The sequence below is a fragment of the Chinchilla lanigera genome, unplaced genomic scaffold (genome assembly GCF_000276665.1).
Source record: "Chinchilla lanigera isolate Chin_1 unplaced genomic scaffold, ChiLan1.0 scaffold00083, whole genome shotgun sequence".
In the NCBI taxonomy this organism is placed as follows: domain Eukaryota; kingdom Metazoa; phylum Chordata; class Mammalia; order Rodentia; family Chinchillidae; genus Chinchilla; species Chinchilla lanigera.
The window spans coordinates 9,212,457-9,273,706 of NW_004955484.1; the positions used below are offsets into that span (position 1 = coordinate 9,212,457).

At 48.0% G+C, this 61,250-nt stretch overlaps 3 protein-coding genes and 1 long non-coding RNA gene across 11 annotated transcripts in view; 3 read left to right on the top strand and 1 right to left on the bottom strand.

Moving 5' to 3' along the window:
• Window positions 1-12,102: 12,102 nt before the first annotated feature.
• Window positions 12,103-33,438, top strand: Zdhhc1 (zinc finger, DHHC-type containing 1). Of its 7 annotated transcripts, none has more exons than XM_005403651.2 (13): window positions 12,103-12,396; window positions 20,508-20,554; window positions 21,863-22,105; window positions 26,992-27,167; window positions 28,686-28,787; window positions 29,109-29,269; window positions 29,360-29,518; window positions 29,769-29,881; window positions 30,097-30,288; window positions 32,296-32,378; window positions 32,554-32,647; window positions 32,784-32,862; window positions 32,967-33,438. In XM_005403651.2, the coding sequence occupies exons 3-13, from the start codon at window positions 21,863-21,865 to the stop codon at window positions 33,248-33,250; spliced, it is 1,686 nt and encodes a 561-aa protein (XP_005403708.1). In that variant the 5' UTR covers window positions 12,103-12,396; window positions 20,508-20,554; the 3' UTR covers window positions 33,251-33,438. The 7 variants fall into 7 exon arrangements, with proteins under 7 accessions (XP_005403708.1, XP_005403707.1, XP_005403711.1 ...); XM_005403650.2 differs by lacking the exon at window positions 12,103-12,396 and adding an exon at window positions 20,131-20,231; XM_005403654.2 differs by lacking the exon at window positions 12,103-12,396 and adding an exon at window positions 20,131-20,231 and having other exon boundaries at window positions 32,784-32,803.
• An 839-nt stretch (window positions 33,439-34,277) lies between these two features.
• Tppp3 (tubulin polymerization-promoting protein family member 3) lies at window positions 34,278-37,837 on the top strand. The gene is made up of 4 exons (XM_005403658.2): window positions 34,278-34,409; window positions 36,721-36,914; window positions 37,027-37,180; window positions 37,296-37,837. Exons 2-4 carry the CDS (start codon window positions 36,727-36,729, stop codon window positions 37,482-37,484), a joined length of 531 nt encoding a protein of 176 aa, XP_005403715.1. The 5' UTR covers window positions 34,278-34,409; window positions 36,721-36,726; the 3' UTR covers window positions 37,485-37,837.
• Window positions 37,838-41,592: 3,755 nt separating this feature from the next.
• Lrrc36 (leucine rich repeat containing 36) overlaps window positions 41,593-61,250 on the bottom strand; it is a 55,985-nt gene continuing 36,327 nt past the window's right edge. Inside the window, exons 7-14 of one of the 2 annotated variants that reach the window (XM_005403659.2) lie at window positions 60,146-60,197; window positions 56,622-57,062; window positions 53,083-53,372; window positions 49,105-49,270; window positions 47,955-48,100; window positions 46,863-46,986; window positions 44,109-44,223; window positions 41,593-41,930 (exon numbers count right to left, since the gene is read on the bottom strand). In XM_005403659.2, coding sequence (XP_005403716.1) covers window positions 41,705-41,930; window positions 44,109-44,223; window positions 46,863-46,986; window positions 47,955-48,100; window positions 49,105-49,270; window positions 53,083-53,372; window positions 56,622-57,062; window positions 60,146-60,197 — 1,560 coding nt within the window. In that variant the 3' untranslated portion in view covers window positions 41,593-41,704. Of the gene's footprint in view, window positions 42,006-44,108; window positions 44,224-46,862; window positions 46,987-47,954; window positions 48,101-49,104; window positions 49,271-53,082; window positions 53,373-56,621; window positions 57,063-60,145; window positions 60,198-61,250 lie in introns of both variants that reach the window. The other variant, XM_013503895.1, reaches the window with a different exon arrangement.
• LOC106146556 lies at window positions 42,013-43,844 on the top strand. Its single transcript, XR_001231045.1, has 2 exons — window positions 42,013-42,195; window positions 43,174-43,844. It is a non-coding gene; the product is annotated as an uncharacterized LOC106146556 (long non-coding RNA).

Sequence of the window (61,250 nt, forward strand, 5' to 3'; positions counted from 1 at the left end):
GGGACTCGTCCTGGGGCGCAGGGTGCTGAGGAACCCCAGACTGGGGTGGGAGGGACACTCGCTTTCTCTGCTGGCCCGCGGACCAAGCTTATAAAGAGCCCCAGGGGCGGGGCGAAGGCGGGGCGGAGGCGGGGAGGGGTGGGGCTTTTACACTTCTCGGGCACCCCGAGCCCGGCAGGTGCCCCCCCCCCGCCCCCTCTGCCAGATCCGCTTTCGAAGAAGTCGGAACAAAGTCCAGGGTTGTTGTTGCCAGTGGAGGAGCCGTGCGCCGCGGGCTGCGCTGAGGACTGGGCTGGTTGGCCCAGCCCGAGTGCCCTGCATCCGCTTCACCCCTGAACCCCCACCCACGTGCCCAGGGCCCTGAGCTGCCGCGCCCAGGTGAACAATACATCCTGCTCACACTTGGCTTGGGACACCTGAGGACACCCACAACTTCATTCAGCACCTCGTACTGATAATACCGCCTTGGCCGCCCGGCCTTGGGGAACACCTTGGGGAGCCAGCCCTCCCTCAGGCTTGCGCCACCGGTCACACCGGCGCCCGCATGTGGTGCACGGCCTTGGGTCCTTGGGCAACCAGTTCGCCCTCACTCTTGCGCCACTGGCCACACCGGCACCCGCATGTGGTGCACAGCCTTGGGTCCTTGGGCAATCCTGAGCAGCTTGCGGGCACAAAATCTTTCTGAGATCCGGCCTGGGGTAAGCAAGGTAACCTTGCCAGGGGTTTGGAAGTCTCTGGTCCTCCATGCTTTTTCTCTCCATGTAGGGCACTGGAAACGCACAACTCCACCTCCTGCCACAGAAATGTGCGTGAGGATCTGTGAGGGGTTCAGAGGAAGCCTTTAGGCTTCCCTTCACCCTTGCCTCCCGCTTCGCCACCAAGAAACAGGCTGATAGGAACACCTGAGGAATCAGGGAAGGCAGCCTCTAGGAGAGGGTGGTCCCTGCCCTGCTCCCCAGGTGATAAAATGGTGTGTGGGTGCATTTCCCTGTTTGTGTGTGAAGGTCCTTGTTTGTGTGTGGCCTGCCCCCTGCCTCGACCACCCCTGTCTCTGGCACCCTGTGCCTAGCATGCATGCCAAGGTTCTGCCAGCCACTAGGAGTTAGTGCCAGCACTTGGGTGCTAGGCCCTATGCTGAGGAGAATAGGTGCAACCCTGGGGGAATTCCAGCTCTGGCTGAGCCTCAGACCTTGCCAGGGCATCATCCCAGCCATCTCTGTCCTGAGAGTTCATGGACTCCTATCACAGTTCCCAGCCCCACTGCTCATTCTTTTTCCTGTGCCCAGGTTCTGTGCCAGAGTTTCATGAAAGTGACTCTTCTGAAGCCCTCTCTGCAACCCAGGCATGGCCCCCCTGATGGGACAGGGAGATCTCAGAGAGAGACTGTGAGCCAAACCCTCTTAAAGGGAGAGGCTCTGGGTGGAGCACCTATCTCTTCCTGTTCCTCCACCTGTCTCCCCTCCTGGAAGTATGGATGACAGGCTAGGCCTGGCCTGAGAGGCAAGACTTTCCTGGAGAGGGTGTATATGATCCTGGGTAAGACTTTGTGTACCTGTGTTTGTATGCACTTGTATCCATGGAGCTCCAAGGTCTATCTGTGTTATTGGCTGTGTTGTGCCCTAAGCTATGACCCTCTGTTTGCATGTGCATACATGTGTGCGTATTGTGTATTTCCAGTTACTCTCTCTTCCTTGTCTGGGTCATCCTGTCTCTGGAAACTCAGGGGAAATATTCCTTTGCCAAATCCACTGACTCCTGTACCCTGAATCCATGGCCCAGGCTCAGAGGTAGATGCAGCACCTTTGGTCTAGCTTTCTGCTTTTAGTTGTAGAGCCTGCATTGACTGGAATGCCCTGTTCTATTCATCCTACTATCACTTTTGCTATAGTTTCTCCAGCCTCAGGCCATCAAAGCTTCTGTTAGGGCCAGGGAGGGAGATACTGTGGGATCAAGAGTGGAAGGATAGAGGAATAGAGGGAGGAAAGCAAGGGAAGGGTGGAACTGGGAAGCAGGGTCTTACCCTGTCCTGTGAAGGAACCACGAAGGACTTTGACTCAACAAGGAGCCCACGATGGGGAGAAAGACTGCCTGAGAGTGGGTGGGGTAATGGGAATTGCCTTTGCTGCATAGGATGGCTAGGATGGGGATGGAGGTGTTTCCAGCTCAGCTTCTGGGACCTTGTACCACCTCAGCTGGAGCCATTAAAACTGTGGGATTTGGGTCTTGGTGGGACTGGACTTTTTGCTGTATTATTATGTAGCTCCTTATCACTCGTCCCCCTTCCTAGGCTGGGAGGCCAGGCCTATTCCTCCCCAGTATCTATGTCCAGCCCTCCGCAACCTCATCAGCCACTGACCCCATCCCCTCCTCAGGTAGAAGGCGGTTCAGGCAGTCATAACTGGGAGGGGCTGGCCCAGCCCTGTCTGAGGCCTGGTGCCAGGTTGTTCCTGCCTCAGGGCAGACAACCAGCTTCTACCAGATCCAGGAGTCTGGGCTGGTAAGGCGGAAAGCGGGGTGGGCAGGGACCTCAGCAGATAAAGCAGGGACCAGCAGAGCAGAGGAATGAAAGGCAACCAGAAGGAGCAGAGCCCCTAGAGCCACCCCACCCCAAGTACTCAATCCAGTTTTCCTTTGTCCTTTGTCTCACTTGCATCCTGCCTTGGTCAGGAAACTGGTTAGCCAAACCCTCACTGTTTCCCAGACTCTGGATCGGGGGCAGGTGGGCTCCTGGCTGCCCCCGTGATGTACAGTGTAGCAGCTCACTGGCCCCATCTGCTGGTCTTTTGGGAGAGTGCAGCTGTGAAGAGAAGAAAGGCCATGTGCGCTGAAGATGGGAGAAGTCCAGAGTTGGGGGATGCCAAGTAGCAGTCTCCAAGAGCACTCACACTCTGTCCTCTGAGTATACTGGAGTTCCTGGAGCCAGGCATTCACTTACCAACTCTTGTTCCTCTGGGGTCCAGCTCAGAGGCAGCAGAGCCCCAGGAAGCCCTGCTTGCACTCAGCTCATACCTGGAACTTGCTCCATTCCCCCATCTGGTACAGTGGCCCCCTTCCTGCCAGTGGCAAGTCCTTTCACCTGCATTCCAGACACATCATGCCCCATCATCAGAGCAGTCTTTCATTGAAAATGTCTTTGTGGGTGTCAGTTCCCTGCATTTGGTACCACAGACAAAGCAAAGGACCACTTAACTGCTCCCACCCACAATATTCTCCCACTGGCAACCTCAACCTCAATCTTTTTTTTTTTTTTTTTTTTTTTTTTTTTTTTTTTTTTTTTGCAGTGCTGGGGATCAATCCAGAGCCTCATGCATGTTAGGCAAGTGCTGTACCATTGAGCTTCATCCCAGCCCAGTAATCTCAGTCATATCCCTTTCCTCAGGCATCATTCTCCTGCTCTCTCCCCCTGTTCTCAGCCACATTTCTCTAACGTTGTCTACAGTCTCCATCACGGCTCAGTCCTCCCCCACTTCAGCCAGGGGTCAGCTCCCCCTCCTGACCTCTCCAGATGTAACCAGTAAATGACCTCCTAGTCCTCAGACACTGTAGAGCCATACATCTCTGCCATCAGCTAAGATGGCCTGCTTGAAGTCTCTGCCCTGCTGACCTCTCTGGACCTCCTCAAGCCCTGTGTCTCTTTTGATGTCGATGAAGCCATCCTTGCGGAGTTTCCTCCTACCTCTCTGCCTGTCTTCCGCCTTCTTCACGAGCTTGTCTTCCTTGTGGGTGAGCCTGTGGCTGCGGAGGCCTTGCTTGTTCCCCCCACCCCACAATGAGCTCATCTTCCTACTCCCATATTATATTGGTGACACCCACGCTCCCTTGCTCTCCCGCCAAGGCCTCCCTCTTGACTCCAGGCCCACGCAGCCAGCTGCTCTGGATGCCTCTCTTGGACACACATAGGGCCCATGCACATATTCTGCATGTCTAAAGCTGGTCTCATCATCTCTTGAATCCTGCAGCCACCACATCCTCAGCCTTCATTCCGTGCACTGACCTCAGAACCTCTTGTGCTGTCTCAGGCCCTAGGTTAGTTATAGAGGCTTCAAAATAACCTTTTTTTTTTTTTTTTTTTTTTGAGACAGGGTCTTACTCTATAGCTCGGATTGGCTTTGAACTCACTGTGTATCATAGACTGGCCTCATACTCATGGTGATGCTTCTGTCTCAGCCTTCCATGTGCTGGGGTTACAGGTGTGCACCCCTATGCCTGGCTCATAACTCTTTATAGTAAGTCCCATTTTACATGCAAGGGAACTGAAGCTTCTAGAGTCTAAAAAAAATCACTCAGTGAATCACCCAAGATTCTGACTCAAGTGTATCTGAACCCCCAAATCTGCAGGCCAGAAGTTTGTTAGTGCAAAGCTATGTCTACAGCATGCTGCCTCTTAGGTGTAATTCCAGGGGCAAAGGAGAGCTTGGGATGGTCTTAAGCAAATGAGACTTGTATCCTATTTGGACAGGGAAGAGACCTGTGTCCCATTTGGTGACATTTGGGGAAGGCAGGAAGAATGAAGTCTAGTTGCTGCCTCCAGATGATGAACAGGAACAAAAGCCTCATTTAGACAGCCTGAGTATGGGGCACCTGTGGACATGCAAGGGCCAAGGCCAGGGACAGCTTGATGCCCATCAGCTCCAGCACATCACACATGTGGCATGGGAACCCTGGATGTTGCTACCTCACTTTTGAGTGCCCTAGGTAGGAACTAAACTCCCAGTTTTTCAGAGGTATCCCATCTAGTCTGGGCATCTGCAGATCCAGTCCTTAAGTTACCAGGAAGAGAGACAGTAAGATGTAGAAAGTCAGCGACATCACTTGGATTTCAATTGTACCTGCTACCCTCCTCTGAATTCTCTGTCTGCAGAATGGAAGGCAGATGTATGAGGATCAGGGTCCCTAGAAGTGGAGGTGGGAAACAGAGTTCATGTTCTGCAGAGTTTTCTGAATGGGTCCCAGGGGAAAAGCAAGCTGAGGGTGCTTAGAGTACTTGGCTGACTCTGGGTGAGATCCTTCTTGGATCCACCGGTATGATTTGGAGTTATTAATAATCTCCTTCACATTTATTGTGTTTGCTGCGTACCAGTCCTTGTGTTCAACTTGCTTGTACTTTGTTTACTATTCTTGAATCATCCCTCTGAAGCAACTACTAAACATAAGGAAAAAAGGCCCAGAGAAGTTAATTACCATGTTCTAGGCCACACAGCCATTCAAATCCTACGCTTCTAACCACCAGACCACACTGCCCCTGGGCTTCAGCCCAGAAGGTTGGCATTATTCAGTGGACATTATGAGGAGAAAGACAACCAATCTTTTTTATTTGCTTCTAGATTAGAAACATGTCTCCCAAAAACAGAATTAAGGCAAATTTGAGTGTTAATATTAATTCCAAAACTTGCTTCCTTAACAGCTTCTATCACCCCTGATTCAGGCCTTTTCTTGGCAGAACAACTGCAAAAGATACAAAAATTAGTTGCTGTTGGCTAGCTGCTGTAATTTATTTGCATATACATAATTCAGCTCCACCCCTGGTGGCTAATACCCCCGTTGGGGAAGCTGAGGTTGTTTTCTGATTGCTAGTAGGGAGGCCTGTGCATGTTGTTTTTTTAAATAAACTGAAACCAGATGGAGGGGGTTTTGTTCACAGCCTTGCCTCCAATTTTCTTCAGCAAATTCCTTGAAAAGGCAGCCACCTTTGAGTGGTGCTTGTTCTCTGTGGAGGTCCCTCACCACTGGTATGCAAATAGCAAGTGGGGTTGGTATTTCTAAGAGTGAAAACAAAGGGAGAAGAGTTGTGGCTGGAGGGTTTCAGAACACAGGGTCATCTGATGGACCCCCAATTTCAGGTTTGTGCTTATAGTTTATGTCCTCATCCTCTTCCCCCTTCCCTTGAGTTTGGGGTGGGCTGGGGTGGGGGAGTCAGGCTAGGCTTGAGTCAGAATCACCTGGATCAACCATGCAGTAAAATATAAGCACCAGACCACCAAAACATCCCATTTGCAGCACCAGCCACTGCCATGAGACCCTAACCTCTCTGGTTGGGTTGATTTTGCAGTCAGGGGTTTTCCCTCCAAAGGGGCCTGACGGCACTGCTGCTTCCATCCTGGAAAGACCAGACTCTCCAGGTGACTGCTGGAATATTTTTAACTGCTGGCCAGGTCCAGGGCTTTGTAGTGCCCCCAGAGCCCTCATTAAGTGATTCTTTGTTCAGAAAGAAGGGGCAAGTGTGCCCACTGGTCTTGGTTCCTGTACCAAAGGTTTAGCACTTTTCTTTGAAATGTGAATTGGCCATTGTCATAGTGAGGTAGGACCCAGTCCCCAGACAGAGGAGAGCACTTCTCTCCCAGTGCTGACCTTCATTCCTACCTTAGAACACTGTTCTCTTGGATTCTGAGCTTTTTGAGATAACTGTGTCAGGTTACATAAGGTTTTGAGATATGAACACTCAAAAGAAATTCCACTGGGAGCAGGTCTGAGAGGTTACGGCACAGAATTTCTTTTAATGTATTCGAGGAAAAATTCAAGTGTCTCAGCCCTGCACAATTTCTGAAATAAAGTAAATGAGAACAGCCAACATATTTGCATGCATGTACCATTCCCCATAGAAATGAGCAAGCAAAAGGACAATTTCATGCTGAAAGCAAGTTCTCCTCCCTGGGGACCCCTGCAGGGCCAGTGGAGGTCAGGGGCACAATGGGCATGGACCAGGCTGGCTTGGACATGGAAATCCTTAGCAGCCCGGGAGACCTCTCTCTCTCTCTCTGTCTCTCCCTGTCTCTCTTTCTCTCTCCTTTTTCTGCATCTTAGGTAACACATGTTGTAAATACAAGCGTTCATTTTCCCAAGGAACATAAAAACTGAATTACTGGCAGAGAACCCTTAAAATCTTTGGTTCCTGGGACTCTGTGGGCACATTTTCCACACACCATGAGTTTTATTTCATTTGCCTTGGAGGAGTGGCCCTCCAGCAGCTCTGTTGCATAAGGTGCTGCGCCCAAACACCTTGTCCCCAACTTGGAGACACAAAGTAAGTTTTATCTAGGTCTGAGAAGAATTCTGGAAGGGTGACGCCGTGTTCCGAGTCACAGTGATTATGGTCAACAGCAGGAAAGCTGCCAGAGCCTTCTCACCGAGGAAGCAGAGAGAATATTTTAAATACTCAATGGTGTTTTTTGCTTAAAGCACATAGTGGTCATAAAAACCACTTGAACAAGGAAAAATTAATGGGAGGAAATGACTTGAATGTAGCAAATCTTAAAAAATGTTTTACAAGGGTTGTGGAAAAAAATAAATTTATTATGTTGAAGGATGGCAATATAGGAAAGTGCACCTTTTTTTTGAGGTACTGGGGCTTGAACCCAGGGCCTCACATATGCTAAGCATGTGCTCTACTACTGAGCTACATTCCCTGCCCAGAAAAATCAATTTTTATACAAAAATAACTCTTCAACAAGTGGTTTTTTACTTTCCAAAAGGTTCACAGAACAATTCCAATGAATAGCACTTTCCTTTCCTTCCTCCCTCCCTCTCTCCTTCCTTCCTTCCTTCCTTCCTTCCTTCCTTCCTTCCTTCCTTCCTTCCTTCCTTCCTTCCATTTATTTACTGTGTTCCAGGCTCTGTTAAGGAAGCCATGATGAACAAGATAGATATCCTTCCTCCCCTGTGATCTCTGACTGGCTGGAAAGACAGCCTGCAGTCAGATCTTTACAGTGGAGAAGCCACTGACAGAGGGAACTAGAAAGCTCTTCTACTCTAGGGGTCAGAAAATGTTTTCTGAAAGAAGCGATGTTCCAGGTAGAGCGAGCCCAAGTGCAGGTTCTGCTGGTTTGGGCAGGATGAGCCGGATCTCCCAGGAGTCTCCCCTGGCAGTTCCTGGAGTCCGGAGAACCAGCCCACGATGGAGGGAGCTGAGCCCTTCCAGGAAAGAAAGGGCAGCCAGCGAGCCCACAGAGGTCAGCCGGAGCTAGGGGGCAGGCAAGGTCTTAAAGACCGTGGTGGCTTTGATTCTAATTTCATAGTATATGCAAATATCTCTCCCTGGGGAGCAGGGAGAGTTGAGGGTTGTAGGCAGGAAGTAAAATAATTAGCTTGACTTTTTTTTTTTTTTAAAGCTGCCACAGGCTGTAAGGACAACGGGCTGACAAGAGCAGGAATGGGGCCAGGGAGCCCCCAGTGGATTCAGTGAGACCAGTCAGGAGCCCATTGTTCTGGTCAAGGCAAGAGATGATGATGGTTAAGGAAAGAAAGGGCAGTTGGAGGACAAGCCAAATACTTATATTTTATATTTTTTTATTTGTTCTTTTGAGACAGGGTTTTGCTATGTAGTTCATTCAGGCTGGCCTTGAACTCACTACATAGCACAGGCTGGCCTCAAACTCAAATAGGTGATCCTCCTGCCTCAGCCTTCTGAGTGTAGAGATTACAGGCATTGTACCACCAGGTCTGGCTTGGACAAGCCAAAATAGGTGGGGTGACTCATCTAGGGACTTAGACAAAGCCCAGAGAACAAGGGCTCTGGCTGGCCACCTCCCACCCAGGATAACTTGATAATTAAATTTAATTGCATTCACTGATGAAATAGACAGCATCATTTCCTGTAGAAAGATAAGGAAGGTCTAGGCTATGCACACCAATAACTGCTACCCATAAAACTCTGTGTGCTTTAAACGGGGGGAGGGCATCAATTTTCAGGCCTCCTCACAGCCCTTTATAGCAGCTATTGGAAACCCCATTTCACATATCAGCATACAGAAATTTGAAGAGAGGTTAAGAGATTTGCTCAAGGTCAGTACGTAGTGACTGGCAGAGTTGGAGTTGAAATGGCTAACTGTGACCTGTCCTGGGTCAGGTGACAAGGCTCAGGAAACCTGGGAGCACACTGGCTCTGACTGAAGACCTACTGCCGTCTCAGCCCCAGGTGGGATGAGCCAGCTCTGCCCACCCAGGATCCTCCTCCTATTCCCAGGAGTCATGTAAACTGTCTTGTAATCTCACTTTCGTGCACTCAAACCATAAAAACACAGTTGGCATTTTTCTCCCAGTGGCTGGGGACCTTCTACCCTGGGTAGACTTGACTTGTGGATGAGAGGCCACAGCTCTGGGAAGGAACAAGCCTAGGAGGTTGAATTCTGTCCCAGAAAAAATATGTCTCACGTGTTCACAGCAATTGGTCAAGGGTGGCACTAGGGAGCTGGGACAACCCTCCCAGTAAAGAGAAACCTGTGGGAAAAGAACTGAGGGTGAAGCAATGCTGCTGGTCCCAGGAGCTGCAGTTATTGCAGAGGACAGTGACAGGCTACACAGACCAGAGATGGAAGCTGACCAAGTAAAAACCACAAATGTATTATCTTGTGGTTGTACAAGTCACAAGTTTGAAATGGATCTCACTAAGCAAAGTCAAGGTGATAGTAGGCTGGTTCCTTTAGGAAACTCTGGGAGAGCCTGCTTCCTTGCTTTAACAGCATCTACAGGCTGCCTGCATTCCTTAGTTCATGGCTCCTTCCTCCATCTTTGCTTTCTTCTCCTTCTTCTCCTTCTTTTTTGGTACTGGGAATCGAACTCAGGACCTTGTGCTTGCTAAGCAGGCGCTTGTGCCACTGAGCTATATCCTCAGCCTGTTCATCCATGTTTGAACCTCACAGAGCAATGTCTTCAAATCTCTCTGACCTGTTTTCATCATCACATGTCCTTCTGCTCTGACAGGCTTCCTTAGAAGAATGAGAGCCCTTGTGAATCCTTTGAGCCATTCAGATAATCTGGGATAATCTCCTTAGTGGAGTCCTTAATGCCATCTCATCTGCAAAATCTCTTTCAACCTATACAGTAACATTCACAGGTTCTAGGAATTAGGACATGGACATCTTCTGGGGGGCTATTATTCAGACTACCATCTACTTTAACAAATTAAGAGAAAGAAAGATAAGCTTGGCAACTGGTAGGAGAATAGCCTGGAAGTAGGCAGGCTGATGTTAGGGAGACCAGAAAGGAAGATGCCCCAGGGTCAGCAAAGAAGATGCTGGTGGTCAGGCTGGGGTGGAGGGGAAGAATGGACACAAGATATGTTTCAGAGGGAGGGAAGCCTGGACTGATCTGGGGACTATCTGGGTTAGGTGGGCAAGAACTGGAGGAGAGACATGGGAAGATGCCTGAATATACAGATGGACTGATAGGGTACATGGAAGAGCCTTTCGGAGAACCCAAGGGGAAGAGCAAATTTGTGGCAAGGACAAAGAGGACATGTAGGAATATGTATCTAAGACACCTTTGGGACATCCAGGACAGGTTCCCAGGAGAAAGGTGGATGCAGGGTCCAGAAAGCTGTGATTCCAGGATCCCTCTCTTTCCTATTGGCATACACATGCTCATCTCCACCTTGATTTCTGTGTCACCATCTCTGACCCTAACTTTTCCACTTCCAGATAAGAAGTGAGGAATCATCTGGTGTTTCTGAAGTCACAGTAACATTGCTATTTACCCATTAACTTTGAGTTTCTATCCTTTTTGAAAACAAGAATTTAAATTATAGGGATGTTAAGCTCCTTACATAAGGGCCCATAAACTGGGTGTGGTGGCACATGCCTATAATCCCAGCACTCGGGAGGCTGAGGCAGAAAGATTGTTACGAGTTGGAGGCCAGTCTGGGCTACAAAGTGAGCTCAAGGCCAGCCTGAACTGCATAGCGAGACCCTTTCACAGAAAGATAAAAAAAAAAGTCATAAGGGCCCATAACTGGCAAATGACAGAGCAGGAAGTTATATCCTTCTTTCTTTCCTTCCTTCCTTCCTTCCTTCCTTCCTTCCTTCCTTCCTTCCTTCCTTCCTTCTTCTCTCTCTCTCTTCTTTTCTGCATGCTTATGACTTACATATTTTAGAGATGGGGTGTTCTCTATCCATGTCTATTCTGACAAATAGCCAACAAGCTACTCACCATTTATGGTGTTGGAGATATGGAGAGAATAGCAACAGAAGACAACTGGGATTTTCTTTTTTTTGGAGATAATTTTTTTTTTGAGACAGGGTCTTGCTATGTAGTTTAGGCTGGCCTTGTACTCACTATGTAGCTCAGGCTGGCCTCAAACTCGTGGTGATCCTATTGCCCCAGCCTGAGATTTCAGGCATGCACCACCATGCTCCGGTTTTGACATCTTGCTATGTAGCCCAGGTTGGCTTTGAATTTGATATCTTCCTGCTTTAGCCTCCTGAGTGCTGGGATTATAGGTCTGCACCACTAAAGCGTTCTTTTAGCTTTCTTCCTGTCTTTTTGAGGAAAAAAAAAAAAAAAACCTGAACTCATCTATTGTGAATGTTCCCAAGGAAAAGGAGTGGTGGAGGTGGTCAGGGAAAATCCAGCTCAGCAGGGAGTCTTGTAGGGCCTGCTTTCTGTCTACTGGCAGCCCCAGGATGGGCCCACAGAGAAAATCCTGTGAGTTGGAGTAATGACTGTGGCTTCAGTACCAGAGAGGACTCATAACTGGAGGTTTCTTTTTTTTTTTTTTCTTTTCTTTTGTATGGAGAATATGGTTCCTTTGGAATGACCTAGGAAAAAGGACTGCAGTGGATGCCAAAATTGAATTACCTATCAGTCTGGAAGATGGAGGGCTCCAGAAGGATTTATCCTTGATTTAAGGGCAATAAAAAAATGAGATATTTTGTGCTACCTATATTAAGCTCTTATGCATCACACTTTATATTCTAGGGTGCCTGAACTTTTAGTTCTGTAATTTGTTTGTCTAGATCTATTGCTTCCTCAACCTGTAATATCGTTAAAGGGCAGAAATCTAGTAGATGTTCCCTTGCTATGTCCAGTGCCTAGCACCTAAGCTCATTAAAGAGTGTAGGCTGAATGGGGTCTTCCTGAATGGTGGTCTCAGAGGAGAGAATGGAAGGAGGGCACGTTTGGGACAAGTCAAGATTTCAGGAAGACAAGTTGTGACACGGAGGTGGAGGAAAGCAGGCTTTTTCGAAGAAAGGTTATAAAACAATGGGCCACTAGTAAGCTGGGGCGCGTGGGGGAAACGTGGGGGTAGTGGTGGGGTTCCTAGCAAGCCCCGCCTTGAGCCACAGTAGCTGTGCGAAGTGACGCGACGCGGTTTGGCCACTGTGGGGCGCCGTAGCTCGCGCTGTTGCCAGGGGAACGGGCCCTGTGCCTGGCGAGGCCCAGCCCGCCTCGGCCTGGCCCGGTCGTTCAGCCATCCCGCCCGACCTGGAGCGGGGACTCCTTTGCCCAACCTCCAACCGGGATGGGGCTCCGCTCCGGGGCGCGCCGCCTCCCGGTCCCGGGGAACCTCTCTGCCATGACGGTGTGAAGCGCGTCTGCCCCGGGGAGGGTGGCCAGCCAGGCGCGGGGCCGAACCACTAGCTGACCTTGGTAGGGCCAGCCCGGCACGGCCGCCGCCACGCGCAGGTGAGGAGCCGCTGCAGCGTTCTGGAGCCCGGGCTGAGCTGTCGGGTCGCGCGGCTGCCGCCGCCTCATCCGGCTCTGGGAGCACCTCGGCCCGCTCCAAGAGCCCGGCAGAGCGCGGGGCTTCCTTGAGCGTCCATCAGCTTCACAGGTCTGCGCTAAGCGCCCGGGGTGCCAGGCGCCGCCATCAGAGCGCTGAGAGCAGACGCGGCGGAGCTCCGGAGCCCGGAGAGCCCCGAGGAGGGTGTGGGAAGCAGGCGCCAGACACATGACTAGAGTGATTTCAGGTTGAGTCAAGTGCTCTGGTGCTGAGACGGAGCGGATGGCCAGGGAGGGTCTGACTTAAAAAGGTGACTTTTAAACTAAAGACCCAGAGATTGGGAAGAAGCCACAGTGTGTAGGGGGAAAGGTGTTTCTGGGAGAGGGAAAAGCAAATAAATACAAAGGTCTGGAGACAGCAGAGTGCTAGGGCAGAACAGAAAGTGAGGAGAGCCCTGAACTCCGTGGTGGGCGTTGCAGTTTTATTCTAGCAGGTCGAAGAACTCCTTGAGGAGTCTTGATGAATTTCAGGTTTTGAAAGCTCATCTCATTCTGGTTGCTGTGGGCAAGTCAGTTGATGGCCATCTTGGTTCTGCCAGTGTAGCAGGGCCTCCTGGAACTGCTTAGTCTCTCTGAGCCTCTGTGCCCTCACCTGGGCAAGGAGGATATCGTTCCTCATCTAGCTTAGGAGAGAGAAGTGAGGGGCCATCCACATCCGAGACCAACGATTAGAGAGAGAGACCTATGAAAACAGTTTGAAATGATAGGACCTACCTCAGAGTACTGTGAGGGTAGAATTAAGTGAATTCCATGGAAGCACTTAAAGCAGTGCCTGACCCAGAATAAGTGCCCTCTGAATGCTAATGATGGCTATTATCATGGAAACACTGTAGGAGAGCGATGATAGAGGCTTGGAGGAGGGTGATGGCAGCGGTGGATGGTAAGAAGTGCCTCACTTCCTTTGCTCAAGGAAAGCTAGATTCAGATAAGGATAAGAGGTGGTCCCTGCTTTTGTGGAACTGGTGGTTGGCTGTGGGAGACTGGTCTGTAAACAGATAATCACCGCAAGATGCATTAAAAACAACAGTGGTGCTTAATTAGCCAGGTTTTCCCCTTTTGTTTTTGTTTTTCTTACTTTGTTCTGTCACAACTTTGTTCTTACTGTTTCTTTGTGGGTGTTCCCCAGGGCTGGCTCCTGCAATCATATGAGTTGATTTCTCTTTAAAATCAACAGCCCTTGCCTCCCTTCATTGGCCTTGTTTCTGTTCCTTCTTCCCCCTCCTTCTTGTCCTTTTTCCTTGAATTAACTTGGATCCCAAACAGTTTGTAGTGGTTGCTGCAGGAGCATGGCGCAGAAATGCTTGCACTCCATGTCAACTCAGGAACTATTGAAGTTTCAAGCTTTTCTTACCACAGCAACCGACTTTGGCATATTGTTTATGAGAAGAAAGTACAAGCCTAGCCACATCTGAGACCACTGAGGAGAGGTCTTTGAGAGCAGATTGAAGTTCCAGTTTATTTTCTGGGAATTATGTCATGTACATCCTTATAGCCACTTCTTAGAATTTTAAGACCAGACATTTTTCTGGCACCTGTGGGGAATTTTAATAAAGTACTTGCCTCTAAAAGTATTTTATAAGCAACTATTTTTGCACTGTAAAACAATGTGCTCCATGAAGCATTTTCTCTGCAGCTCCCCTTTATGTGGTTAAAACTAGGCATCTGTTAGATCTCAGTAAAACTTATTTCTGAGGCAGATCCTGGGAAAAAACTGAAAACGCCTTTAGAAATACCTGCAGGAACTCTCTCACATGGAATCCATAAATTCTCCAAGAGAAAGAAAGATGCTTGGGAACAAAACTTTCCTGCAGTGTGTACCTCCCCTCTGTGTTCTGGGGGTGATGGGGCCCTGAGCTGGCTCTTGGCCAAGAACTAGAATAGGGTCCTGCCTAGCCTTCTGTTATGCTGTCTGGGGGCCTAATTCTAGCTTTGACAAGCTCCCTAACAGTGCTGGGTTTTGTAGCTCTTCCTCACACTCTCCAGATGAGCAACTCAGAATTGCTTTCAAGAGTAAGAAAGCACTTAACTAAAACCAAGCATTCTTGTTACATGGTTGTTAAGCAGGAATGCCTGGTTTGTCTGGCCTTGTACAGGGCGCTGAATCACACCAATGCATTTGGTCCTCATGGCACAATAAGGTTAGGAAGGCAAGAGGTGATACCCCTAAAATTATTTATTTATTTATTTATTTTGGTACGTGAATCAAACTCAGGACCTTGCCCTTGCCAGGCAGGCGCTTGTGCCACTGAGCTATATCCCCGCCTCCCTCAAATTATTTATTATTTGATATATACTTGTGTGTAGCGGGGGTGTAGTGTTGGGGATCAAACCCAGGGCTTCACAGTTGCCAAGCCTGCACTATACATTGACCTACATCCCCAGCTCACTTAAAAAAAAAGAAAGCCGTAAATACTCATGATTAAAATTTCACAAAGTACCAAAGAGTACACAGTAAAAGCAAATCTCTACCTCACCCCTCAGCCCTTGTGCTACTAGATCTTCCCAGAGGCTGCCACTGTGTTTAGTTTTTTGAATTTTCTTCCCAAGAGAATCTGTGCCTATGAGAATGTAGTTGTCTGTCTATCTCTAAGGTTTTTATTCATTCAGTAGCTCTCTTTACAACTGTACATCTTGCTTGTTCACTTTGTGTACCAAAGATTGTTTTGTGTAGTGACACATGGCTGTCTGGCTGCTACTGTGGCTACTAAATCAAGAAGGACTACAAGTTCAAGGCAAGCTGGGCAACTTACTGAGACCTTGTCTCAAAATAAAAAAATAAAAAGGAAGGCGGGCATGGTGGTGTGTGCCTGCAGTCAAGTACTTTGGCAGGCTGAGGTAGAAGGATTGCAAGAACCTAGCTTGGGCAACTTAATGACTTAGTGAGACCTTGTCTCAAAATTAACAACAAAAACAACAAAAAACAACTCATTGTGAAGGCTCTGAATTGAATCTCTAGTACCATAAAATAAAGTAAAATAATATATAAAAATGTTAAAAGGGCTAAGAAGAGTAGCTCAGTGGTAGAGTGCTAGCCTAGCATGTGTGAAGCCCTGGGTTTAAGTCCTAGTATTATTTTATTTTTTGTTTTTTTTTTCTGGTACCAGGAATCGAACTCACAACCTCACGCTTGCCAGGCAGGCACTGTGCCACTGAGCTAAATCCCCAGCCCCCTTAAGTTGTCGTATTAAAAAAAATTTTTTCCCTTGCTGTTGGTATTGCAGAGCAACTTGTGCCGTAGTGTGTTTTTTGTCTTTTTGAGGCAGGGTCCCACTATGCAGTTCATGCTGGCCTTGAGCTCACTTTGTAGCTGAGGCTGGCCTCGAACTCGCAACAATTCTTGTGCCTCAGTCTCCCGAGTGCTGGGATTATAAGTGTGCACCACCACGCCCGGTGCTATAGTGTGTTTATATTTGTTTTTGCCCTTTATTATTACAAACAACATTGCAATGAAACTTTGTGTATTTTGCAAAGCTACCTCTATCTCTATCTCTGCATCTATCTCTATGTGATAAATACCTAGAAATGTGGCATGTTAGAACCAAAAGGTATATGCTGGGCGTGGTGGCGCATGCCTGTAATCCCAGCACTCAGGAGGCTGAGGCACGAGGATTGTTGTGAGTTCGAGGCCAGCCTCAGCTACAAAGTGAGCTCAAGTCCAGCATGAACTGCGTAGCAAGACCCTGTCTCAAAAAGACCAAAAAAAAAAAAAAAAAAAAAGAAAGAAAGAACCAAAGGGTATATATGTTCTCCAGTTTGGCAGACATTGCCAGGTTGCCTTCCAGGTAACTTTTTTTGGCAGATGAGTAAAGCAGAGAACCAAAGAGGTAGATCTATGAAGTTTCTCCCCGGGTTTCTCGATCTATAAACATTGGTGCAAAAAGTACAAAGAGGCTGGGTCTGCAGGCTTAACCCTCTTTCGTGGCTCCAATCTGTCCTCCATTGGTGGTTTAAGTCTCTGGGCCCTCCAAGCTCCTATCCAGCCCTGTCACCTCTTCTGACCCCAGAGTCCTACTCTTCCAGTTCCTTAGCCTCACCTGGGCAACCCTCTTTAGTAGTTGAATGATTCTGAAGTCCTCAGGCATCTTACAGGAATCCAGGGCTGCCTATAGGCCCTACAAAGCTGGGACTTTAAACCTTAGCTTATTTCCTTTGATGGTGAAACACATGCATTTTAGAACATTCCTACCTTACTGGTTGATTGATGGATTGATGGATTGATTGATTGATTAAAATGGTATCTTGCTATGTTGCCCAGCCTGGCCTCTAACTTCTGGGTTTAAGTGATCTTCTGCCTCAGCCTCCTGAGTAGCTAAGACTACAAGTGCACATCACTGTACATGGCTGCTATTTTTTGAGGGGGGGCGTGGTGGAACAGAGGTGTCAGGAGGGAGGTGGATCATTCATGTAACTATTCTGTTATTCAAGGTGAAAACTTGAAATCTAAAGATTTCCTTCATTTAATTTAAGCATACAAATTAAAGTAGGTTAACCTTATTTACTTATTTTCCACTACTGGAGATTGAATCCAGAGGCTTCACACTGAACTACATCCCAGCCCTTTTTATTTTGAGACAGGGTCTTGCTAAGTCACTAAGTTACCTAGGCTGTGCTGGAACTTGTGATTCTCCTGCAACTGCCTACCAGAGTGCTGGGATTACATGTGTGTACCACCATGGTCAGCTTATCTGACCTTATTTTGAAAGTATCACTTAAGGCTTTTAGCAAATGAATGTTAAAGGGAATAGATTATTATCCTGTCAATGGCCTTTACCTTGTCAGGGACAAACCGGGTGAGGGTGTCTGCGTAACCTCTCAAGCCTTCCTCAGAAGCCAGGCAGGTCTTTGACTTACCAGTGTTGTAACACTCTACGGGTTCCTCTTGCTCCTGTCTTCCCCCTTTCCTCACCAGCCTAGCTCTCTATGGTTTCTTTTCATGTTTTGCTTTGTTTTTTGAAAAGCAGTCTTGATATGTTACCTCAGCTGGTCTTGAACTCATGGGCTTAAAGTGGTCCTTTTGCCTCAGCCTCCTGAGTAGCTGGGGCTACAGATGTGTGTCACTGCACCCAGCTATGTGGTTTGTTCTTTGGAAGCAGAGAGTACAGGAAAAATATTTTCCCAAGGCCCATCACCTCTCAGCCTATCAAAGATGCAGCTGGAGAAACTGAGTGGGCAGCAGGGAGTTTGTGGGCTTGACCTTCATCTGACCAAGAGCATAGACTGCCAGGCTGCCACCTTCCTGGGCCAGCCTGCTGTGGTATCCCTCTGCCCCACTGCTATGCCCTTTCCCTTTTTGCCCATGCCCTTCCCACTGTGACCAGAAAGCTCTTGAAAACACCTCCCACTCTCCTGCTTTAGACTTCCTTGACTCCCTGTAGCTCCTTCAGCAGTGCCCAAGCACACTCACCTGGCCCCCTGGGCCCTGTGTGACCTCAGCCCTGCAGCTTCTTAGGGATCATCTCTCACTGGGTCCTGCTCTGCCTCCTCCAGTCTCAGTCTCTACTCTGTGTTCTTCTTCTTTTTTTTTTTTTTTTTTTTTTGTCTTTTTGAGACAGGGTCTCTCTATGCAGTTCAGGCTGGCCTTGAGCTCACTTTGTAGCCCAGGCTCGTCTTGAACTCGCAACGATCCTCCTGCCTCAGCTTCCTGAGTGCTGGGATTACAGGTGTGCACCACCACGCCTGGCTCTTCCCTGTTTTCTGATACTGAACTGCTGCCCCTTCCAAGTACTGCCAGAATGCCTGTGCACTGGCTGCCTGCTGTCGCTGTGTGTCTGTCGGGCTTGGTGTCTGCCCCTGTCTGTGCTTATACCTTCAGTGTACCATAGGGTGGGACCCGGTGAACACTGCCTGGCCAACGTCTGAGTGTACCAGCTGGCATGTGATTCGGGGACAGAGCCACACATCTTTCAATCTGGTCTCCCAGAGAAGTGCTGAGAAGGGAGGGACAGTCAGAGAAGTCCCTGGGTTTGGTGACAGTGCTGGGTCTCATCCATGGGCCTTGGGCCCCATCTTGGATTCTCTCCGACCTCCCACCCTTTTAATCAAAATCTTTGGACCAAAAGAATTTGTGGCCACCAACTCTGTGAGAGAAAATGTCATCAGTTAAGAGTTGGCCAGCCAGGCGTCATGGTACATGCCTGTAATCCTGGCACTTGGGAAGCTGAGGCGGGAGGATTGCTGTGAGTTCAAGGCCAGCCTGAACTACATAGCAAGACCCTATCAAAGAAAAAAAAAAAGGCTGGCCTAAGCTCTCAGGACAGATAGCATGTTTCTGGCCAGCTTGATATCTATTGGGGTGCTGCTGCTCCTTCAAGGGTGTTCTGCCCAACAATGTCATCCTTATGTTCAAAGTCTCAGACGAGTAGTATGTCTCTGGGCCAGTGGTATCCTGGCCTCAGATAGTGACTCCTGCCTCAGGAGTCCAGTGCAGCAGTAATGGGGGTGCCTGCAGCCACCGCTGGGTGGTGGGGACATACCAGCCACAGACCTCTTTTTCTCTTTGGAAGCTCACCCAAGGAACAGGGCTGTTCAGGTGCAGGGATGACAAAGGGAAAGCGAGGCTGGGGATCTAAATTCATAGGCTCCCTTCAGAGTAGTTGCCCTGGTGATAGTGGCCCTGGAGAGCAATGTACAGGACAAGATATTTGCCCCCTACTAGAACCAGCCAGCTCAGGTTTATTCAGAGGACTTGACTGATGACCTTTGACTTTCCACAAAATAGAGGCAAAGGTTTGCTCCTCTGGGGACATTCTAAAGAAAGCTACACCAGCTTTTGGCCAGTCTCGTCACTTTTGGAGGTGACAAAGTTAGAATGACAATTCAGTAGCCTACCAGCTGTCTTGGTGTGTTCCTTGGGGCCACTGACTGAAGGAAACAGCTTGGACAATAAACCTTGTAGATGTCAGGTGCGGTAGCCATAGTCTGGAGATGTGAAGGCACCAGAGGGCTGTTCGAGGGTAATTATAATGTCTGTCTACTCTTAGCAAGCAGCTCTGTGTCAGAGATGGCTTCAGTGTCAGTGGTCTGCATGCCACACTAGGGGCCATCTCCACCCTCATTTTTCAGGTGAGAAAACTCAGGCCTCCCAGCTAGTAAGGGCTGAGCCAAGAGCCTAAACTAGGTGCGTTTTCTTCAAAACTGGGGCTCTTTTTTTTTTTTTTGTCTTTTTGAGACAAGGCCTTGCTATACAGTTCAGGCTGGCCTTGAGCTCACTTTGTAGCCCAGGCTGATCTTGAACTTGCTGCCTCAACCTCCCGAGTGCTGGGATTACAGGTGTGCACCACTGTGCCTGGCTCTTTTTTTCTTGTGTAGTTTCTTTTCTTTCTTGGTCACGTACTTGTCTGTCTATCTATCTATCTCTCTCTCTCTCTAACGATCTATCATCTGTCTATTCCAGGACCTCCGCACTGAACTATATCCCTAGCCTTCTTTATTTTAAGACAGGGTCTCACTAACTCACTAAGTTGCTCAGGTTAAGTTTGAATTTGTAGTCCTCCTGGCTTAGTCTCTCAGGATGCTGTGCTGGAATTATAGATGTGTGCCACCACACCCAGCTCTTGTGTGGCTTCTTTTTTTTTTTTTTTTTTTTTTTTGCTCTGTATTGCAGGCTGGTTTTGAACTCGCTTATGTAGCCCAGGCCGGCCTTGAACTCACGGCGATCCTCCTGCCTCAGCCTCCCAAGTACAGGGATTACATGCATGCATCACCACACCCGGCCTGTGTGGTTTCTTATTGAAGCCAGGGTAAGTGACCAGGGGATTCCACTTGAGTCTCAGAGAAAACTAAGGTGACTCCATTTAGTTTTGAATGAGACTACCCAGAGGTGACTTCAGATACTGCTAAGCTTGGTCTGTGGGAGGCTCTGAGCCTCAGGGGGGCCGAAGGGCAGAGTGGCTATGAATGATGACCCTGTGGAATAGGGGCTGCGAGGGCTGAAGGCAGAGCAGCATGGGCCAGGTGGTTGCAGACGGCCCAGGGTTTCACACCATTTACCATACCCACATTTCCTTTTATTTCAGATGCTTTCAAGTCAGCAAACGCTTACTGAACATCTTTTAAGTACAAGGTATAGTTCTGGGTGCATGGGGTAAATGAATCACGGGACATTTGCTGTCTTTGAGTGGAGCTGATATGGCAGACACACATAGGGATGGCACCGTGACAGTCGCAGCCAGAACCGAGGGCAAGGGGCCTTGGCTGTGCTTGGGCTGTCAGGGAAGCTTCCTGGATAACAAGGCATTTACAGTGGGCTTGAAGAGCAAGTAGCACTTTGCTGGGTTGAGGAGTAAGGAGGTTCCAGGCAGATGTACTGATGTGGGGTCTGCCATATCTTTTTTTTGATTCTTAGCTGGAAAGGAGAGTCCAGCTGCCAGGGTTTTGTCCCCAGGTCCAGGCCTTCCCTCCAGGAGCTCAGAGCTGGCCTATCTCTCCAGTGTGGCACTGTGTTCTTGGGCCCTACTCCCCTTTTGGACCCTAAGCTACTGGGGTTGGGGCCCTTCCTCCTGTGAGGACAGGCCCATGCTTTCCTGGCCAAGGGAATCCTTGGCCACCAGGCCAGCTGTTGGGCTGAAGGAGGCAGGGTGGATGTGGGGGGTGGCTGCCATCTGTGGTCTCACTCTGGCCATGTCCTGGCCTTTCCCTGAGCTCACTCATGTAAGTCAAAGGATATTAGCCCACCGTTCTGTGTAAATCTGTACAGCAGGCCCAGATTCACTCAGAGAAACATGGCCATTCCTGCTTCTGGCAGGAACCAAAGAGGGACCCTCCCTACCCCTTGTGTGGTGGCTTCTTCCCAGCCAAGAAGCCTCAGGCAGCCCTTCCGAGACACAGGGGAGAGGTCTGGGGTCCCCAGTGCTAAAGGGATGATGTGTCTGCTGATGGACCGAGTTCCCTTCTCAGCACCCCCACTCCGCATTTCCCTTAGCAGAGGATAAGGGGGCCTGTCTGACACTTGTATTTGGACCTCGGGATGGAGGTGACTAATCCTAACAGAATCAGCATGTGTTCTCATCGTTCTGGCTCCAGCATGATATTGTTACCAGATGAGAACATGTCTTATTGAGTTTCACTTTGATGGCTCTGGAGACAGAGCACTTTGAGTAACAGGCAGCCACACTGTGTCCTGAATAAACCCTGGACCCTCCTACCTTGTCCTGGCCAGGCTGGAGCTGGAGCTTGTTCTGGGCCTCTGGGACAGTTTTCCCCCCACTGCCTGTCTCCATTGGGCTGGAGCCCCAGGTCCCCTGCAGCGTAGCTGGGAGGTAGCTTCCTATGCCAGTGCCCTTACTGTTAAAACCTGGCTGCAGGCTTGGGTCCCTGGGCTGCCCCCTGGGCCTTCTCAGGCTAATGCTTTCTACTCTTTCTCCCTCTGGAGATGAACATCTGCAACAAGCCCTCCAACAAGACGGCCCCTGAAAAGAGCGTGTGGACAGCGCCCGTGCAGGCCAGTGGAACCTCCCCGGAGCTGCAGGGCCAGCGGTCCCGCCGGAATGGGTGGAGCTGGCCCCCTCACCCGCTTCAGATTGTGGCCTGGCTGCTGTACCTCTTCTTCGCGGTGATCGGCTTTGGGGTCCTTGTTCCCCTCCTGCCTCACCACTGGGTGCCTGCTGGCTATGCTGTATCCTTGGGAAAGTGGGCCCATGCATGGAAGACGGGGCAGTGGATGGATGGAAGGTGGAGGCCTGAAGCTGGGCTCAGGGATTCGGGCTGGGGCAGAGCAAGGCCAGTTCAGTCTTCCTGTCCTCGCCTGCAGTTCCCACCTGACCCCTCCTCTGATAGGGCAAGGGACAGCTCTAAAGTGCCTTGGATCTTATCAGCTGAGGTGCTGCAAGAGCCGTCAGAGAAGAGAGCATTAAAGCTTTAAAGCTTCTTCATGCAGATCGTGTCCAGTGCTAAACAAATGTCAAACTAGGGAGGAATTATTCTATTTGTGAAATAATTTGTCATGGTATAATCCTTTTACATAGTATGTTTCCTGGTACATTTAAGATGTGGTTTTATTTATAGACAGATTATTATGGTGTGCCCAGAAGTGTTCACAAGCTGACTGATCTTGTAAAGACCCTTAGGGTAAGGGTAATTGTGACAAGAGATGGCAGAGTTGCCCTGGGAGCCCCTGGGAACAGTGACAAGTGTGGACCTTACTGAGCTTAGTGGTGTGACTGCCCCAACCCTGCCTATAGCCCCCAGGAAGCAGAAGACATGGCTGCAAGGCTGGGGCCCCCGGTACAGCAAGCCTCTCTGTGCCCTGTTGAGTTCCTATGAGAGCATCCTACCGTGTGCTCTGTGGAGAGCACGGCTGGGCAAAGGACAGAGGCCTGAGGCAGGGCATAGTCAGCAGCTCATTGTGGTCCCAGTCAGCCCCTCAGGGCTGTGGATGGCTGAGCAGCTTCTCCAGCTCTTTGGTCTCTGCTTCTGCTCTCTAAGGGCACGGGCTCTGCTTGCTTGCAGGGGTGTATTTGGGCAGAGCGCCAGAGGCATAGGCTATTAATGTGAGCATGCTTTCTTGGGAGACCACAGGGCCTGGACTGCTGAGTGACACGGGTAGGTAAATGGAGACGATTAAGAGAAGATTCTCATTCACCAACCACGTCCTTGGGGGCTTCCTGGTTCACTAGAAGCCAGGACTGGCCATCAGCTCTATGAATGGAAAACTAGACTTTCTCTGAGGAGACCAGTAGGGCCTAGGTAATTAAGTGGAATGGTTCATGGGACATTCTTCCTGTGGTCCGGAGTTTATATATCCTTCACTTGGGATTGCTTGGATTTCTGCCACCAGAGTACCTGGGAAATCACATTAATAATTGTGTGGCTTAGAGCCAGAGCAAATAACAGTAAACAAAAGAAACTGGCATTTATCGAGCACTTATGTGTGCCAGGTGCTGTGTCGGCCACTTTATAAGGATTATCTCATTTGATTCGTATAGTAATACTGTAAGGGATGTATTTCTCTGTTTTACTAATGGAGAAACTAGGGCTCAGAGAGGATGAGTGACTTCCTGAGCTGCCCCATGAGGCCAGAAGTGCTGTTCAGGTGGCCTGACTGAGGAAGAGGGATGGTTTGCAGGTTTGGTCTTCCCCACATTTCACTGTCCATCTACCTTGGCCCGTGCAGAAGAACTTGGAGCTGCCTCTCTGACCAGGGCTATGTGGTTCTTCCTTCCATCCATGTCTCCTTCTTCCTGCAGGCTTTCTCAGGGCCGCTGAGGAATGAGGTGAAGTAGGGATGTGTACAAAGTACTCACTATGGCCTGGAACTGGCCTGGGTCTGGGATGCAAAGATGAGCTCTGGGTGCTCAGTGGCCAGTGGGAGGAAAGGCAGGTAGGTTGGACATGGTGTTCCCAACACATGATCAGTATGGGGCAGGGGCCCAGGCAGCAGACTGTGGGAACAGAAGGGCATTTTTCTGTGTCTGGAAGGATACCTGCTACTCATAGTTCCCCTCTCCCCTGTGCCCAGCCTCTCCCCGCGTCTTCTTGGCCCCTCCCCTTTTCTCCATTGCTGCTGTCCACCCAGTCCTGAAACCCTATTGATTTTACCACCTTAATAATTACTGAATCCCCCCACCCCCACCCCCAACCATCTGCCTCTCTGGCCTAGGTGATCATTCAGTTTCTGAGGAAGTCTCCCCTGTGCACCCTCACTCCATCCACCGGGATCCCTGCAGGCAGAGTGCTCATTCAAAAAACAAATCTGAAGCTGGTGACACACATCTATAAGTATAATCCCAGCACTGGGGAGAACTGGGAGGCAGGAGAGATAGGGGGCCCAAGGCCAGTCTGGGCTACACTGCAATACCATATCTCCAAAAACAAAACAACCAACCAACTAGCCAACCAACAACAAAAACAAACCTGAGAGGTTCCGCTGGCTCAAGACTGTCCAGTGGGCTCTTCCCACCTTAAGGGGTGAGGTTGAGGCTCCTTGTATGGTCAAGTCTCTCTAAATTCTGGGCGCTGCCTGTCTCCCCAGCTTCCTTTTACATTATTTCCTTTGTTCTCATCTGTTTTGGCAACACTGGTCTCTGCCTGGAGACTCCTTATCTCTCCCTCCCCTCAACACCCAGCTGAGTCAGAGGTCAAGAACTGGAAACCCATGAGTTAATGTGGTCTGTAGATATTATGAAAATTGAGGGGGCCTGGCATGATGGCATGCCTGTAATCTGGGCACTCTAGGAGACAGGCAAGGGGATCACAAATTCAAGCCCAGCTTAGGCAATTTAGCAATTTAGACCTTACTAAAAAAAAAAAAAAAAAAAAAAAAAAAAAATAGAGACAAAGAAAGGAAAAGATGTGGGGATGTAGCTTAGCATGAAGGGGCTGATTTCAATCCCTAGTACTGAAAAAAAATTTGAGGGATAATTAACATACAGGATGCACAGATCTATGGATCTATTTTGAAAATTGTTTCACTAGCATGTAAACATTGAGAGATTTCATGTAAGAGGATTCTTTTTTTGGTACTTGGAATCGAACTCAGGACCTGTGCTTGCCAAACAGGCGCTGTGCCACTGAGCTACATCCCCTGAGATTTTATATAAAACCTAGATTTCTATTTCCTTTTGAAAACCAGAATTCGGTAACATGGACCCTTATTCTTGCATGGCAGCCATGAGATGCGACCGCACATTCAGCCATCCCTCTGGCTGGCATCTCACATGTTCCCAGTCATGATGGTACCCCGCCAGGCCCCCTCTCCTCCGCTCGTTACTTGTCAGGGCGCTGTTGTCTGTTCCTGTCCGCATCTCGGCTGTGATGATGCCTCCTCAGGGAAGCCTTCCAGACCCCTTCAGACCAGATGAGGTCACTCAGTTACAAAATCATCACTCTGCTGGGCTTTCTTCATTGTCGTTAACTGTTATTTGATTAATATTTCTGTATTCCACCAATTTGTGGGCTCCTCAGGGCCGGGAACCATATCTGTGTAGCCCCTGACATACCCCCCCAGTGCCCGGCACAAAGACTTAAAGTAAACAATTAAGTGAATGAACTGGGGGTAGGGGAAGAAGTTGGAGTGGGCAGGAAGGTAAATGTTTGCCCACACTGACTGAGTGTTTAAGAGAGACCAGAATGGTGAGCTGGAGTAGCTGGAAGTACTGCAGAGCTTTGAAAGGGACTCAGTAAATGCACAAAAGGCCTCCACCCTTAGCTGAGGCATGAACTCCACAAGGAGACCTGGAGAGCCATCAAGAGCCACTGTAGGAATTTAAGCAGGACGGGGTCTTAAGCTTTTAAAAGCTCATTCAGTAACTGTGTGGGAGCAGACTCAAGGGAACACAGACAGGGGAGGTAGAGTCAGGAGGCTCTTATCTTGAGTGACCCAGGCAAAAAGTGAAGATATAACCTGTAGCAGTGGCTACAGGAATCGAGAGGTCAGTGATGGCCGTGGTTTGTCTCTTTTTGGCTATACAACACAATAGGGCGGGACCTGGCTCATGCAGACCTGTGGAGGGATTTGGCTGATGGGAGGGGGAGGAAAGGAGGTGATGAGTCAAGGATGGAGGAGGAGTGACGAGTGGAGCTTGAATAATGAAGGGATGCTGTCTGCCTGGCTAGCACAAGGATGGATGGATGATGCTGGGTAGATGGAGGAAGGGAAGGAGAGTAGGTGCCTGCCTGGGTGAATTTTCTTTCTCTCGTTCTTTTTTTTTTTTTTTTTTTTTTTGTCTTTTTGAGCCAGGGTCTTGCTATCCGGTTCAGGCTGGCCTTGAGCTCACTTTGTAGCCCAGGGTGGTCTCAAACTCTCAATGATCCTCCTGCCTCAGCCTCCTAAGTGCTGGGATTATAGGTGTGTGCCACCACGCTCAGCCCCTGCATGAATTTTCAAACAGTCAGACTTTGCATCAAGTTGTCAGCAACTCACTCATTTCTGTACTGACTCAGTCCCTGAGCAATTAGGTCCTGAAGAGCTGTGTTTCAGCTCCAGGGCCGTGTGGCCCCTGCTCAGGCCGTCCCAGACACTCAGCTCAGCACACCAACTGCCCAAGTCCAGGTTGGGGAGGTAGATGAGCTTGTCTGCAAGTGATTTTCCATTTGGCTAGAGCTGCTGAAGGGGCTGGCTGCTTCCCTCTAGAGCTGACTTCCTGTGAAAGCAAGATAAACAAGCTCATAACGTAGAACTTCAGGTCTGTGACCTTAGGAGATGTCTTTCAGTCCCATTTCATCATCTAGAACTGAAACCAGAAACTGGCCCGAGGTCAGAGTGGCCAGGGCCTGTACCAAGCCTGAAGTATTGAAGCCAAGGTCCTGTGGTTCGACTTATTGGGGGCAACAGTAAACAGTGATGGCTTGTGAACTCCATCACAGATGGCCCCGATCGTCTTCCATCTGGGATACAGGGGTCTGCTGAAAGCTGATGAGGAGGCTCATGGGGGCTGGGGAGAGAAGGTGGCACAGGCAGTCCTTCCACAAAAGGAGTCTTGGAGGTAAGATGTTCTTTAGCCACAGCAAGCAGGCGGGGCTCCCAGCCACCAGTTGGAGTGAGTCTTTAACTTGCTGGGCCAGTGCATGGGCGCCATCTTTGTTGGCCACCTCGTGGTGCACTTGACCGCCGTCTCCATTGATCCGGCAGATGCCAATGTTCGGGACAAGAGCTATTCAGGGCCTCTGCCCATATTCAACCGCAGCCAGCATGCACATGTCATTGAAGACCTGCACTGCAACCTGTGCGACGTGGACGTGTGAGTGCATGTGTGAGAGTGTGAGCGCACGGGTAAATGGGCACGAGTGTGCCTGGGGGTCCGCCAGCAGAGTTCAGGGTAGAGAAGGACATGCCAGGGCTCCACAGTCATCTCAATACCTTAGAACGCTCATGTTGTACACAGTTGGGGGTCTTTATGGAGTCAGGAGAACTGATCTCTTAAGAAGGTGAGGAGGCGATGGGAAATAGATGAACAGCATTTCTAGCAGTTCAAGTAGGAAACATTTGGCACTGCCACAGACACTGCTAAGTGGTTAACTGCCACTGACACCCCACGTCTCTCACAAGCACGCAGAGCGGGTGGGTGGGGGTAAATGTGTGGGCAGTCTGTGCCGAGTACTATGCACAGCCCTCTGCCAGGCGGGCAGCAGGGCTCTCCCTTTACAGAGCCCACACCCCAGAAAGCTGGGAGGTGGCCCAACGTCACACAGCTCAGCTACTGAGTGGCAGGGCCAGGGTTACCGTCCTGGCTGCCTGGCTTGTGAGGAGATGCTTGGTTATCCTTGGTTACCCGAGAGAAGGCGGAGGTCCAAGGAGGCAGAGTGACTTGCCCCAGGGCACATGGCTAGTGAGGAGTCAGAGGGTGGAGGACTCCAGGGCTCTCTAGGTCTCCTTCTTGCCCTCTGGAGCATCCCCATCTCCTAGCTTCTGTGGGGAATGAGGGAAGGACTGTCACCAAGGACACTCCTTCCGCAAGAGCCAGAAAGCCCACAGCATTAAGGTGTGCTGAGGACCAGGGCACTAGGCCATGCTACCATTCCCTAGGCTCCAGTCAGCACATGATTCTGAGGAGCTGCTCTGGCAGTTGCTCTCCATTGCAGGGCTCTGGCTATTCTGGGGCAGGGGTCGTGGCCCACTTGTCCACACTCCTTTGCACTTTCCCTGATGCTTCTTGGGAGTGGAAGACTCCCACTGGTAGCCTACGGTGCCATACCTGGGAATGGAAAGCCTCTCCTCAGCTGACCCCTTGTGGTGAGCTGCCTTAGTGGCTCCGGAGATGACAGCTTGATTCTCTCTGGGCTCCTTTCTGCTAGCCCACACAGACTGAGGCTTTCTGGAAGAATGCCAGGGAAACTGACTCTAAAACAGAGCTTTCATGAAGATGCACATTTCTGCTCCCGGCCTCATATTTCCATCTTCTGACCTGGCTCAGGGGACCTTGGTTAGAAAGGAATACCCTTTTCCGTTTTATACGGTTGTCACATAGGTGCACAGTTCCAGAACAGGACCCCACAATATTCCCCTACCCCCCCCTTTTCCTGCGTCCCCCAGCAGTGCTGAAACGCCGCCGCCTCCAGGGGCCCCTCCCCTCAGTTCCGCCAGAGGGCGCGCGCGCTCCTCTTTGGTGCGGTGCGCTGCGCTGTCGGGCGGCGATGGGTACTGGGCTCCAGGCTTGGCCCTGATGTTGTTACACAGCCTATTGCGCTCCGCGCTTGGGCTGCGCGGCTGCCAAGGCCGAGATGGGCTGGCCGACCGCACGGTGCCTTCCGCCCCGCAGGAGCGCACGCTCCAAGCACTGCAGCGCCTGCAACAAGTGTGTGTGCGGCTTTGACCACCACTGCAAGTGGCTCAACAACTGCGTGGGCGAGAGGAACTACCGGTGAGCGAGGGCCAGGGGTGGGCCCTGGGAATGTGGGGATGTGCGGTCTGCCTGTACGATGGGGCGGGGGTGAGTACTTAGAGGATCTGGGCGCTGTATGCTGCTCTGAGAGGGTGATCTACCTGGGGTGCCGGCTGAGTGTGGGGTTAGAGTCTTCCACCGTGCTAGTCCAGAGAAAGGTGTGCAACCTGATGGGTGACCACCCGTCTTCAGTTGTGCCCTGTGACTTCGGTTTCAAAAGAGTTGGGGCTGTGGGGTCGGTGCAGGCTGCTTATTCCAGCCATGGGCCCTTCTGAGCTCCTGGCTCTTATTAAACTGGAGCTCCTGGGTGCTGACAGCTGCCCATCGCTGGGCCAGGCTCTTTCTACACAGTGTGGCATCTGCTCTACTGGGTGTCCTGCTCCTGGTGCTGGTGGCCACTTATGTCTTTGTAGAGTTCTTTGTCAACCCTATGCGGCTGCGCACCAACCAACACTTTGAAGGTCAGTGAGTTCCAGGTCCTCTTCCCTCGCCTGGCCTCTCTGGTCACTGGTCCCAGCCCTGGCTGAGCACAGTCTGCCTGTGCCTTTCAGTCCTGAAGAATCACACAGATGCGTGGTTCGTGTTCTTGCCCGCTGCCCCTGTGGAGACCCAGGCTCCTGCCATCCTGGCCCTGGCTGCTCTACTCATCCTTCTGGGCCTGCTCTCCACAGCGCTGCTCGGCCACCTGCTGTGCTTCCACATTTATCTCAGTAAGTGCTTCCTCCCCGACTGCCTTGCAGGGAATAGGGGTCCCTAGACGGCAGGGAGGCACCTCATCAGGCTGTGGGGCCATGAAACCATCCCCTTTATCAGTGCTGGTTCTTGGGTGCCTGATCTCATCCCATGGCTTTGTACATATGGAAACACAGAGGTTTCCTTTGGGGAGCTAGGTGCCGTCCTTCCGCTTCTGAGCTCCAAGATTCCCTCGCTCCCGCTGAGCCCTCTCCTCCCCTCTACCAGTGTGGCACAAGCTCACCACCTATGAGTACATCGTGCAGCACCGCCCACCACAGGAGGCAAAGGGGGCTCAAAGGGAGCTCGAGTCATGTCCCACCAAGATGCGGCCCATTCAGGTATTCAGGTGGCCCAGAGGACGGAGGGGTGGGAGATGGGCCTGGTGTGCGAGTGGAGGGGGTGGGCTGTGCAGACAAAGCAAATGAAGAGACAAGGCAAGAGGAGCAAGCCTGGAATAGCAGTGGCGTAGGGCATGCTAGGAAGCAGGGGACATGCCGCCAACACAGCCAGGGGGAGCCTTGCATTTCTGCAGTCTCGCGTATGTCCCTGTCAGGTTCCAGGCCTGTGCTACAGAGAGTGGAAGTGGCGCCTAAGAGCAGGCAGGGTGAGACTGCGGAAAACAGAAAGAAGAACCAATGATGGTCAGCAGTTGGATGGCCAAGATGGAGCCATCAGTTTCTCCATCTGTGACCTTGAGCTTTCATGCCAGTTACCCTATTTATCCTTAGAAGAGCCCAGGAGGCAGGTATTGTTACTAACCCATATTGCAGATAAGCACATTGAGGCCTAGAAAGATTAAACTGAAGCCTGGTCTGGGAAGAGTTAGGACTTCCCCACACCAAAGCACGAACCCTCCATCCTAGCTTGGGCCTGGCCAGCCCAGCTGTTGGCCAGCCTGTCCCCATTCCCACGCCTCATGGCTTCCGGAGGTCAGCAGCTGGGGGTGGAGGTGGTCCAGTCCTCAGAGCCCCTGGGGACTGGGAAGGCAGGGGGCCCAGGCAAGCTTTCCTGGGAAGGCTGAACCCTGGATGCCAAATCCTCATGGCAACTGGATACAAACACAGGCCAGTGGGTGGTTGGAAGAGGGCTTGGGACCCTGCCTCTCCTATTCTCATTGCCACGCTCAGGGAGTGCTGGCAGTGGGTGGGGACCCTCCTGCCACACCACCATACACCTGCTCTGCTGCAGGGCACTGACCTGTGTAAAGGCAGCGGCAGCTGTCCTGGGCAGTAGGTGTCATGCCTATCCCTGCATCACAGAGGAGGTACACAGGAGACTTTCTCAAGCTTCCCAGCTGTGCCAGTTGAGGCAGGACTGGCCCTGGGGTGCCCAGACTCCAGGGCCTTGTGTCCTTGCCTTGCTTAGGATTTGGGACCAATTCTGTACCATCCATCTGCAAGTGAACTGAGGGATGCTTACTTGTAGGATCCAGTGCTTGTCTGCTTTTACAGAGGGGAGAGCTGAGGGGTGAGGGAGATCCCAAGGGACAACTGTGAGAAAAGGAGAGTTCTGAGTGGGGACCAGCTGGTGACACTTAAATTTCTCCAGCTGGGTAGATCCTGGCTCCTTTTCTATCTTGGAGCCCAGGGACCTTAGGATTCATTTTTTTATCCCCCTCTGTTGGGCCCAGAAGGGGTGATGAGTCCACATTGGAGAAGGGAAAAGATGGGGGAAGCCAGGTGCAGTGGTGCACACCTGCAGTCCCAGCTGCTGAGGCAGGAGGTAGGAGGATCATGAGTTAGAGGCCAGCCTAGGCAACATAGAAGATCCTGCCTCTAGAAAAAGAAAGAAAGGGGAGGATTTCCTTGAGGCCCCAGTCTGCCTGGCTTTTGATCCCTGGCCCTCTGTGCCTCTGCTTAGGTGAGCTCCTCCGCACCTCTCCCCAAAGGATCAGCCGAGGCAGAGGTTGGGCACAGGCCTTGCCCGGGGCCTCTGTCTTTGCACCTGTGCAGTCAGCTCGCAGTGGCTGGGCTCTGTCCTGGGTCCTCCAGATCCGCCTGGGCTCTGGCAGGCAGCCTCCCCACCCCAACCAAGCAGGAATGCAGGAGGGGCGCCTCTCCGGAGCCGTTGCCCCCAAACATAGGCTTGTTTTAGAGACGGCGTTGCTGTTGCAGTATCCTCTCTACATTAGTCAGGACGCTTCAGTCTCCACGGAAACGGCTGCCGAGCCGCGAGCGGCGACAGCTGTCCGGGTGCTCCCCTCTGCTTAAGGCCCTGGCCCTGCCCCTTGCCCTCTGTACCACACCCTGCGCAGCCTGCTTTTCCTGGCCTTTGTTTTCATTTCCTCACCTGCAGTTCTCACCGGTGTAGCTGGGACATGTCCCGAGTGCTGGGGTGCAGGACTGCGCTCTCCGGCTACCTCCCCGCCTCAAGGTTCCTTTGTTTTTCCGGGTTGGGTTTGCTGCCCCCAGGGTCGTTGTCAGGACCCGAGACTAGTACTGCCTGGGGGCCGGAGAGGCTATTTGTTCCAGTGCTTCCTGCCTTCCCTTTCTGGATAGGGGCAGTGGAGACCGGCCCCTTCTCAGTAGCTGGGGTTGTGGCCAGTCCTGTGAGAGTGAGGTCCAGAAATGGGTGTTTTAAGCCTCACTCTGCAGAGGGGTTTTTCCTGCACAACTGAGAAGGAAGAAGACAGCCCTAGACTGCAGTGAGGCTTTCAGACCTCCCTCTGAGAAAACTTCCAGACTGGGCTGGGCTCAGGATTCAGGAGGCTCTGGATCTGCCTTCCAGTCTCCCTCGCCCCCACCTTCCCCAGGAGATGGAGTTCTACATGAGGACCTTCAGCCATGTGCGCCCAGAGCCCCCCGGCCAGGCCAGGCCAGCAACAGTAAATGCTAAGTGAGTGCCAGCTGGGCATCTCCCATTAGCATGATGGGGCCATGAGAGGTGGGAGTAAGAGGGTAGGCCAAGGCCAAGGCGTGGGTCTCTTCCCTCCCTGTCCTCCGCTAGGAAGGGACTTCTAACAGGAAGGGATTTGGGGAACAGCACTGAGTTTGTCCTGCTTTGCCCTCAGTCCCTCCCGATTTCTTGCCACTCAAGACCAAGTGGAACCTCCACGGCCCTCCTCCCCCGACACTCTAGCCCTGCCTCCTGCCATCCGACCCCAGGTAGGAGGGACTGGGCTTGGCCCTGTGGCAGTGCAGGGAGACGGGAAGGAAGCCTGTACCATGTTGATGCCTCTCCTGCTTTTGGCATTGTGGAGTTAGGGAAAGTGACGTTCAGTCTCCCCCTCTGTCTCTGCAGAAAAAAAGGAAGCGACGCAGGTATAAGATGCAGAGGTCTGGGATCTTGGATCGGGAGTCCCCGCTGCCCAAGTTGCGGGGTGAGCATTCCTCCCTGTCCGGGTCCTACTCAGGGAGCTCAGAGGGAGAGAAAGGCAGAGGCCAGAGCCGAAACCCCTTGTGTCTCATTCCTTCCACCGTGCAGGCCCCCGGGTCCCCGACCGGCACTCCAGCTCGTCGACAGACAGCTCCAGTGCCAGCCCGGTGCACGCCGCTGGCCCGGCAGGCCCCTACCACTCTGCATCAGCCGAGTCCATGGACGAGATTCCAGTGGCGCAGACGCGCCTGGGCAGCGCCGCCCTGGCCGCCCCTGTGGGGAGAGCCCGAGAGGTCGGGCGGGCGCTGCAGGCGCGTGCGCCCGCCGTGTTCGTGAGCCCGAGTAGCGGCGAACCTGGGACGCCGGGTGGCGAGGAGGGTGGCCGGCCTTAGCTGTGCGGAGAGACAGGAGGGCCGAGGAGGAGCGGCCGGCCGCACTCTATGCAACACCCCACCCGCGCCACACCGAGTGCACTTTAGGGGCCCCACGGCCGGCGGGATCGACCGCCCTCCCCCACGACTGAGCAATATCCACCCCACCGGCCGTGATGCTACAATAAACTTTTTTATGCTTTTGCCGATTTGGTGCTTGCTTTCTTAATGGCAAGGGCCGTGGGCCCTCTGGAAGCTGGACCATTGCCAGTCCTGCCTGGGGCAGGGTGAGGTGGGTCCTCGTTCAGTAGGGGGCTGCCTGGATAGTCTCACGAAGGTGCGCCCGATGGGGCTCATGGTTGGGAAAAGCCCTGGAAGGCTTCCTGAAGGAGGCTGCTTTTCTTAATAGGATTTGCACCTGGAGCACTGAGGGGGAAACAGGTTTGGGGCTCCGGAAGCGATGGAGGCTGCGTGCAAGGTGGAAATGAACGCAAGACGCCGACTCGGGGGCCCAGAGTTTTCTCTCAAAGCGCGGTCGCGCGGTCGCCGTCGGGGCACAGGCACTCTAGGGCTGGGCAAGTGTGCGTCATTCATTGTCCGCTTCCTCCCGCATTGGTCCGAATCTGAACTCTGCCGGGAGAACGCGGGAGTTTTGCCTGGGGATACCACACATTCAGCGGATGGCTGTGGTCCTGAGCCAGCTGTCATCGAGGGAAGGGACATTTATGGTCTCCGGTTGTCTCGGGGAGGCTAGATCTCTCCGGGAGGTTGGGGGCCCGCTTGAACTCTGGGCGGAGCCTGGGGTGGGAGCCTTTTCCCCTTTGGGGCCACCCGAAGAAGCCAGAAGTCGAGAAGCACAACACGCGGCTCTAGCCGCGCAGAGCGCGGGGTAAAGCTGCGGAGGGAGCCCGCCGGGCGCAGAGGGCGGGGCTTGGTGGGCGGGGCCAGCCTGACCTTGGTCACTCTCCCGCCGAGACAGCCTCGGGGGCGGGACTCGCGGTCTCTATAGAGACTGAGAAACAGGGGATAATACTGCGGAGCCGCCCTGGCTGCAGTCCCGCCCCGGAGCCGGCAGGGAGCGGAGCTGCGGAGCTGCCTGTTCTGCCGCATCCGTCCGTCCGTTCCTGTCTTTCTGTCCATCTGAGCGCGCGCTGCAGGAGCAGCCACGAGATTGAAGCCGGTAGGAGACCCGGACGCAGACCACCCTGATCAGTATCCTGCACAAATAGGGGTGGGTGGGAGCGGCCTGAAAGAGGTCCCAACCCCGGATGGTACAGAGCCCAGGACACCAGCTGAGCGGCCCTGCCACCGCCCCAAGCATTCCACCCTACTCCCCGGCCCCCACCTCCCTGCTCGGTTGATTGATGACTCCAGCTGTCCCAGCAGGAGCGGAGGGGTGGCCTCGGTTGCACCGTCCCTGGCCTGCAGACCCCCTGGCTGCTTCCTGTGACTCTGTTCCACCTGAACAGCCCAGAGATTACCAAGAATCCATCTTCCCGCAGACAGGCGTGAGCGCTGGCCCCCGGAGTCTCCCAGTCCCTTGAGACTAGCATCCCGTGGTACCCAAGCTCCCTTGGACAATATTATGCTTGGTAAACTGAGTGTAGGGCGTTGGGCCCTCGGTGGGAGGTTGCGCCTAGGGAGAGGGGAGGGGAGTGCAGTGCCAGCTAGGACTGTAGTCCCACAGAAGTCCCTGCAACTTAGGGATGGGTGAGAGTGGTGACCAGGGAGGGGCTTTTAGTGTCAAGGCCTGTGGTAGTGCAAGAGGGGGAGCTAGGCTGGGGCTCAGGCTGTGGTCACTGGAGGCTTTCCTATAAGAGCCAGAAAGAAAGATGGTGGCTGAGAAAGGGTGTGGTCAGGAGGCTGCAGTGTGAGTGTGTGGTCACTGGTCCCAAAATGCCAGTGTGTAGGTTGTGTACTGGGGGCTTCAGTACAAGGCTGAGTGTGGTCAGAGGGTGTGGGTGTGTGGACAGAGTGAGGTGCTGAGGGTGTGGTCAGGCTGTGATAACGGTTGCAGTTATGTGAGGGGCTGCATCGCTGGGTCTCGCTAGGGGGTCTCAGTAAGGGCTGTAGGATATGGATGGGGAGGCTGCAGTGGGCTGCAGCTGTGTGATCAGGGAGCCTTCAGTGTCAGGCTGTGCCCTGGCTGAGGGTGTGGTCAGGGGGCTGAACTGGAGGCCTATAGGAATGGGGCATTTTCCTGCAGGGCTGAGGGTATTATTGGAGGATCTCAGTGCAGTCTGCTAGAGTCTGTGTTGGGGTGGAAGCTGAGGGAAGGGTCAGCCCTTGGTCCCAGGGCTGTGAGTGTGGATGGGGGAGCCACAGTGCAGGACTGTGGGTGTGGCTAGGGGTACAAGGCCCAGTGTGTGGAGGGCTGGGGCTGTGTGCATATGGGCCGTGGGAATGCGGACTCATGTGGTCATGCTCAGGGTGTGGTAGGGGACCTCAGTAGAGGGCTGAGGTGTAGACAGAGGGACGTGTGCTTCGGTGGAGGATCACAGCACCAAGGCCACGGTCCCACTTTCCAGACCGCCTCTTGGGGTTGGTTACTCACTCTACAACCTCCACTCAGGCTACCCCAGATCTCCTGCTCCTCCTAAACTCCATAGACTGGGTCGCTGCAGACCCAATACGTGGCAAGGGGCCAGGAAGCCACAGTTGTGCCGTAGGCGCAGGGAGTGCTGGGGTGCCCCACCCATGGGCCCCTGCTCCCCAGCCCAGCCCAGCCCAGCCCAGCAGCACTAGGAGCTTCTCCCTGAGCCGCCCTGACACCATCCTGCCCTTAGCAACATTCTCCAAGCAGCACCACCCTCCCTTAGCAACTGTCTCCAGGCTTCACAAACTGTGGCCAGGCCAGCCCCAAGCTCCAGCTCCCCTCATGTTTTTGTTTAACAGCAAATAGTAACAAGGTCCCAGCTGGGCCAGCTGCACCCCTGCCTAAGGCACACACTTCTTCCTGTGCTCTGTCTCCCTTCTCAGGCCTGGCCTGGGTCTTGCTGGGTCTTCAGGACCTTTATAGACACGCTGTTCTGCTAAATACCTGCCCAACCAGCACCTAGCCCTGACCCAGCTTGGTGCAGAACTTGCAGGGAGGGGGGCCTGCTCTGCCACCCTCATTTCCACCCGAACAGGCCTCGTGCCAGGGACAGACAAAGCCATGTCCCAGCTGCTGCCCTCACAGTCCTTCTGGACAGTGCCACTCTGTTCCCAGCCTGGTATGGGCATCATGTTTTCATCTTCTAACCCTACTCAGAGCCAGGGCTGGCACTGACAGGACATTTCCTCTCAGGGCTCTTCCTCAGGGTGTGGGGCCCAGGTAGATACTCAGCATTCCTCCTCTGTCCAGGCAGCTCTAGCACCGAGTCTGAGGGTTTGCAGCAGAAGTGCTGCCTGCTCAGACCCTGCTGGTCTGGAGGTGGAGGCAAGGATGTTCTGGGCTTTGGTGGGGGGAGGGAGCTTGGCTGGAAGGTGACCGAGCTGGGTCCCCACAGGGTGGCATGGCAGAGAGCACAGATGTAGCTGGGCTGCAGGAGAGCTTCCGCAAGTTTGCCATCCATGGTGACCCCAAGGCAAGCGGGCAAGAGATGAATGGCAAAAACTGGGCCAAGCTGTGCAAGGACTGCAAGGTGGCTGATGGAAAGGCCGTGACAGGGACCGACGTTGACATCGTCTTCTCCAAAGTCAAGTGAGCCTTAGGCACACCCTGATTCTCATGTTCCCAGAGGGTGGGACGCCGGGGCTGGACCGGGGAGGACACGGAGAAGACAGAACACTCACGATGCCCATGTGCCTGGCAGGGGGAAGTCAGCTCGGGTCATCAACTATGAGGAGTTCAAGAAGGCCCTGGAAGAGCTGGCCACCAAGCGGTTCAAGGGGAAGAGCAAGGAAGAGGCCTTCGATGCTATCTGCCAGCTGGTGGCAGGCAAGGAACCAGCCAACTTGGGTGTCACTGTAAGTGCGCTGCTGGTCTCTGTTGGCCGCTGAGGGGATATAGGGAGTTCCCACTGGGGGTGGGAAGGGGCCCAGCTCTCTCACCAAGAGCCTCGGGGAACTCTTGTCTAAACAGAAAGCAAAAACAGGGGGTGCTGTGGAACGGCTGACTGACACCAGCAAGTACACTGGCTCCCACAAAGAGCGCTTCGACGAGAGTGGCAAGGGCAAGGGCATTGCCGGACGGCAGGACATCCTGGACGACAGTGGCTACGTGAGTGCCTACAAGAACGCAGGCACCTACGATGCCAAGGTGAAGAAGTGAGGCCTGAGACGGCCCCAGTGCAGCTGCCCCTGCCAGGGCCTCAGGCCTGGGGTTATGGGGTCCGTGGAGCAAGAAAGCCTGGTTCCTTCCCTGCTGGACCTGCCACCCAGAGCTTCCTGCCCAGCCCCACAGGGCCAGCCCACCAGGCCTCTGACCCAGACTTCTCTGCGTCCCCTTCCTCCTCCTCTTGCCTCCTGACTTCTGTCTAGGGACAGTCTGTGCCTGTAGCCTCACCACCCCAGCCTGACCCAGGCATGGCTGACCCCTGCCTGCTTGCCTCATATTTAAGCTACTGCTCTGGCCAAGTGCCTAATACGTACCCAGACCTCAATAAAGACACCTTTTGTACCAGTTTGGCCTGGTTGGGTAATGACGTTCATGCCCCAGTGTCCCCTTCAGTACCACCACTCCCTGCTGATCTCCTCCATCCCACTGGCTGCCCTGCCCAGAAACATGAATCCTCTTCCATTACTGCAGAGCCAGACGGCCCGAGATGGCCCCAGGGAAATGCAAAGCCTTTTAACTGGGCCCTGACCTGGAGCCTGACATCACAGCCTATCTCTCCGCCCAACAGCAGGAGGATGAGACAGCAACTTGGCCTGGGCCACACCACTGGCTCTACCACTGCCAACAGGAGCTACTAAGGCAAGAATCTCAGAAAACTCAGGACCAGGAGGACCCTGAGCAAGTACATAGTTCGACTCCCTCTTTTTTTTGTTGTTTTTTTTAGACAGGGTCTCACTATGTAGTTCAGGCTGGCCTTGAACTATGTGGCCCAGGCTGGCCTTGAACTTGCTGTGATCCTCTTGCCTCGGCCTTCCAAGTGCTGTAATTATAGATGTGCAACACCATACCTGGTTAGACCTCCCCATTTTTTTTTTTTTTTTTTGTACCGGGAATTGAATTCAGGACTTTGCACTTGCCAGGCAGGTGCTTGTGCCACTGAGCAATATCCCCGGCTGCCTTTCTCATTTTATAGCAGACGAAACCAAGGCCCAGAGAGGGAAGGGGTTTCTGCACATGAAGCCGCACCACGCCTCTTGCCTCCAGCCAGGCTCGCCTAGCACAATGAGTCTCAGCACTGATTTCCGTTTTCTTTCTTTCTTTCTTTTTTTTTTTGCAGTACCAGGGATCGAACTCACGACTTTGCACTTGCCAGGCAGGTACTTTTGCCACTGAGCTATATCCCCAGCCCCAACACTGATTTCCAAAAGTGGGGCTGGGTGGCCAGTGACAGAGCACCTGGCACTGGTCATGCTTGCTGGTGGCCAAGACTGTCCCACAGTGAAGGGGCCTCCTTGTGCTGAGTTCTTCCCATCTGTTCACCACTCAGTGTGGCAGGTGGTGCCTCTCTGGTCCTCAGGGCTTCAGGGAGTTTGCAAATCCTCTCTCTGAGGCCCTGCGTGTTGGGCCAGAGCTGTTAACAAGCCTGAGGCTTTGGTGCCAACTCCCTTCTTGCTATGACAAGGGTACTGATGGGACCTGGGTCCCAACCAGGAGAGGGCAGATCTCAGGGGTTCTAGAAAAGGCTGAGCCTTCCCGGTGGCCAAAAGTCTTGGGTACCCTTGCTAAAAAAGCCAGGCTGGCAGGGAAGGATGGCTGAGATCTGCGGGATGGAGAGAAAAACTCTATAAATATGGGAAGCCCAAGTCTGTCAGAGTGGCCCTGCCCTCTCGCCAGGCACAGAACTTCCCTGAGGACCATCTCCACCCCAAACCTGTCTTCTCTCTCCTGCTAGTGCTAGGCTCAGGCGAGGCAACTCTTTTCCACTTATTTTTTTCTCACTTCAGGGATCTTTTGTCCCCCATGTTGGGTCCAGCTAGGCCCACAGGGTGACAACTTTTTGGCTCTTTCCTACCCCTACCTGCAGGACTAAGAGCCACACAGGGAAAATCAGAACTGAAGAGGAGCTGGCTTGGGCCAGGGCCAGCCACTCTCGGTGACAAAGGGAAAAGGCGCGGGCGGTGGTTCAGGCTGGGTTAGACTCTTTTCTCCTCAGGGGTGCTCTGAGCACATCTTGGGGCTGCCATTGTCGGATGTTCACACTAGAAGCAGAAAGGGCTGGGGAGGCAGGAAGAAGTGGCTTATTTCTGCCTTCCTGCTTGATGATCTGCCCAGTAGGTCTGCCTAGAAGCCTGGCCCAGGCCCTGGGCCCCTTCCTTGAAATGGGACAACTCAAGGTTGCTAGGCTACTGGCCAATATTTCCCCTTTCTAGGCAAAACTTTGGCCCTTTGGAGGTCTCTCAATGGGACAAGGACAGGTGGAAACAGTGGCAGGGTGGGTCAGAGAGGTTGTTCTCACTGTCATTTCTCACACAAGCTACCTGGTGCACACAGATCAAAGACGCTCATGGTTCTTCTGTACAGTGCCCTCTTAGGAAGCCATCTGAAATCCAGAAGTCCTGTAACTTAGACAGGTGGGGTCTTATGACTCATTTGTGTGATAATAGGTGTCCTGCCCTGCATAGCACCCGAGGCAGGGGACGGACAAATGAGTGTCTAATCCTTCCACCTCCTCTCTCTCTGACTTGATGGGCGGTGGCGAAGTAACATCACTTAGGTCAACAGTCTTTTACCCTCTATCTGGGAGAAACCCAAAGCAGAACCTACTTAGAACCACTTGCGTTGTCTTTCCTGTTCAATTGGGATTAAAGAAATGCAGGCTCCTTGGGGATGGTGGCGCACACCTCTAATCCTAGTACAATGAGGGAGAGGCAGAAGGATTGCAAGTTCAAGCCCAGCCTGGGCAACCTAGCTACCTAGGGAGATCTTACCTCAAAAAGTGGGGTGGGGGGCTGGGGATGTAGCTCAGTGTAAAGGCCCTGGGTTCAGTCACCAGTACTGAGAAAAAAACAAAGAAAAAGAAAAAGAAATGCAGGGTACTCGTATGCAGAATGGATGCTGAGCCCCAGCTGGCACGCATCTCAGTGGGCTGCCCTTGCTGCCTCCCTGCTGTCCAGCTCCTCCCCTGCCCCTACAGCTCTGTGAGTCTGTGCTTCACAGACAAAGCGCCTCAAACTCCTCTGCTGCCCTGAGCCGCAAGGAAAATCTACAAGGAGCTACACCGCTGTCAGCCTCCTCTGAGCCCCTGGGTTCCCTGAAAGCGTGGCGTCCCTGCCCGCTTCCTGGCCTGTGCTGCTTCTCTCTGTAGTTTGACCCACTGCTGTTGCCCTTGGCTCCACACTTTGCTTAGTAACCTTCTACTAATTCTCTAGTCAGCTGAATGTCCTCTGGGGACATTTTCCTGACCTCACATTTCACAGGCTAGGATGGGTCACCAGTTCCCTGCTCCCACGGTGCCATGTTCCACCTCTGTCCATGCCCCAGGAGGCCTCTCGGGGCTCTAGACCCTGAACCGGCCTGGGAAGCTTTGCACCCCTCTCCTTGTTACTCTTCTACTACACTTCTTCCACTTACCATTGGAATTGCTGTCTGTCTCTCTCTCTCAAATCTTTTTCTTTGGAGCTTTCTGTGTGTGTGTGTGTGTGTGTGTGTGCGCGCGTGCGCGCGCGCATGCATGCATGTTTTTGTTTGCATCTACTTGTGTTTGTGTGTGTTGCGGGGGACTGAACCCAAGGCCTTCTTACTGAGCTATAGCTCAAGCCCCTTTTCTCATTTTTTAAATTTTGAGACTCTCTTAAGTTGCCTGGCCTGGTTCAAACTTGGTATCCTCCTGCTTCAGCCTCCTGGAGTGCTAGGATTGCAGGTGTGGATGACCATACCCATCTTAGAGCTTCTGCGTAGACCTGTTTGGTCCCAATTCCATGCTTTAAGTGCCATCATGTGAGTCTGCGCTTTTCTCCCTAATTAAACTGTGGGCTGCTCCAGAGCAGACAGCAGACACTGTCACCTTGCTACTGTGGCAGGAGGTCTCTAAAATGTCTCTAACCAAAAGACACCTGATGGTTCTTTTCTCATTTTCTACCACCTGGTTTAAAATGACATTGGGGGAAATGTCCAGTGTTTTTTTCTTTTTGACATTTTCAGTCGAATGTTTCTGTGTGATATGATGGTTAGGACTAAGTGCCAACAATCTGTGTGGGCAGAAGGAAACAATGACTCACTGGGAGGAGATAAATCAAGAAATAAAAAGAAGGACAATACAATGTAATCAGAATAAGAATTTTCTTAATCTTGGGGAGTCAACACCACCACTTGGGGTCGGTGGCACTGAGGGCCCTCCGTGGACAGGAGGGAGGTGACTGCGAAGGTGGTGGATGCTAGCTCCACAAATTCGGCTCTGGGGCAGCTTCTGAGATACTCTGTATTAGGTACTGACCCGTGTCGTGCGCCGCTGGTGAGGAGGAAGACAGAGTGCTCTTCCCGAAGGGCGACGATCTCCCCAGGTGATGACTCTTCTCAGGAGGCAGGAGTGCTTTCCCAGAATAACCTCTTTGCTCTTTATTCAGCTGCTGCAGCAGATACTCATTAGTTACCACCAGGGATCTGAGGCCCAGGGGGGGAAAGACAGGCATGAAGTCACAAAAGCAATGTAGATGCCTTTCAAGTCTCAAAGATTTGCTAAAGATAAAGGTAAAAAATAGTATCTTTCAGCAGAACTGTCCAGTTTATGAGTGGGTTATTTTAAAAGCAAACCTACACTGTCTTCATTACAATTGTTGGTTTGCGTTCCAGACTGACGGAAGCAATTAATACATTTCACATTTGTCGGGTGGTTGTTCTACACTTTCCAGAGCACTTTTGTGATGAGGTGAGTAGAAGCACTCAAACACTGGCTCCTGATCAGGCCTCCCATTTCTACCCCAAAATCAGAACTTCTAATTATGCCACTCTCTGCAACTAACGGTGCTAGCCATGACTATGTTCTTGGATTCCACATGACTATGTAACGTTACAATCCGTCTGAATACTGGCAGAAAATGATGTATACACAGTGCTGTTCATTATATTACTATTTTGTTTGTTTTTGTTTGGTGCTGGGATGAACCTAGGGCCTTGTAGAGGCTAAGCACACACTGTACCACGGAGCCACACCTCCAGCTTCTATTAGTAATATTTTTAACAGTCAAATACTGTTAACCTAAATGGCTATAGACATTACTATAGGACTGATTAAACCGTACAATCACACAATGGAGTACTATGCAGCTATAAACAGGAGTGAGAACTAACTCTTTAGAGCACAGTGAATTGATTTCCAAGATAAAATGTGAAAACAACATTATCTTTCTTTTATATAATAAAGGGGGCATACAAATGCACATCAATAGCTACAACAGAAAGTCAGTGGGTGGGAAGGAAAGAACAGAAGAGATAGGAAAGGGTATCAGGTTTTTCTGAATTTACATTTTGCTTTGGGACAGTGCAAATATTTTACATAACTATACGAACAAGATTAAATGAAAATAATAAAACTCAGGCTGGGCATGGTGGTGCATGCCTGTAATCCTAGCATTTGGGAGGCTGAAGCAGGAGGATCATTGAGAGTTTGAGACCAGCCAGGGCCACAAAGTGAGCTCAAGGCTAGCCCAAACAGCATAGTGAGACCCTGTCTCAAAAAAACAAAAACAAAAAACTCACTAAGAACCAAAAGCAAAACGAAACGAATGAACCAATATATTGAGTCAATGGTTTAACATAATCAGAATTATTTTGAGTTAACTGTAGTAGTTAAAAATGTAGTATTTTGACTCCGCACCCCTGAAGAGAAATATGCTAATGTTTTCAGAGTGTGGTTCTCAGGCCAGCAGCAGGACCTGGAAACGTACTAGAACTGCAGATCTTCAATTCCCAAGCCATGCTGCTGAGTCAGAGATTTTGGGGGGCGGGGTGAGGGGGGCGGTGTCCAGCAATTTACACTTTTACAAGCCTTTCAGGTAATTCTGATACAGACCCAAGTTTGCAAACCATGACTTTATGCTATTCTGTTTACTTCTGTAATGCTTGAAATAATTATAACAAAAACTTTTTTAAAAGGCTCTAATCCTCTGAATATGAAGCTGTTCCAATGAAAATTAGTGGTGAAGGTTGGTGTTGAAGGCTTGGGGATGAGGTGCTTATATTTAAATGTCACTGGAAGCCCTAGTCGAGGTAGATGTGCAAATCAAAATCTCAAGGGCTTCCCTGGAATTGTCAGTGGAGGACCCTGCTCCCCATCTTTTCATTCCTGTATCCTGAGAGCACTCTTCTGTGAAGAGCGGGACGCTACTGAACACCTCTGAAGAGCCCATACATTTTGGATTCTTCCTCTATCACTCTCTTCTGAGAGCTCCTGGTGCATCTTCTGTGACCAACAGCACGCAGGCATTTTTCAGAGGACATAGATGGCTGATTTTAGGGGTACATGTGACCACAGTGTTAGCTGGCCCCAATAAAGATCCTCTCAAAGCCAAGGTGAAACTATTGAAGTGTTGCAACCCATGGAAGACAGCCCCAGGTACGTAAAAGCAACCCAGCAAAGACAGTCCCTGATGTATAAACGCAGTCGTGGGAGCAGTATTTTGAGCCCTGTGCTAATTGGTCAGGTACAGGAAGGAGGTTTACATACACGCTGCAGTTAATTTGCAAAGAATATAGGTGTATCAACTTTCTAAGCAAAGCAAAGGAGAGAGAACACAAAATAAACACCTGTTCCAAAAACCCGCTAGTCAGACCCTCTCCTACCTTTGACTTTCGTGAAGAAGGGCAACGGTCTCCTCCAGCTTTTTCAGCTGGGCAAGCTCCTGGTTCAGGCAAGCCACCTGCATGGTCAGCTGTTGGTTTTTGTGTAGAAGATCCTCTACAAAGGGTACAGTAGCCAGAAGTGAGCAGGATTACAAGCTACTTGTCTTTGAGCAGAGTTTCCATACAGTATTCAGACGGACACCTTGAGAATCAAGGGCCCCATGGTTACATCACATTCACCATTCCCTTCCTTGAAGACAGGAGTCGTAGTGACAAGAGCATGGGGTTTGGCAACAGATCTGAATTAAAATCCAACCACTTCATATCACATATGTTAGTTCATCTTTCTGAGTTTCACTGAGGCTAGTAGCCCTTTCCCACAGCACCACTACGAGGATTCAGTGAGTCACCCGTCCTCCCTTAGCACAGGCAGCCAGCAGGTATTAGGGCTCCTACATTCTCCATTCTGGCTTGTGAATGTCAAGCCCTTCACTTCCCACATACTTTGTGAAAACACCTAGAACTGTGTCAAGTACATAGTAATAACTCAGTGAGGGCCTGTAGAAACAGTTTGTGGTCAAGGCATTACTATCTACCTCCCCAAATACGCTACCACTGCCTCCAATAATGAGGTAGGTAAAAAGCACAGGAACTCTGGTCCTAAGGGAGGTGGTCTGCTGGAATAATGCGTGCTGTGTGTGTGTGTGTGTGTGTGTGTGTGTGTGTGTGTGTGTGTTGCATGCATTATTGGGGACTGAACCCAAGGTTTCACACACACTAGGCAAGTCCTGTACCACTGAGTGAGCTACATCCTAGCCTTAGAATAATGCCTCTTAAGCATTAATATGCTTACAAATCTCCTGGGAATCTTGTTAAAAATCAGTAGGTTTGAGGCTATTTGAACTAGCTCTCAGCTGATGCTAATGTGGGTCATATTTTAAGCAGCAAGGTTCTGGAAGGTGGAAAACAGGGCTGCAACAGTTGTACCTGTTACCAGTAAGTCAAAACACTGACCTGAGCCCTAAGGCTGATTGACAGTAAGGATATTGTGGACACTTATTTTCAGAGTAGGTAAATATAGACTAATGGTTTTTGATTATTCAAGCTTGTGGCTATCAGCACTGAGATCTAACAGTGGAAATTTAATGCTTCTAAATCAAGTTCCTTTTATCAATCCAAATCCCTGCAACAGTTTTCTCAGGGGAGCTGAGTTAGGGGTTTAAAATGCCAAGCAGACTGTATCTAAATATGGCCTATCCCAGTAATAATATAGTATAAATCATGACTTAAGCTGGATTTGGTGGCACAGAACTTGGGAGGCTGAGGGAGGAGGATCGCCATGAGTTTAAGGTCAGCCTGAACTACATTGCCAAGACCCGGTCTCAGAGAGGGGTTGGGAGGAAGTGAGAGAAAAATTAAATGGCATATTATGTTTTCACTTACACAACGGCAAAAAATTGAAAAATACTGTTTACAAAAGTGGAGTGAAAAGGGTATCCAAGCACACTGCTGATGTTAGTGTAAGCTGAAACCACCTTTCTTGGGAGTGATTTGATGATGTGTAATAAAAGTCTTAAAAAAGATCCACATCCTTTGACCCATTAATTATACTTCTAGGAACATTTCCTATGAAAACAGCCTGGAATGTACATAAGAATATAAGTGTGCAAATATTGACAGTAGCATTATTTATCATAGTACAACTGTTAGGACTTGGCTCAATCAGTAGGGAAGAAAGATGATTTCAAAGAAGCGTTTTTATTCAAGGGTTACTTCTCTCACTTTAGGTCTTTCTTTTGAACATTTGGAAATTCTTTAGAATTACTTATATGCTTTCTATATTACTATATTTATAATAATCAATATTATAAATAATGGCAACTTTATCATAGCAAACATTAGGAACAATTATACAGTAGACTATAGTGATAAACATGGTATATTCATGTGATACTATAGGACTTGCCAATGCCATTAAGTTAGGAACATTAGGATGTAGAAACCAGAACTGTGATTGCCTGTGTTGGAGAGTGGGGGAAACCAATGACACAAGAATATGAGGAAACTTTCTGAAGAAACAGAAATGTTCTGTGTTTTGATTAGTATCAAATTTAAAATGTGAATTTTGTTGTATGTAAATTGTTTCTTAAAAACCAGGCCATAATTTTAAATTCTGAGTTAATCATATCTGTATAGATTAAGCTGGAAGAAAACAACCAAAACACTAACAGTAGTTATTGCTAGGTCTTAGGGTTATATTTTGCTTATATTTTTCAAACTTCCAGCAGAAAACATATTCCACTGTCATAATCACAAAAAGCAAGTATCATTCTCAAAAATAATGGCAAGCTGGGTGTGGTGGCACATTCTTGTAATCCCAGCATTTGGGAGGCTGAGGCAGGAGGATCACTGTAAATTTGAGGCCAGCCTGTGATACATATTGAGTTCAAGGCAAGCCTGAACTACATAATGAAGCCCTGTCCTGAAAAACCAAACTAAACCAAACCAAACAGAACAAAAATAACGGCAATGATGACATTTCCACTTTTTTGCTGACAAAGACCTTCATCTGGTAATTCAAGCTACCTGCATTACAGTTCTCTGGCAAGATGATTGTTTCCATTAACTCCCAGGGTAGGTAATGACCAAGTAAGCCAAAACAGCCATGTGAGCTTTGGCTGGTGAAGCTTATTAAACAAGTCATCCATAGACAGTTGTCTTGAGAAGTCCCACACTTGGCTTTCCCATACTTACCATAAGTATGGGACTGGTGCCCACTCATAATTGAGGTAGCTGCACCTTCCTCCAAATGCTGAACTTTTTCTGACAAAAAGAGGTTTTCTTCCAGCACTCTGACCAGTTTTTGCTTCAAACTTTCCTTTAGATCAGAAAATGAAACATCAGTACATCAAGAATCTGAAATCCCAAAAAGACCATGTATAGGACTGAAGGAAACTTTCCTCTAATTGGTGATAAACTGAATGAAAGAGTCGGGTGTGGTGGTGCACACCTGTAATGCCAGCACTCAGGAGGCTGAGGTAGAAGGACCAGTGTGAGTTTGAGGCCAGCATGGACTATATAGTGAGTCCAAGGCCAGCCTGAACTACATAGTGAGACCCTGTCTCAAAAACCAAACCAAAAAAACCAAAAAGAACAAAACAACTGGATGAAAGCCAGCATTTGTATGATGTTCTCACTATACTTTTAATTCACTGGTAAAACTGCTCAAATGGAGCAGACAAATTTCTCACTTGAAGTCATGATCTTTCCTACGGGTGTTCATAACTTGTGCTGAGCATTTGCAATCATCTACAGTATCTAGTTTCTAGAACTCAGTGTCTGAAAGTCAGCTAGCATTAACCAAAGACAGAAAAGCCTAGGACCAAGCTCCTTCTTTCTTTCTTTCCAAGAGCCAGAAGCCCGATGCCCTAGCATGGCCCTGGTTCTGTACTCTCAACACCATCAGAAAGAAGGAAGACAAATGTAGAGACACTGGCTTTCCCTCATTAGGGCCACAGCATAACCACACCATAACATCCAAGAATGTGACCCTACACATTTTCACTCTAGGATTTTTTTTTTTCCTTCTCTTTCTTCTTCCCATTTCATGTCTTTCTTTAGAATTCTTAGATTAAGACTAGGATAAGGGAATCATCTCTGCAGAACCTCCAAACTGTCCTTGTCCTGGCAAGTTCTGTGTTCCTGACCTGTCCAGTCTGACTGTCCCATATTTTGGCTGTGGAGTGTCTAGGAACTCATGGTGATGATGATCTTCAGGGCCCAGAGATGTTTTAGTCCTGCTTCTCTGTCTTTTTCTAGTAGAGGAAGAAGAAAGGCGAGCCATACCATGTCATTAGGGATTGGCTGGCCAGCCTCCTTCAGGTCGCTCTCCCTCCTGTGGAAAGCTTTCGGTGTGTCTTCAGGATGTGAGCGACACCGCTGCTGAGGAGGAGCGGGAACGACCAAAGACAGAAGCAAATCCCGGGCAAGACCTGCCAAAAATTCAGGTTGGGCACATGGGCCAATTTTAAACACTAAAACACAGTCTTCCTAGTCAATAACTATCTGATAATTATCTCCTTTTTACAAGACTTTATTAAATGGATAGAAGAAGTGCTTATGAGGGATGAGAAATTATATCCCACATCCTCTGTGGGAAAACAGCAGTAGGGCTCCTGAGTAGGGCAGTCAGGGTCACTGTTTAGTGGCTCCAGAGGCTAATTTCCTACGAGAGGAGAGCAATAGGTCAACATGGGAAGGAAAATAACTGGGCTCTAATATCTTTTCCTCTTTGTCCCTTTAGTGTTTTTTGTTTTGCTTTGTTTGTTCATCTCTGGTGCTAGGCATTGAATTTAGGGTCTCTCCCATGTTAGGAAACCACCCAGCCCTTAGAGATTTTTTTTTTTTACAAAATATTTTTTTTTCTAGTTCAAAAAAGTTTCAGGTTTTTACTTTAACTTTTACCACCAAGTAAAATTTCCTTAAATTCTTTTTCCGTTAAAAACAAGTAAACACATACAGCTGACATTTGAAAAACTGCTTTTCTTCATGTTTCTAAAAAATACTCCCTGAAGAGTCCAGGTCATGCATGTATTTGAGTTTTTCAAATCATAACATTTCAACAGTCATCTCAGAACTCTGATAATCAAACCTAGTATCTGTTGTATTCATTATTGGCACTTTCCAAGGATCATAAACTCCTTTTGTAATTATCAGCATGACCACTCTATTACATGTGTGATCATTCTGCATCTTATCAAAGACTACACAAACACACACACATACATCACGGGAGGGGATGAAATAATTCACACAAAAAATAAGGAAGATAAATGTTATAAAAATGTGGATTTGTTGACTATGGTGTTTCTGAGAAGTTTTGGTAAATGATAGAAAAACAATTTTCCTTGCAAGTTAAGGGGACTACGATGCTGTTAGGATACAGAGCAGAAGCAAGGTCAGCTCTCCTCCAGGAACTGAGAATGCGCTCACTCACCGAGGAACTTCTTGTTGAGGAGCAGGGAGCCAGAGCCACTCCAGTGCTTATCCACAAGCTCCAGGAGCTGTCTGAGGACAGTGGCCACATGAGGGGTTCTGGCAGAGATCGGTGGACTGTGGTTTCCTGGCAAACCATGCAAACTGCCCAGATCACTAGAGAGAGGCTCAAGAAAAAAAAAGAACACACAAAAAAATCAACCATTTGTCATTCTTACACAATAAGGGAAGTAAGAACCCAGACATTTAAAACATTAATTTTTTTTTAAAGAAAAAGGAAAGATGATTTCATCTTTCAGTTTGGGGGCTAGGGATTTAGCTCAGCAGCACAGTGCTGCCTGGCAAGTGCAAGGTCGTGAGTTCGATTCCTGGTACCAGAAAAAAAACAAAAACAAAAACAAAAAAACAAAAAAACCCAACATCTTTCAGTTTGGATGTAAAAAGCACATTATTTATACCCAAGGCAAACATGTAAGATATTCAAGGATAATTTAAAAGGTAACAATATGTTCTACCATGATTTTTTGCAGAGATTTTCAGAATACATTAAAAAATGTGCTGTTTGACACCTATGTCTATGGTTCAATATATAATACATAAAGATTAAACTGCAGAATATTTAAAAATACTATATGTCATAGGTAAAACTGGAAGTAATTTAATAAGGAATTGTAGCCCATAATAAGCTTCTATTATGCTAACATGTAACATTCTAAATGTAATGTTATTGCTGGACTCAGTACTAAAGTTTTTTTCATTTAGGAAGAATCATATATTCATGTATCTATAGATAAGACATAAATGTATAATTAGATCTGTATAGTAAAATTAACAATTGTTTTTATTTATCTTGATGTGACATTTATATAATTGTGAATTTTATTGTACAAATCTACCAATCTTTTCTATAGAGTCTCATGGACTCCGAGAGAGCTGATATAAATTAAAAACAACCAAATTATTTCTTAATTTCTAGGTCTTTGGATGAAAAAACTGTGGATAATTAATTAGCTAATTAAGCAGAACACCAAAGACAATGACATTTATGACTTGAGTCACATAGGTGGCCTCTGATAGGTGGAGAAAGGCATTACAAATGGGGTACATGTTTATTCAACAGATTTGCACTGAGCGCTGATCATGTGCCCTGAGTCCTCAGGAAGGAACAAACATATGAGGAGGTAAACGATGGGGTCCTTTAAGAAGTTAACAACCTGAGGGCATGGTGGTGCAGGCCTGTAATCCTGCACTTTGGGCGACTGAAGCAGGAGGATCACAAGTTAAACCCAGCCTGGGCAACATAGGGACTTAATGACATACTCTGGTATTCTGTCTCAAAAAAAAAATCTAAAAGTTGGAGACACAGATTAGTGTAAAGCCATGGGCTAAATCCCCAGTATCAGAAAAAGTTAACATCTGATTGGGGAGGAAAATCATACAAAGTCTGGTCATACCACAAGGCCACTTTATAGGAACTTGTCAAAAATGAGTATTTACTATCATTAGTTTTTTGTGGATTGTAATTTTGTGTGAATATCATGGAGAAACTTGGAAATATATATGTCTTTCAACACAACCTGATGAGAGTTAAGGATGAATTTTTTTTTTTTTTTTTTTTTTTTTAGACAGTGTCTCGCTATATAGTTCAGGCTACCCTTGAACTCACCATGTAGCCCAGGCTGGCTTCAAATTCAGTGTTCCTCTTGCCTCAGCCTCCCAAGTGGTAGGATTGCAGGCATGCACCACAATGCCTGGCTTGGGTTGGGGATAATTTTATGAATTTTGAGATAATTTTGTTATTTTTCATAGGTCTTTTTTTTTGTTTGTTTGTTTGTTTTCCAGTACCGGGAATAGAACTTATGACCTTGCGCTTGCCAGGCAGGCTCTGTGTCGCTAAGCTAAATCCCCAACCCATTCATAGGTCTTTTAACTTTCAGCAAATCATGCCCTATTGGTTTATTGGGGGAGATTATATATACATTCAGCTAAAAAATCTAAAATGTAATTTAATTTTGATTAACTTCAGAGGTATATTTGCAATTTGTGTCTCTGAAGTTAGTTGGTAATAAATTTTTTTTGTTTGTTTTTTGGTTTTTATTTTTTGAGACAGGGTCTCACTATGTATGGTTTAGGCTGGCCTTGAACTCATCATGTAGCCCAGGCTACCTTGAAATTGCAGCGATCCTCCTGCCTCAGCCTCCTGAGTGCTGGGATTATAGGCACATACCATAGTGCCTGGCTCAAAATAAACTTTTAAATCACAAATTCATGTATGGTTTAACTCTGCATCATAGGATTTTAAAATAATTTTTCAAATTTTTCTGCTCTCTTCTTTTTAGAAAAATCTTGATACCTATTTCAGAGACTAATATGTTTCTTTTATATTTATATTTAGGGTTTGGAAGTATAACTCAGTGGTACAGTGTATGCCTAATATGCACAAGGCCCTGGAATCCATCCTCAATACCAAAAAAAAAGCTTTGTATTTATATTTAAATAGCTCTTTCAAAGCTTTCCTTATAAAGAAAAATAATATATAACAGGAAGAAAGAAATAGGAGTTAAGATATTCTAAAAAAGTGGATTGAAATTTTAACAATATAACGTAATATAGAGGTAAACATTTCCTAGAATATCTTAGGAATATGACCTCCCAAATATTCTAAGTGTTACTGCTAACATATTAACCCACAGTTAGTGTTTTTGTCTGATAAAATAGGCATTCGTGGTTGAGAATGGACCAAAAGCTAAAGAAAATATCGCAAGACCGCCCCCTTTGGTGCACAAAAATTATAACCACCTTCTCCAAAGTTCTGAAAACTATTTAGGAAATATTTGAAGAGCTACAAGCAGAAACAAAACAAAACAAAATCACCAACAAAATAAAAACCAAAAACCCCACAAAAAACAAACAATAAAACAAAACCCCTCAACAACAAAAAACAATTCCTGGACACTTCTCCCAATGTGCAAAAAGATTTCCAACACCTAAAAAATGTAAGTGACTAGAAATGATTCTTTTTGACTAAGTCTTGGTTCCTAATAGGGCAGTGGTGGTGAATGTATGGCACGGGTGCCACAGTGGGCTGTTTGTATCACTGAAAGCTCGGAAGGTTCTCCATCACTGTTATAGGGCAATAAATGATCAACTGATAAATGATTCATAGGACAAGGGATCATGGCCCCTGAGGAGCGAGGCCTGAGAGCTGTGGTTCCTCTAACTATGGAGAAGGCTTCATGATAGTAGTAAAACCTGGGAAAAGTTAACGAACAAAAGAGGACAGTAGAAGGCATTCTCTGTAACAAATGTATGCAAAGGCAGGGACATAACTCACAAGAACTGATTAATACTGAAGTTTTCTTGTGTAAAAGCCATCATTAAACCATGATTTTGTAAAAATGTGCTATTCTGTATATTTGGGAATGGCTCTTGAATTTTTTTTCATTTATCCTCTGAGACACTTTCAGCTAAAAATTCCTTAGAAAATCGAATTCATCTGCTTGCTGCTACACTAGGAAAAAGAATTAGGAGCATTTGAATTTCTAGACAGAAAAGCAAAGCATTGCTTTCATACGAGCTATTTTAAGTAAGTTATTTGTGGCTGAAAAAACTAAACATGATGAGATTCTAAACACTGATGCTAAAGAGGTCAATCTTCAGCCAACCCCGAGGCGCCTGCAATTTTTGTGTTCCTTCTGTTGGTAAACTCTTGCGGGCCACTTCTTGTCAATGTACTTCCCCACCATATGTATCCTCTGGAAGTAGAACAGGAACAGTGCCCCTGTGACAGAAATGAGAAAGCCGTGGCAGTGGGAAAATGAGTTTCCCAAGTGCAGGAGAATCACAGACTACCGGCCTCTGAAAATCCCTCTGAACCTCCAGCACTACTGGTCAGAACCACCGCCATCCTCAACAGAACTCCATTCCGATCATAAACTTGATGTGTTTCTCACACACACGCAAATAAGCCAAGACTTGCCTCGCCGCCTGTACCATCTCGGAAACCATGCTTTACATTCAGATTGGCAAGGATATTGTCCTTCCGCTTGCATCCTCTCCTCGATGGGCTTAACGACCTCTTGGTCAGAATCTCTCTGTCTTCTGAAGTCCCAGGAGGCAACCGCAGTGTCCGCAGAGAGTTTCCCAGGACAGAGTTGTTTGGTAAAGAACCATGTGCTGGTGTTAAATCACCGAGGCTGCTGGATAACTGCTGTTCTACATTGGCCAGCAGACCAGGGTCACTGTTGAAATGGGTTGTGGCATACAGATCTGTGGAGGAAACAGGCTGGGAGATAAACCTGCCCTTGAATGCCCTCATGTCTCACTTTCATCAGAACCTAGTCCAAGGGTCACAGTGACTACTCCCTAGTATGCACCCTCAACTCCATGAACTCTTTCTTTCTCTCTTTCCCACTTCTTGAGAAAACCTCAACTCTGGTTAAATCCAGCTGCCCACAGGCTCCAGGTCTTTGCCAGCAGTGCAGCGTGGCTACAGAACAATGTGCATCTGTCTTGACTGTCTGCATTTAACTCATGGCCACTACCTTTTCTGGTCCCTTAATACTGCCCAGCAATCCTCACATATTACTCTGGTCAACTTACTCTTTTATTCTCTCAGGGGATTATTTCACATCTCTTTTCTCCTCAAACTCCAACACCATCCCCTTCTCTCTTTTCTCTCAGGTGCTGGCCTCCCTTATTTCATTGAGAAAACAGAGCCAATCAGAGAAAACATCCACTGCTAAATCTATCAACTCATTTGCATTTGTATCTACAAATTCTATACCTCCTCCTTGTTAGCACAGATGAACTATTTGTGCCGCACTTAAGGCCAGCTTCTCCACTGGCAGACCTGGTTCCATGTCTTCTTGACTACCTCTTCCTCTCCTGCATCATCAACTCTCCCCCTGCTGATCACTCACACCAGGCTCTCAGGACCCCATCCTCCCTCAAGCTATAGTTCTATTTCTCTGTTCCCCTTTACTGCAAAACCCCACAAAGGGGTTGTATATATTCTAAGACCCTCAGTAACTTTATGGACTGACCTTCAAGTTTTTTTGAACGCACCCCAATGACCCTTTTATTTTCAAGCATCCCCTGAAACTGTTGGCTAATGTCTTCTGTGTTGCCAAATATAATCACTCCTCAGTCTAGCTCACTCCCTTGATCATAGGCATCTATGACTCAGCACTGTCACTGTCTTTCCTCAAACACGTTCTGCACTTGGCTCCCAGGATAGCACTTCCTCTTGCCTTTTCTCCTCCTACCTCATTGGCTGCTTCGTTCTCACTTTCCATGATGATTTCTCTTTATCTATTCAACTTCTCGCTGTTGGGGGCTTAGGATTAGTCCTCAGATCTCTTTCCTATCTATAGTCACTCCTTAGGTGAGTGCTCATTCAGTCTCAGTTGTTTTGCTTTGTTTTGTTTTTGTAGAACTGGGGATTAAACCAGGGGCTCATGCATGCCAAGAAAGCACTCTACCACAGAGCTATGTCACCAGCCTTTTAAATTATTTTTAATATTTGAAACAAGGTCTCACTAAGTTGCTCAGGCTGACCTTGAACTTGCAATCCTCCTACCTCAACTTCGTAAGTAGCTCGGATTATAGGTGTATACCACTATGCTCAGCAAGCCTCACAGTTTTAATGCCACCTTACACTTATAATTACCACATTTGTTTTTCTAGTCACACCTCCTTCCATGAACTCTAGACTAAGAGTTTAATAGGTACTTCAAACTTAAGATGTCCAAAACAAAATTTCATAAATAAACCTCATGAAGTGAATAAATATTTATCTTAAAACTCATTTCTCACTTTGCCACTCTTTTTTTTCCCACTCTTTTCCACCTTATTAAATAACTCCATTCTTAAAGTTATTAAAAAACTTAGAGTCATTTTTTTGTCTTTTTGAGACAGGGTCTCACTATGCAGTTCAGGCTGACCTTGAGCTCACTCTCAAACTCGCGAAGATCTTCCTGCCCCAGCCTCCCCAGTGCTGGGATTACAGGCATGCACCACCACGCCCCGCATGGAATCCACATGTTTACACACATCTGAAACAGGTTCATGGGTCCCTGCCCTGTCCTGGACCTGACCTCTTCAGTGCTCTCTCTGATGAAACACCCACAGCTAGTATCACCTCTAAGGTGCCCAGGCCTTTTCAAGCTCACTCTAGAGGTCAGTGACAAGTGCCATACTTCATCCTTAGTCCATGAGCAAATCACAGGTTACTATCATTAGAACATATTCAAAATCTGACTACTTCTCATCACCTCCATAGTTGTATCTCTAGCCCAAGCCATCACCAGCTCTTAACTGGATTCTAACCATTTGAATACTTTTCAAAATGTTCTCCTTGGTCCCTGCACAGTCTACTCTCATCTAGCCTCCGGAGTAATTTGTGAGATCATGTCACTCCATTGCTACAAACCCTGCAACCACTATTGATCTCACCCAGCATAGAAGGCTGGCCTTCTCTCTGACTTGAGCTATACAATTCATCCACTTACTCATCTAAAACCACATAGGGTTTCCTTGTGATTTCTAGAGTGTGCCAAGTATGGTCCAGCCTCAGGAAGTTTACCCCCACTATCTAAAAAGTTCTCCTCCAGTAGCTGCATGGTTTATACTCTTGCTTCATTCAGGCCTCTACTTTATCATGCCTCATTAGCAAAGCCTTTCCTGCTGATTCATTCAGTCTAAAACATCCCCTCCTCTTTATCATTCCACTACACTTGTATTATTTTTTGTTGAAGTACTTATAATAACCTGGCATATGTTTACATGTTGTCTATTATTTGTCTTAGCAGAATGTAAGCTCCATGAAATTAGGGACTTTTAAAAAAATTGGTAAAATGCATATGGAACTTTGCTACTTTATTTGCAGAGCTAGAACAGTATCTAGCACATAGGTGTTCAATTAGTTTTATTGAATAAATTAACAAATCACCAAAGAGCAGTCTCTACCACTTACCCTGAAACTAGCTCCTTCTGAAAATAATTCAGAGTAGTAGTGATTGTGGCCAAAGAAGACCAGAAATATGTCCTAGGATGCCACTTAACTAAAATAACATACAATTGTGAAGCTCACATTTCTACAGTTTTTTTCTAATAGATCTGTCATGTTAAACTCATACCCTGCATATCTCTGAACAGTCCATGGTCCACTGGTGACCCTAAAATAGAATTTAAGAAGTGATAAGGCAATTTAAGAAATGTTAATTCAGCTGGGCATAGTGATGCACACCCATAATCCCAGCATTGGGGAAGCTGAGGCAGGAGGACTGTCATGATTTTGAGGCTAGCTTGGGCAACACAGTGAGTTCAAGGCCAGCCTGAACTGCATAGCAAGACCTTGTCTTAAAAAATAAAAAAAATTTAAAAATCTCAATAAAAAGATGATCTGACAACCAAAAAAAAAAAGAAGAAAAGAAATATTAATTCCAAAATTTCCAGTTATGCTTTCTATCTACATGCCTGTAATAACAGACCTGTAAACTAAAAGGAAGCCATTACCTGAACTAAGTTTCAAAAGCCTTCCAGTACTGGAGTCAGGGTTTGACAGAGAAGTCAGTAAGTCTCCACAGGAATGGGATGCAGTGGCCTTTACATCATTTAAAGGCTTTGTGCTATATTCTTGGTAGTTCTTGTTTCTCTGAGGCCTTTTACCAATATTTCCATGCAAGGATAGAATATGAGAATAATGACTGTCATAATTTTCCAAACCGATGCCAGAAGGTAACTGATAGGGATGGATCTGGTTGGAATCACCTACATCCAGGCGTTTACCCAATGAGGCATCGTGGGTAAGGTGATAAGAATCAGGCTTTGGTATCAAGTCCTTTTCTGGAGAAGAACCCGAAGACTTATTATCCAAAAAAGATACTCGGTACCCATCTCTGGTCATCTTGTCTGGGGATCGGACTGTGGACTGATGAGGTGAGTAGTGCCTGAATTCTGCTCACAATCAATGGAAAAGAACAAAACACAATGAGAATTCTTCTTAGTCTAGCTGGGGGTTCTTAGGAAGAGGTGGTTTATAATTTTCATAAATGGTAGCTTAAAGTGATGAAGGGACTTCCACATGGATAACAACAAAACTTGGGGTACTTGTGTAAACAGTAAAATAATCTGTAATATTCTGAACACAAATTTTGTATCAACTGAATCCCCTAAAAATTTCCTCCTAAAACTGAAAAATCAGAGTTTTCTGGACAATAATTTCTTATCAAAAAATGGTGCCCCTCCATATGACTATAGTTGGGCTTTTTTGCATTTAACCTATAGACAATTGTTGGTCTATGATTTCATAGACTCTGCAATAAAGTTACACCCATTCCCACTCCCATACTCCACCCTGGGATTCTAGTTCACTCATTGGGAACCACTACCCTAAGATAACTAAGTGATAGGGAATATAAATCCTACAAAAACCCTTGGTCTAGTGCTAGCCCAATTACAAAGCACTTTTCTCAGCTCTATCTGCCATCTTCAAAAAGTCTCATAGTAGGGCAGGTAGAGAAGCCAACAAAATTAAAAGGCTCTGTGTTCTTTGATTCTCTCAAGGCTTCATATAGTCGAAGGGCTTCCTTAGGAAACAAAACATAGTATAGCTGAATTAGTCACAATAACCCTTCCAACTCTAACGTTCTTAAGAACCTACTAGAACATCAGTGTTTTACCCAATGTCGACATGTACAGTGTGGGAAAGGTTATAGAACAGTAACTTTAGGCAACAAAAAGAACCTTAAGGCAAGAGACTCCTGTTTTAAGTAATGACAAATTAGATAATTCAGATTATCCTTCTGTGGAACACATAAAAGAAGTAGGATAAAACATTCTCTTAAAAGCACCAAGGAGCTATAAAGAAAATGAGGATTTTCTAGGTGAAAATCTGGAAAACAAGAAGCCTTATAAAGTCTTATCACAGAAAGCCCCTTTTACCTGAAAGCTTTTTGGGGTGAGATATTTGAACAAGGGCAAGGTCCACTACAGGTGAGAGGTTTAAGAGTTTCCTACAAACACACACACACACACACACACACACAAAGAGGGAACTCTGGACAGAATACACTGTTCAAATTAAAGGTAAACTATAAATAAATTAGCCCTTGTAAAGAATGGCTGTCCAGGTTTGGCATTGTCTGTGAAGTGAGGGAATCTCAAACCTTTTTTTTTTTTTTTTTTTTTTTTTGGTTTTTCTCCGGTACCAGGAACCGAACTCACGACCTTGCGCTTGCCAGGCAGGCGCTTTGCCACTGAGCTAAATCCCCAGCCCCTGGGAATCTCAAATCTTAAAATGGAGTTAAATATATGTCAGACTGACAGTGTTCTAGGCACCTAATAGAAGCAAATAAAATTTGTTCTGGAAAAAATATGTTTAATAATTGTTAGTTCAAACAATTGCTCAAATATAATAACAAACAGCCAAAAAACAAACAAACAAAAAGGTAACAAGATGTGAGCAAAAATCAGTAGGAAAAAACAGAAAACAAAGATGCACAAAAGTATTAGATATTATAAATAAGAGATTACAGTCTGTAAGACAGGTGTGCCTAAATATAAAACAAGCCTGAACTGTTCTCCTTAGGAAAAATGATCTACAGGATCAGAAAAAGAACCAAATCAAACATAGAACTAAGAAAACAAATTAACAGCAGATTAGACACAGATGAGGATATTAATTAACTGAAAGATGGATCAGAAGGAATTACCCAGAATATAGATCAGACAAGAAAGATAAAATTATGAAAGAATAAGAAACAAAGAGGGCAAAGTGAATATTTCTGACATGTACTTATTTAATTAAAAGTTCCAGAAGGATAAAAGAGAGAGAATAGGACACAAACAATATGTGAAGTACTTTCCAGAATTAGTGGGATAGAATTCATAGATTCTAGAAATGTAGTAAATACCAAATAGGATAAATAAAAATAAATCTCCACATCACAACAAAACTGCAGAAAACCAAAGACAACTGGAAAATCCTAAAAGTAGTCAGAAGAAAAAAGAAAGATTATCTACAGGGGTGAAAGACTTCAAGCTGACTTCTCGAAAGTAACCACAAAAGACAGGCCACAACGGAATAACTTCAATATTCTAAAAGAGAAAACCACCAGCCTAAATATCTATACCCAGCAAAAATGCCCTACATGAGGAAGGGGAAGTAAGAGGGGAAGAGGTTGAAAATGATCAAAATATGTGACATACATGTACCAATTCTCCAAAATAAATGTACCTATTACGTATTGCAAGCATACACTAATAAAAAACAATAATAAAAAGAAAAATAGCCTTCAAGAATAGTGGTGGAAACAAAAACTAAAAGAGTTTATCACTAATAGGCCTACACTAAAGGAAATTCTACAGCTAGAGGAAAATTACGTCAGAAGGGAAGTCTGGGATAAAAAAGATATGAGAAGAAAACAAAGTGGTAAGTACATGGATAAATTTAAATGGATATTCTTCTATATAAAAATATCTTGTGGGTTTTTGAAATAGAAAATTAGAAGCCCCAGGAATAATATATATCAGGAAAGATCACTGAAGAAAAGTACTTTAGGGCTGGGGATGTGGCTCAGTGGTACAGCTCTTGCTTTGTACGATTTGATCCCCAGGAAAAAAGAAAAAAAAAAGTACTTTAAGATCTTTAACTTACTCAAAAGAAGACTTAAAATATTGATTCATTTTAAAATTGCATAAGAATACATTTGTCATTTTGGGAATAATACTAAAAGTGTAGAAAGTATAACATACATGGGTAAAGGGAAAAAACAGGAAAATAACAAATCCAAAAGAAGGCAAGGAAAGTTAACTAAAAGAAACAGACTAGTTAGTTGATACAAAAAAAACAAAGGTCAGAATATCTACTCTTCAAGCAGAATAGCCTTCCATGTCACTCCCATCCAGGGCAGTTCCTCAGAAAAACAGAAAGATTAGCTGACTAAACAGGGCCCCAGAGCTGGGACATCATCTCTCAAATCTCATTACATCCAGATTTATATGACAGTGTGGGAGGAAATACTCAGCAAAATATTTACCATCATTCTGGTGGCTGTCACTTGGCATCTCCTTTCTTGTCATTTCCTGCATCTAAAGAGGAAGTTTGAAAATTTAGGAAGACGGGCAGACACGAACATTCAGACATGAACTCACTAGGCTGAGGCTTCATAGTATTTTCATATTAGCAAGGATGTCCATCCCTACAAGCCAGGGAAGCCAACTTTCAAGCAAAGATTTTTTTGTTGTTGTTGTTGGTGGTGGTAGTGTGGTTTGTTTTGTTTTGTTTTGTTTTTTTGAGACAAGGTCTTGCTAAGTATTTCAGGCTAGCCTTGAACTCACTAAGTATTTCAGGCTGGTCTTGAACTTGCTGTGATCCTCCTGCCTCAGCCTACCAAATGCTGGGATTACAGGTATGTGCCATCATGCCCAGCTAAACCCTATTTTAAAACAGTCACAGTATAAGAAGATTCCAGAGTTGCTCTGAAGCAGCTAAGGGACTTCTTGAAAATATAGAATATCCTTAGAAGATAGTGGGCATACCAAACAACAAATGCTATACCACATTTTCTTAGCTTTAGATAGCTCAGCATAGAGATGAGGCCACTTTTCCCAACTTAATTTTTCTATTTAAAGGACTCCCACATTTATTTTACCTTCTGACAAAAGAAATAATAGGTTTTAGTAGGCTAACTAGGCAAGGAAAGAAACAGCAAGAGAACCAACTGAGGTTGGCTTTTTAAAAATGATTAAAACGTTAGGTGCGTGTACAAATCTGCCAAAATGAAACCCATTAATCTGTATAGCCAATATGTACTGATGAAAAAGTGGGAAGAAAAATATCTTTAAGTATTCAGTGTCATTTTGGTAGGCATGCAGAGGAAGAAGTCCTGTTTTCTTATTTGTTAAACTAAAAGGATTATAGCAAGTTATTCAACTTCCTGTTTTCTCACATCAAGAAGTAATTTCAGAGAAGTTTCTTTTCTCTGTTTTTTTTTTTTAAATCTAAGAAGTACTATCTAACTTTAACTGTAGGTTGGAGTATTCTTTTTCTCCATTTCCTTAAGTCAACATCAAGATTTTTAAAAATGGTATTGGAGATAGTTTCTAAATTACCCAAGTAGAGGGGCTGGGGATTTAGCTCAG

Coding starts and splice junctions, on each gene's coding strand:
- Zdhhc1 (XM_005403651.2), top strand. CDS start 21,863: ATGAACATCTGCAACAAGCCCTCCAACAAGACGGCCCCTGAAAAGAGC. Junction 28,788..29,108: donor GTGGGCGAGAGGAACTACCG/GTGAGCGAGGGC, acceptor ATTAAACTGGAG/CTCCTGGGTGCTGACAGCTG. Junction 29,270..29,359: donor CACCAACCAACACTTTGAAG/GTCAGTGAGTTC, acceptor TGTGCCTTTCAG/TCCTGAAGAATCACACAGAT.
- Tppp3 (XM_005403658.2), top strand. CDS start 36,727: ATGGCAGAGAGCACAGATGTAGCTGGGCTGCAGGAGAGCTTCCGCAAG. Junction 36,915..37,026: donor ATCGTCTTCTCCAAAGTCAA/GTGAGCCTTAGG, acceptor TGTGCCTGGCAG/GGGGAAGTCAGCTCGGGTCA. Junction 37,181..37,295: donor CAGCCAACTTGGGTGTCACT/GTAAGTGCGCTG, acceptor TTGTCTAAACAG/AAAGCAAAAACAGGGGGTGC.